Source organism: Nicotiana tomentosiformis, chromosome 7 (genome assembly GCF_000390325.3).
Source record: "Nicotiana tomentosiformis chromosome 7, ASM39032v3, whole genome shotgun sequence".
NCBI lineage: Eukaryota > Viridiplantae > Streptophyta > Magnoliopsida > Solanales > Solanaceae > Nicotiana > Nicotiana tomentosiformis.
In genome coordinates, this window is record NC_090818.1 from 113059900 (window position 1) to 113131437 (window position 71538).

At 38.0% G+C, this 71538-nt stretch overlaps 5 protein-coding genes across 8 annotated transcripts; 3 read left to right on the forward strand and 2 right to left on the reverse strand.

Annotated features, from left to right (window-relative positions):
* Window positions 1–3090: 3090 nt before the first annotated feature.
* On the forward strand, window positions 3091–8479 carry LOC104105000 (probable ADP-ribosylation factor GTPase-activating protein AGD6). Its single transcript, XM_009613229.4, has 3 exons — window positions 3091–4102; window positions 4406–4495; window positions 7687–8479. Exons 1-3 carry the CDS (start codon window positions 3296–3298, stop codon window positions 8182–8184), a joined length of 1395 nt encoding a protein of 464 aa, XP_009611524.1. The 5' UTR covers window positions 3091–3295; the 3' UTR covers window positions 8185–8479.
* A 1713-nt stretch (window positions 8480–10192) lies between these two features.
* LOC104105001 (cation/H(+) antiporter 20) lies at window positions 10193–18409 on the reverse strand. Its single transcript, XM_009613231.4, has 6 exons — window positions 18186–18409; window positions 16971–17332; window positions 15177–15834; window positions 12457–13027; window positions 11653–11890; window positions 10193–10735 (listed from the first exon to the last, which is right to left on the reverse strand). Exons 1-6 carry the CDS (start codon window positions 18363–18365, stop codon window positions 10390–10392), a joined length of 2355 nt encoding a protein of 784 aa, XP_009611526.1. The 5' UTR covers window positions 18366–18409; the 3' UTR covers window positions 10193–10389.
* A 4408-nt stretch (window positions 18410–22817) lies between these two features.
* LOC138896224 (uncharacterized) lies at window positions 22818–25015 on the forward strand. The gene is made up of 4 exons (XM_070181011.1): window positions 22818–22983; window positions 23760–24310; window positions 24383–24520; window positions 24620–25015. The coding sequence occupies exons 1-4, from the start codon at window positions 22818–22820 to the stop codon at window positions 25013–25015; spliced, it is 1251 nt and encodes a 416-aa protein (XP_070037112.1).
* A 6611-nt stretch (window positions 25016–31626) lies between these two features.
* Window positions 31627–39404, reverse strand: LOC104105002 (protein EMBRYO DEFECTIVE 1674-like). 4 transcript variants are annotated; one of them, XR_011409925.1, is made up of 11 exons: window positions 39238–39404; window positions 39053–39138; window positions 36999–37143; window positions 34852–34987; window positions 34498–34763; window positions 34008–34083; window positions 33829–33887; window positions 33110–33167; window positions 32851–32930; window positions 32055–32196; window positions 31627–31915 (listed from the first exon to the last, which is right to left on the reverse strand). XR_011409925.1 is itself a non-coding variant. In XM_070181845.1 (10 exons), the coding sequence occupies exons 1-9, from the start codon at window positions 39310–39312 to the stop codon at window positions 32887–32889; spliced, it is 888 nt and encodes a 295-aa protein (XP_070037946.1). In that variant the 5' UTR covers window positions 39313–39404; the 3' UTR covers window positions 31921–32196; window positions 32851–32886. The 4 variants fall into 4 exon arrangements, 3 of the variants coding, with proteins under 3 accessions (XP_070037946.1, XP_009611527.1, XP_070037947.1); XM_070181845.1 differs by lacking the exon at window positions 31627–31915 and having other exon boundaries at window positions 31921–32196; window positions 34909–34987; XM_009613232.4 differs by lacking the exon at window positions 31627–31915 and having other exon boundaries at window positions 31921–32196.
* A 25526-nt stretch (window positions 39405–64930) lies between these two features.
* Window positions 64931–66346, forward strand: LOC138896225 (uncharacterized). The gene is made up of 2 exons (XM_070181012.1): window positions 64931–65501; window positions 65565–66346. The coding sequence occupies exons 1-2, from the start codon at window positions 64931–64933 to the stop codon at window positions 66344–66346; spliced, it is 1353 nt and encodes a 450-aa protein (XP_070037113.1).
* Window positions 66347–71538: the final 5192 nt, after the last annotated feature.

The window sequence follows — 71538 nt, forward strand, 5'->3', positions numbered from 1 at the left end:
CAGATAAATGATTGGCCAAATGAAAAATACGCAATGAAAATTGATTTCACATGAAAAATATGAAGTTGGACGGATAGTCCCAACACCTGAAAGTATAAAGCCAATGGAGGTATAAATGTGTTCTTGTGCGAATAAAAAGGTCAAGTCGATAGACATAAAGACGACTTGTGTCACAAGAAGATTTGTAAATATCCCAGTATTGATTATATAGAGACATGTTCTCCTGTGGTGGATGTCGCCATTTCAGGTTTTAATCTGGCAATACAAGAAAAATGTGATATGCGTAAAATGGAAATCATTAAAGGATTTAAATTGTTCTGAAGCATATTAAGGTTTCAAAGAAATTTATTAAATAAATCTTCAAAAATCCTTATACGGATTGAAACAATCAGGGCGTATGTGGTATAATCGCCTGAGTGAGTACCTATTGAAAGAAGGGTACATGAATGATTCAATTTATCCTTGTGTCTTTATAAAAAGATCTGGATCTAAATTTGTTATAATCACTGTGTATGTTGATGATTTAAATATCATTAGAACTCCTAGGGAGCTTCCTAAAGCAGTAAAACTTCCTAAAGTAGTAGACTATCTAAAGAAAGAATTTGAAATGAAATATCTTGGAAAGATAAATTTTTGTCTTGGTCTACAAATTGAGTATATGAAAGATGAAATTTTTGTCCATCAATCAGCATACACTAAAATTATTTTAAAGCGATTTTATATGGATAAAGCACATCCATTCCGACCTCATAAAAATAATGAAGAGTTTCTTGGTCCCGACGTACCTTATCTTAGTGCAATTGGTGCACTAATGTATCTTTCTAACATTACAAGGTCTAACATAACTTTTTCAGTTAATGTCTTAACAAAATATAGCTCTGCTTCTACAAGGAGATATTGGAATGGAATCAAACACATATTGCGGTATCTAAAAGGGACTACCGATGTGGGATTATTTTATGACAATGATTGCAGTCCTGATCTTGTTGGTTATGCCGATGTCGGGTATTTATATGACCCACAAAAGGTTCGATCTCAAGCAGGCTATATATTTACATATGGAGGCACTGCCATATCTGTGCGATCGACTAAGCAATCAATCGTGGCTACTTCATCTAATCATACTTAGATAATTGCTATTCATAAAGCAAGTCGAGAATGTGTATGGTTGAGGTCTATATTACACCTTATTCGAGACAAATGTGGTTTGAAGTGTGACAAACTACCCACAATTTTATATGAAAACAATGCGGCATGCATAGCCCGGTTGAAGGGAGGATTCATAAAAGGGGATAGGACAAAGCACATTTCACCAAAGTTATTTTTCACACATGATCTTCAAAAGAATGGTGATATCAATGTGCAATAGATCCGTTCAAGTGATAATATGGCTGATTTGTTCACCAAATCTCTACCGTCATCAACCTTCAAGAAATTAGTGTACAAGATTGGGATGCGAAGGTTCAAGGATGTGAATTGATGCTCTCATCAGGGGGAGTTAATACGTGTTGTACTCTTTTTTCCTTATAAGGTTTTGTCCCATTGGGTTTTCTTTGCAAGGTTTTTAACAAGGCAACCAAAAGGCGTATTTCTAAACATGTGTACTCTTTTTCCTTCACTAGGATTTTTTTTCCCATAGGTTTTTTTTTCCTAATAAGGTTTTAACGAGGCACATTATCTATGGATATCCAAGGGGGAGTGTTATAAGAAAAATCAAATTATGGTGGATATCTACTCTTCCTCCATGATCTTCTCAAATACTTAATGACATATTCAATGACATATTTCTATGCTTAATGACATATTCACTGACATATTTTTCTTCACTTTTTATGCCTATATAAAAGTCTTGTAATAGATAGAAAAATACACACAATTGAAGAAGAAAATCTCTTTCTTTTCTCTATCTCCATTTCTAGTTCATGTTTTACTAAATTGCTTTTATTTTATAACAACATATCTTGTTTATATTTTACTAAATTGCTTTATTTTATAACAATTACAACATTGTTGCCAGATTTTATATTTCAAAAGGACAAAGTAAAAATATTAAAATACTACGATATGAATGGAGTGCATCGTTAGTAGTGGGGTATTCCAATCTTCTTCAAAATCAACTTCTTGCTTTATACGAGGGATTCTCGCATCTATTTCATGAATACTATACATCTTTCACTTTTTTTTATTTTTACTCTAAGAACATTTTTATTATGTGTATTGGTTTTCAAGTGGTTAATTGTTCAACTTTACAATCCTATGTCTTCTTCCTCTTCGTCGATCGTCATGAAGGAACTCATATCATTTCAATCCAACAGCAAGAACTTTCCAATCCTATGTCTTATTATATAGTATAATTTTCCGGCATCTTTTGTTAGTGTCACTTTAATTTGTTGGCCCAAAATTCTGATAAGCATTGAATAATCAGTTGTTGTTTAGGTATCTAATGATATTGTATTCTACAGTCCTTTGACTCACTTTGGCTTATTTGATTTCTAGTAAAGAATGACTGAAGATTAGCTTTCATCTAGAAGGAGCAACAATACAGAAGATTGTCCTAACAATTTTAGTCATACTTCTATATTTAATCAAGGTTAGTTAATTTGTAAAAACAAATATCAAGAATAAATAAGGAGTTGTTTATTCAAAAAAAAAAAAGGAGGGGAAGAAGAAGAAGAAAAAAAAAGAAGAAATTTTTAAAAAATACATAAGGGGATTCCCTTTCCCGTTCAAAAGGCGAGGAGCGTATCCTTTTCCATCTCATGAAGATTAAGGGGATAAACTCGATTTTATTCTTCTTAATTATATAGCAGCTCTAAACATAAAATCCACTTTAATAAATAATATTTAATCCGAATTAGCCGGAACCCAAAAAGAAAACTGAATATAAAATATGGAACAAAAAATGCTTATTTGATTCTTGCAGTCGAAACTTCCTATTTCATTATATATTTTTTTTCTTTTTGGGATCTTCATACTCCATGTTCCCATGTGACAAAAAAGGAAAAAACAATTATCTGTAAACTCATGAAAAGGAAAAATAAATAAATTTTATTAATAAAACCCAATGACCCAAAAAGAAAAAAAAGAGATCTATTTGTAATCCAGCCGTTATCCAACTCATTCCCTTTCTGACGGTGTCGGCCATCGCCTCCTCCCATTAACACCTTCGTTCCACCCCAACCTCACAATTTCTCCGGCCGATCAATTTCTCCTAATCAGATCCCTCCATTTTCAGTCCTCCGATCCCATCGCAGATCCGATTTAGAGTCACATCCGAATCGGATCCGGGTCAAAAATGTCATCATCACGTCGTCTCCGAGATCTTCAAGCCCAACCCGGTAACAAAATCTGCGTCGATTGCTCCCAAAAGAATCCTCAATGGGCTTCTGTTTCCTACGGCGTTTTCATGTGCTTAGAATGCTCCGGCAAACACCGTGGGCTCGGAGTTCATATCTCGTTTGTCCGATCCGTTACCATGGACTCATGGTCCGAGATCCAGATCCGAAAAATGGAGCTCGGAGGTAACGACAGTTTAAACAAATTCATGGCCCAATATGGAATCCCTAAAGAAACTGATATTGTAACTAAATACAATACAAAAGCTGCTTCTGTTTATCGTGATAGGATTCAATCCCTAGCTGAAGGTAAACCCTGGCGGGACCCACCTGTCGTTAAAGAATCTCTAAATGGGATCACTAGTAATAATGCTAGCAGTAGACCACCGTTGAGCCGCGGCGCAAGTGGGGGCGGCGGCGGCAGTTGGGATAGTTGGGATAATAATGATGATGGAGGATTTAGTGGTAGTGGTAAGAATAATGTGAGGAGAAATCAGACGGTGGGGGATTTTAGGAGTGGGGGTAGTGGGGGTAGTGCTCCAGCTAGGTCAAGATCGACGGCAGATATTACTAAGGAGCAGTATGAGGTGTCAGCCGCTAATAAAGATAGCTTTTTTGCGAGGAAAATGGCGGAGAATGAGTCTCGGCCTGATGGGCTTCCACCCTCTCAAGGAGGGAAGTATGTGGGGTTCGGATCAAGTCCTGCTCCCGTGCCTAGTAGGAATACCATTAATCAGCAAGGGGATGTTCTTTCTGCTGTTACTCAGGTTGTACGCCTTCCCTTGCATTTTACGTGACATTATTTGATTGGACACATATTTGATATGTTAATTTAGCTTATATATTATGTTAGTGATAGCTGAACAAAAAATGTGAGTAGTTAATGAATTTGAACGTGAAAGTTGTATAAAATTTGTCGAGCATTTTGAGATATTCCAAAACGAACCGAGTGCCATATAAATTGGGATGTAGGAAGGGTTATGTAAGAGTAAACTGATTGTAGCTGTTCTGTTGTGCTGTGATATGCTTACTGATTGATAGCTGATGGAGTTACTGTTTGGTATGTGTAGGGATTTGGTAGGTTATCTATGATAGCTACCTCGGCAGCACAGTCAGCTGCAAGTGTGGTTCAAGTTGGGACAAAGGAGTTGACTTCTAAGGTATTTTGATTTGACTTCTAGATTAATAGTTAATAATTCTGTAATTGTTTACTTTGGATACGCTTTTCTGTTTTTAATTCTCGAGAGATATCTCTTGATTCTTATGACATGCTACTTTAAAATTCATCCTTTTTCAAGTCTATTTACTAGGTAATGTCCCGGAAGGTATGAGGAAGTATACTGAGGGCACTGGAAAGAATGGTGCCTTCAATAATACTCGCTGAGCTTTGTAATGTGTTCAATAATATTTTCGATGTCTTTTGGACATCCGTTTGATCCCTTTAAGCACTTCTAGTATTTTGAGGTTAGTTCATTTAGTTGGTTGGATCAAGTTTGATATTATGCTATACTTGTTGAGGTAATATTCTAAGGAAGTGAATGTTGGACCTGTAGGACTAACATATCCACAATATGTGTAAGATGAGTATTGTAGAATGTGTATGTTTTTTTTTGGTTGATAAGCATGTTGTAGAATGCATATGATTATACAAGGTTAAAAATGATCAAATATGATAAAGAGGCCGAGTAGCACAAAATAGAGGATACAGTGTGGAGGAAGTCGCCCTAGAACAACTTTTGTACTTTAGAATTGTAACTCATTTTCTCTTAAAAGTTCTGCCATACACTGAAGGAAAAAGAAAAAGTTGCAAACTAGTTGGTAGAGTGACACAATTCTCTGATTTAAAATTTTTTTTTAAAAAGGACAGGATTAGGTCAATATTAGACATGTGAATAACGGGTGATGTAAGAGTTAAGTATGTCTGTCATATATAATCTCGCATTTCTGTAACTTTGGGTAGGTTTGGGGACTTGCGTAGGAATGGGGAAGGGTATGTTGTTCATTGTGGTTAGGTGGTATCTTACTTTAAGTGATAGTCATTTGATTTACATAAGTTTCTGATATATATATATATATTTATATATATATATATTGCTAGGAAGGTATAAATATTTCTATAACCTCTATGTTAGAACTGGAACTATATCTGTATATCAGGACAAGATTAAATAATATAACACTAGATCGGCTAAGTTGATGCTGAGCAAATTTATAGTTTGTTTGGCCAAGCCTCTTTTGAGCCAAAGTGCTTTTTTTTTAGGTCAAAAGCGTTTTTTTCCCAAAGTTAAGGTGTTTGGCCAAGCTTTTAGAAGGAAAAAAGTGTTTTTGAGTAAAAGCAGAAGTGATTTTTGAGAAGCCGGAAAAAACAGTTTCTCCCCAAAAGCACTTTTGAAAAATATACACTTAGAAGTACTTTTAAAAAGCTTGGTCAAACATTAATTGTTGCTTAAAAGTGCTTTTCGAATTAAGTAACTAAACACAAACTGCGTCTCACCAATAGTATTTTTTTTAAAAGCACTTTTCAAAATAAGCTTGACTTTAGAATCTTGGCCAAACAGACTATTACTTGAACATGCCTATAGTGAAAGTATCTTGGTTGCTACAAAATTGTTAATTGCTTAATTCGATTTCGCAGTCAACTATGACTCAATCCCAAAATAGTTGGGTTTTCTATATGAATTGTCTGTATTCAATCAGCACTATTTAAAGTCCGTAGCTAGACAACTTTATTATTGAACATGTACTTACCACAATCAGCCTCCTTTATCCGAGTTTTGAAACAATTATGCTTTTTGAAGTTCAAATATGTGAAACTATGACTTAATTAGTATGTCTAAATGCAATTTGGAGCCGGTAAATAATGCTTTAGTGCCTTTTGCAATTGCTTCAGAACCTCTTTGTTCGTCTTCCACAACTCTGTCAATGAGTTAATAACAAAATTCAGCTAATCATCCAACTCCACTTATTTGTGTTATTGCTCTTAGTGTGCTGGTCCACTTAGTGACTCATAAGTTAGTGCACATTTGGCTGGTCTTTATTAGTGAATATGCGCTAGGATTTTCCTTCAAACCATCAATTTTCATCTCCATAAAGGTTGCTGAACCAGGTGTCATCTTGCAGTGAAATTATTCAGTTTCTGAACTGTGTAAATCTTTTTTTCTGTTTATTTAGTTCTAGGGTTAAAGAACAAGCTTGTCCCACCAGAGATTCATGTTGTCTTCTGCTAATTTCATGCAGAGCTCAGTTTTGAGATGACACGCTTCCTATATCATCTGAACAGAGCTCAAGGGAAGTAAAGAACGGAAATGACTATCTTGGCACTATCTAGGCATTTTATATAAAATATCTTTATATAAAAAGAATTCTATTATTATACTGGGGTATAGGGTAAATAGGAATCGGACCCACACCTATTGTGTAGGAGACACCTGTCGATGCCACTAGACTATAAGCCGGGGCGACCGGTCACTCTTTGTCATAGTGGCTGAGGGCGTTTTCTCTACAACACTAGGTCAAGAGTTCAAGGCTGGTGAGTCGCAAAACAAAAAGACTATAAGCTGTGGCGGTTGGTGCTTATAAAAATATTTAACATCTGTTTCCTTTTGGGATCAGTTTGGACCCTTTAAATTTATAATGTTTCCTTTGCCTTATGCTTATTTTCCAAGAATTGTCAAGGAAAATGGTACTTGCATTTATAAAAAAAAAAAATGGTACACATGCCATTCAGTGGCAGAGCCACATTCAAACAAGGGGTGTCAATCGACACCCCTTTACCAAAAAATTACAATGTATTGCTAGATAAATTTCTCTGTTTTATGTATATTTATTATATGTTGACTCCCCTCAACTTTTCGATGTATCTAAGTTTTTATATTTTGACACCCCTTGGTGAAAATTCTAACTCCGCCACCGATGCCATTCTCAAAAAAGAGGGGGGGGGGGGGGTAGGTACACTTGCATGGCATTATTTTCACCAATGGATATAATTCCATTCGCTATCATGTGTTTTAATTGAACTGGAGTTAACTTCTTTGCTGCCCCAGATAGTGTTTGGTATTTAGGTCCCTTTTCTATTACTTGGAGTCTAAAATTTAGCCCTGTATTCCGTGGGCATGAGAGTTGTCATTGAATGAATCAATTGACTATCTTCATTTGAGCTGGAGTTATCTCTATCTGAAGTCGTTTAGGTGCTTGTTTAAAAAGCCTGCTCTTCAGTTTTATTTATTTTCTTTTTTAAAATTTTTTATCAGTTGTGTAGTCTACATTTCATTTCTGCTATGTCTAGTGCTTGGACAAAGAAGCAGTGGAGTAAAATGATAGTTGAGCTGCATGTGCAATCCAATTTTTACAGGTGAAAGAAGGTGGATATGATACCAAGGTTAATGAAACAGTCAATGTTGTCACTGCAAAAACAACTGAGATTGGACAAAAGGGTTGGGGTCTCATGAAAGGAGTCTTGGCTATAGCTTCACAGAAGGTTGAGGAATATACCAAGGACAGTCCAACCTGGAAGAATGATAGCTGGCAACGAAGTGAAAATGAAAAGAACGGCTATTATCAGGATTTTAATCAGGATTCTAAAGGATGGAATACTTCTGGAGGAGCCCAATCCTCTGGGAGGAATGTTAATTCTGTCAGCTCTGGGTCGTGGGATGATTGGGACAATGAGGACAAAAGCAAAGTAAGTTCTACAAAGGGGGCAGCATCCAGCAAGAATGATGACTGGGCTGGATGGGATGATGGTCAGGATGATGGATTTGATAATCACTACCAGAGTGCATCCGGTACCAAACATGCCATTCATGGTGGAAAATCAGATTCCAAATGGACTGATGGAGGTTTCCTCTGACGGCGGTGCATGTTATAACTTAGTAATTTTTTACCCTTCCAGATTCGGTTGTCTCCATGTGTCGTGTTGGAAAGGATTTGTGTCTGAATATAGTTGATATTTGTACCATTGCCTGCAGGTTGAGTTAATTGCTCCCCTGTAGAAGAAGAAAGAGCAAAAGCAAACAGAATTAGACTGTTGTTGAGAACCATTATTCGGAGCTAAAAACATTTAGGTTGCATTTGTATTTGTAAAGACCATTTTTGCGTTTTTACTTTATTCCCGTCTGTCCCATATATTGGAGATTTTTGCGTAATTATGTCTCATTTCTCTGTATTGCATATGGACATGCAAGATCTTGGATAAATGGTTTTGGCAGCTTAACATCGTCGTCTGGCTCGTGAATTGTATGTTACAGGTTTTGATATGCTTAGGCAGTTGGGCTTTTGTGCATCTCAGTTTATGCACCTAGCCGTCTATGCCATTCTCTGAAGTTCAGTTAAAAGTGCCTTGACTCAATAATACATATATTCCCGCACAACATGTTATAGTACATTTGAGAGTATAAACTTCTTTATATACTGTCAATTAGGGATGTCAAATGGGGCGGTGGGGCGGGTTGAAATACCTTTTCATAAAAATTGGTGCGGGGTGGGTTGCGGTTTAGTTCTACACAGAGATGGTTTACCTTTTCGGCTTCATATCCATTATAAGTGAACGTGAATTTCTGGGTTTACGAAGGCATACTAGAATTCTGAAATGGTTCTCTTTGGTCTTTGTTGGAGATTCTAGTAGAAAATCCGAAGTGAAAAATATTATAAATAGGTAAGTGTCCATAATTAATAAGAGGAATTAGATACATGAAAAATAAAAAATACAACATATAATAGGTTTTAATTACACTATTACACTTTCTACTCCATGTCTCAAAACCGTATGTCGCTTTCTAAGAGGGTTCAAAACCTTTGGAGGTCGCCAGTTGGCTCTCGAATCGGGCTTAAAGCCCTAATTTTCATAGTCATAACGTGCAAGGGCCAATGCATTTCCCTTCTCTCTCTACTTCTTTCAGATTTTTCTTTTTTGAACTGGTTTGGTTTTTGAGATTCTATTAACCTTGGTTTCTTTGTTTTAGCAGTTTAATTTCTATATTTTGAAGTTTTTGTGGTTTTCTTTTTGTATTTATGGGTATATTTCATGTATTTGTCAATGCCTTGAGTTCATTTCGTGTAATATTCTTTAGAGATTTAGAGGATGTTTAATTTCTGTCGTCATTTGGGAAGTATCTTATCAAAGTACCAAACTCAAGTTTCATGACTTCTCATAATCAAACTAATTGCGAAGAAATGCCAACAATTACCATTGCATTCTTCTCAAGAATTTAATTAATTTAGATTCTTTAAAATCTGATTTAGCCTAAAGATTTGAAATTTTGGACTTTCATCCAAATCATCGTGATGTTATTTGAATTCAATTGACTCATTTCCAAGTTTTTGACATCAAAAAAAATAATATGATGAATTTAGTATGGATGCTTCTAAGAATCAGCTTGCGAGCTAGTTACATTATTGATGCGCTATGTAGATGAAAGGTTCTCAGGTCTAAACAGGGTTTTTGATCTTTCAAAATGATTGGTTTTGACAAAGAACCATTATAAAAATATTTCAAAATTTAAAAACTTGCCGAGTACAGTTGTAATAATATATTTGTTTGCATTTTAAATCGTAAAATTGTATTTGGTTGGCCTCTTTGCGTGTTTTTTTTTTAATCTCCTCAGTGGTAGAAGAAGTGGAGGGAAGGGGGTAAAATGGGTTGGGGCTAAGGTGACATGTCACGTGGTATCCACCTCAACAAAATATCAGTGTCACATGAGATTGAACGTCCACGTTGGATATTTCTAATGGAAGAGGGGTATATTTGAGCCACTTGCATAACGGCAAAGGTATTTTTAGGCAGAAAATATAACAGAGGATAATACTTTTAGCACAACAGAAGGACAATTTAACCCTTTTCCCTTGTCAAAAATCAAGAATTTCAACAAAGATTGAGATAATTCATTTATTCATTCTACACGTGGAGACAACAATACATAAATGTAAAACAACTATTTGACGATTTTCTTCAATTCAACAGTTAAATACTAACATTTGATAATCCCTTCTAATTACCAAATGAGTCACACGATCTTATAAATAGGTAAACACTTGGTACAAGTAAACTTTTACCATTTTAACATTGGCTAGCCACTTTTGAGTTCATATCCTTACTATTTTCACAGCCAAAAGCTTGTTGTTGAATCATTAGGACAGAGCTTTTTATCTCTTTGCCAGAGGAAGCCAATAGATTAGCCATTGGCCCCAATTCTGAATGCTGATCAGTTAATGGGTTCTCAGACAGTTTTGCCATTATGTATTGTGGGAACATGCCTTTTCCTACTATTATCAGCTCAAATTCCCCACTTTTCCCTATTGCCAATACTTGTTCCACCAATTCATCACTTGCTTCTTTTTCAGCATATACAGTTTGTTTATCCCACCTCATCTTGAAATCTGCAATAGTAGTGTCGTCCAAAGTCCTGTTTGGAAAAATGACACCAATACATTATAGAATTTAGTACAACAACAACATACCCAACGTGATTCCATAAATGGGGTCAGAGGAGGGTTGAGTGGATGCAAATTAACCTTACATCTACCCTATGTGAGATAGAGATGTTGTTTTCGGTAGATCCTCGGCTCAAGAAAAGCATTTTCAAAACAGGTTTAAAAAATACAATAGCAAAGAAGTTATGATAAAAATAATGAAATAAGGAAAAGTATTGATTGCAGAAATAGTAAGATAACCAAAGATCCATAACCAGTTTGATGTTTATAATTAGTTATTTTGATTTGTCAAAACTCATATTTATTATGATACCAAAGATGGTGGTGTGCTAATGATCTACTGAAATCTTGATTAATTTCTGAAGTTTAACTGCGAAATTTTACATGTAGCAACATAAGAAAATATATACTTCTCTACAATTTATAGTATTACATTTATGCATTATTGTGCTTGATTTTGCATATTTTGATCTTGGTGTCAAGTTAAATTCTAAGTACTCAGTTATTATGATAAGAGCATTGTATGAGATTAGTATCTTAAAAAATAATATTATTGCTACAACATAATATGTTAAAGTTTACTAATAGTGTAAAGAATAAATTGCTAATATATATCAATTTAACTCATGATAATACATACTGTAGTACTTAATAGGCAAGGATTTAAGTTCTACCATGACATTGGACAGTTTTTTTACATTAAAGTTTAATTTAACTTGTGATAATTGGTTCTTTGCGATTTTGACCAGGTTAATTATAAAATACAGTTATCATAGAAATTTGATTGCAGTTATCTTATAACTTGAAATTATATAAATATTTTTTACGCCATTAATATCGCATGCATTAAACCATTAGATTATACTAGAAATGCATAAATAGGATTTACCTTTCAGCTACATCAAAATTACTCCCAATATGTTGGATGAATCTTACTAATGTAACCCTAACAGCTGGATGTTCAACCATTCTGCTACCAAATTCCATAGCCTTTCGACAATCAGCTCCACCAAAAAACACAATGCAAACTCTCATGGAATTCACTTCTAGTCCACGATCAACCAGCACCGCCACTGCGCACGGCGCTTGTCTCGTCACCCTCTCATTCACCGTTCTCCATCCATGCCCTGCATATGAACGTATTTAAGTAATTGTCGTTACGTAAGATCATAATGAAAATATAATTTTTGTTTTTCTTTTACCATATTGAGATTTTTCCCCCAAAACACGATAGTTGTAGGGGCGTCAAATTTAGCCTTTGAAAATATACTTCACCTAATTCACCAAGAATTGGACCAATTTGGCTTGGTATATATTTATGGGCTTTTTATAGAAACTATTTACATTCGGTAGCCCCAAAAAGTATATAGAATTTGTATAATTTTTGTATATAACATACATAATATATATATATACAAAAATAATATACACTTTTCGGCTATTATTTTAAGAGCAGTTATACAGTATCATTTTCCCTATATTTATTAGCAAGTCATTTTGGACATAGCAATCTAAAAGTTGGGTCTATTTGGACGGCATATGTAGCCAAATTGATCTAGTAAAAACTTATCAAAACATTAAAATAATTTTCACTTTAATGTTTGATTTGTTTGATAAAATCATGTTAAAATTTATTACTAACTGATTTGGTAATTCAAAAGAACATATGTAGACCAATTTTTGACATGCATACCTGCATGAATCTCCATTTCTTCTCCCCCCTCCATTTGCCAATATTTATGAAATGGCAAAATAATAATTTCAGCTTGTTTCTTCTTCGCAACATGAATAATATCCTCGTGCAAATTTGGCAAAGCTGAGATAGCCATTGTAGGTCGGACCTTGACCCGACCTAATTGACTATACGCCTCGAACGCCGTGGTCACTTGATCGGTCGTGTCGTCGTCTCGCCGGAGTACCCGACTGATGAACGGAAAACCATTCTTTCGGGCACGTTGAACCATCAGGATCGAGGAGAGTCGATCGCTGAATTCGACGAGCTGCATTACGTAAAGTTTGGTAATTGAAGAATTATTATTTTTGTTAGATCTTAGTGATTCAATGAGGGTTATAAGTGAACGTGCATCTCTAGGGCCACGAATACATGCTAGAATTCTGAGATTGTTTTCTTTGGTTTTTGGTGTTTTTTCTAGTTGAATTTGGTGTATTGATGGTTTGTGAATAGCCATTACTGCTGGAGTTGTAATGAAGGTTGTAAAGAGTGCCATAACCACCAGTATTGCAAACGTCTCATCGTCCAAAACCTAATGGAGACAGCCAAAGAAATAAATTAGTTCATAAATAATTGATCGTCACATACATGTCAAAAATATTAATTACGTAGTGAATCTTTTGGCAAATGACTAATTGTTGGCCATCAACCTCGAGATTGCACGTATATCTTTACTAGGGTCAAAGCTAAAATAAAGCGATAAAGATCTCGGATTCAACCTAGGGAATAAGAAAAAAGTTCTTTACAAAAATAGCCAGCCATATTCGTTATTTACTTTTCCAAGCTGATATACATAAATTATACTTGTACATGAATTATTTATATATTATATATGCATCGGCTATTTTAAGTTTAAGCGGTTGGGTGAACGACTATTTAGGTTAATTCTTCTAAGAAAAATCCTGAAATAGAGTGCTCCCCCGTTAATGGATCTTAAGCGGTGTAAATCTGAATTAGTCGAGATACCAATACGAATATATCTAACAACAGATCAGAAACTAGAAAAAAAAATACTCTCCGCTAATATCAGCGTTGCTCTTGTTCCTCCTAGAGTATACTGTACGTCTCATTGATTTCAAAAACTTATAGTATGGAATTTCAGCTAAAGGAATCTTCTACTCCTCTCTCTTCGGAAAAACAATTGACACTAGTCTGTTTTACAAGGAAAGACAACTTTCTACATCCGGAATCAATTTGACTTGGACTTAGTTCTCATTTTGCCGTTTAATTTCATGACCGTATAAATGTTATAACATGTTTAAAATTATAAATTTTAAAATTTTTATAGCTATACAAATGTCATGACATATTGTACAAAATATTTCAAAAATCTTCTTTTTTCTTGAAATTTCTTGTCCGATCAAACTATATATGTCATACAGTAATTTAAAACAGAGTAAATTTTTAAAAGAATTTCTGGAAATGAGTAAGGATTTTTCTAGATTAAATCCTTTCCTGGATTTCCTACTAACTAGGTACTTAGTGACAATCATTTTCAAGTACATCACCATTGGATATTGAACAATGAGAAGTGATCATTAAGTTTGGACTCAAGAAATTCTTTCTTGGAAATGCCTCTCTTTCTCTGAAGGGAATATTCAGAACTCTACACCCTAATATTGAGAAATAAACAGTAACACTGTCGGCATATTTGAAAGGGTAAAATATATGGAGACTGACTAGGATCGTACGCAGTCACAAAAAATCTAGTAGTGTAAAGGACACGTTTACCATGTTATCTTATCATCTGACTTCTGTTGGCACTTGCAAGTTTTATAATGGAAGAAAAATCAATGCTAGTCCACTCAATATAATGGGTTGACTCTCAGACTTTAAGTGGGATCCGAGGTTACAAGTAATCACGTCGCCAAATAATTAAGATCATGATCAAGAAGTGACACAACTAATAAATACGTGCACCATCAAAGAGTGCGGTAGAATGACTATATTATTACTGGGTTAGTTTGGTCGGATATATTAGGAAAAATAATATATGTATTAGTTTTGATACGGTATTATTAGTCCCTTATTTGATAGTATTTTTCAACCTATGTGTAACTATACACGTGGCGTATGTAGGAATTTTTGTAAGCGGTGTCAATATTTGAAAAGGTGAAAAAATGAATAAATTACTGTAACGGCAAGCGGTGTCGTTTTTTATATTTATACCCAATATTTTAATTTTATTTATTATTTATATGTATCGATTACAGAAAAAAATTCGACAAAGTAGCGTTTCGTGATACCGCTTCAAGCAAGGTGCCTACGCCCATTCAGTACTATTCCTATACATAGCAACCATGAGGCATTAGCACTACCAAATTTTTTAATACATGGCTTAACATGTATAAAGATAAAATTGCCCTTTCAAAACTTTTAATACGCTAAACCAAACAGTCGATAAGAAATAATTTCAGCATAACTAATCAAAACATAACTAATCCCATCATTATTAATGCACCCTATTCAGTACTATTATTAAACGCCCTACCAAACCCCTAAGTTTCTTCATTTCTTTATCAAAGATTTGAGGTTCAAGTATTGGGAAGGCTGTGCTAGAAGCGGTAATACCGCTATAGTAGATTATTTTTAGAAATCCAGATTAATCAGATTAGTAATTTCGAACGCCCAATGCTTGAAAGGAAAAAGAATTAATAACAAATGCATATAGTTAAACTTACCTTTTTCTCTTTGCCAATATTAAGAACGATGAGCTCCACCAATCCTTTTGTATTCATCAAAACTCCAAGTGCTAAGGCTTCCCTTGCTGGTATATTATATAACATGCCCACAAAAAATGTTCCCAAAACCTTCCCTACGCAAGCTGTGGACACAACAAGCACAACAAGTCCCCAAGATCCAAGACTATGAATTTTGGTTATATCAGTTTTTATTCCACTTGAAGCAAAATAAAGTGGCAATAATAATCCAGAAACAAAATCTTCAATTCTCAAGATTAACCTTCCTCCAAAATCTCCACTTTTTGGAATAGTTAGTCCAAATATAAATGCTCCAAATATTGCATGTATACCTATAAGATCAGTCATAAAACCAAACAACATTACTCCAGCTAGGGTTAAACATATGAAAGTTTCCTCCACAATATGGTGACCACATGAAGCTTTTCTAGCCATCCAAATCATTATTGGCCTAACAATTGTGAACATAAAAACCACAAATCCAATTCCAGATAAAAGAACCCAGAGGGAGATTAAAGGACTATGATGTGCTTTTCCTCCTCCAGCTAGAGCAACTGCAAGAGCAAGTAAGATCCATGCTGCAACATCATTGAATGCAGCTGCAGCCATGGCTATTTCACCTACTTGTGTAGTAAGTAACCTGTTGAGACATAATATAATTAAAATAATTAATAGCGTGCACTATTCCCTAACAGTTTAAGATTTCAGATGAGATGATGTTCACACAATTTAACATAGTATCACATATGTGAGGCAGGGGTGGAGTTACGTGAAGGTTAGGGGTTTAATCAAATCCCGTTTGTCAGAAAATTAAACCACGCAAATTACGCGACATATCAAATATTTACATTGTATTTATCATTTGTACCTATACTTTTAAAAAATTTATCATTCGTAACTATATTTGAATTTTATAGCAAATCTATGAAATAAGAGATTAATTGTTTTGAATTGAAACAAGAGAGCAACAAGCTCTCGTAGCTTAGTTGGTTAGAGAGGCCACTTAGTTAGTGGAGGTCTTGAATTCAACTCCCAACAAGAATATTTTATTTTTCTGTATTTCTATATTTCGCCTTAGTTGTATCATTTGTATACATTCTGTATATAGTCGATACAAGTTGTATCCTTTGTATATACCCTTTTATTTCGCCTTGGTTACAGTTGATATATAATGTATTTGTTGCACGGATGAATACAATTGCGCGAACAAATACAGTTGATACACGTTGTATTCGTTGCGCATTCGTTGCGCGTTTGAATACAAGTGATACAAGTTAGTAACAATTAAAGCTACGAATGGTAATCAGACAAACTATAGTTATTGTGCTCTAAACAATAGTAGTTTATGAAAATTCCTCAAAATATTTTTAGTGGTCTGTTGGAAAAAATAGCCTTTAAGCCTAGTACACCCATAAGGAGTGCTAGTTAATTAGCCAGCCCATTAGGCTGTCTAACCCTAACCCTAAGTGCAGTCTATATAAATACCATTATGGGTGTTTGGAGACTGACTAACAACCTTAATCAAGGGATAATTAAGTTGTGGAAACAGGGAGTCCACGCTACGTGAGGATTCTCAACGATGTGCTTCCACTAAGGAGTCTCCTAACTAATTTTTATAACATGGTCTATAATGCAAGGTCACAAGTTTAAATTCCGATAATTTGATATACATTTTTTTGAATCCCTTGGCATAAATTTTTGACTCTGCTACACGTGAAGGACATAATATAATCTTTTAGGTGGGATGATTACACAGTTCAATATATATAACCTTACCTTAGTTCTGCGAGGATTCGAGCAAGAACAGGGAAGGCCGTGATTGAAAGTGAAACTCCGATGAATAAGAAAAATTCTCCATATCCAACTCTGTCAACCCCTTTGATTACTTTTCTTAGAAGAAAAGCAACTCCAATGCCAAAAACAAAGGGCAGAGAAATTCCTGCAAATGCTATACCAGCAGCTCTTTTTCCACTTTTACGTATGGTTTTCAAGTCCAATTCTAGGCCAACGAGGAACAAGAAGAATAAGAGCCCTATGCTTGCTACAGATTCAAGAATCGGAGTGCTCCATATTGGAAAAATCCAGCGCGCGAAGGCTTCGTTCCTACCAAAAGCTGATGGTCCAAGCATTATCCCAGCCTGAAATTACAGAAATTGAAACGTTATCTTTTGGAATTTAGTGATTATATGCCAAGTCTCAACCAAGAATATTGCAGTTATGAAAAAATGCACGATACCTAAAACTCAAACCCAGCGGCGGAAGCAGAATTTTTATCTAGGGAATTCAATTAGTAAAAAAAGAAAACACGTGAAGAAGTCAATGTATTCAACATCTAATATATGCACATGAAAACAATTTGATCTTATATACACAATATGTAATTTTTCGAGCAAAGGGGTTTGGCTAAAAATCCTTCCGCCCATCTAGCTCCACCCCTGCTGGAATAGTGAAAGAATTATGTTATTTTTGCTTTATTCATGGGATATTAAGCTATATATAATGACAGTACAAAAATATTTAACCCTGAAGCTATAACAGGTCATTACTTTATTTTTTAATTTATCCTATCAAACTTGCTATGACTAAAGTTATCATTTGTTGTAGGTCTATCTACTTAATTTGATGGTGATAAAAAAATTATACTCCGATCCATCTCTTTCTTGTTACGTGAACACTCTTTTCCACCTAATAGTCTTGTTCCGAAAAGTATGACACGATATTTTATATTTGAAAACTCTTGAACTTTATAAGTTTTCATTTTAACCTTAATAATATGTCTTATAGTCATATAGATGATAGTATAACATGTTTAAGAATTAAGACCACATGCAAGTCTTAAAAGGTACTTTTGCCATATGCACAAAGTGTTTCTTTTTTTCTTAAATTCTATACCTCCATATAAAATAGAAATATATACTGTTAGCGCACAGAACTTAAGTGAAGTATTATTTCTTGAATTTAATGCAGGGCTAAGGTGGTGGAGGAACTTACAAGGATTTCGGCGACGACTTTGGGTTGCCGGAGGGGCTTGAGGAGGAAAGTAAGGCAGCGACTGAGGAAGACAACTAAGGTGGTTTGAATGATTAGCAATGGGAAAGCATAGTGCAAAGGATTTTCTCCTTGCCATATTCCATCTGAAGATGTTTTAATGGAGGATACGTTAAAACCCATTATGGGAATGTGGCTTCCTAAGTTCAAGTTTTGGTTATTGAAACTGAAGGCTAGTGACAGGGGATTATATAGTGGAACGCACAGCTTTCATCCAAATGAATTAATGTTGTGCTAGAACTGAACCAAAGATATTGTTCGCTTTCGCTTAAAACATGATGCGATTGTTTGACCGAAAAAATTAGGTGTCATCTGGAAGCTAGTAAAGCAAACCTTGGACGACGATAAATCAGACAACAAAAGAGAAATATTAATATACCAAAAGAGACATAAATATTTAACGTGGTTCGGGCAATTGACTATGTCCACGGGCGGAAATGAGCAATCCACTATAATAAAAGAGAGTACAAAATATCGAGAAACCTCACGAAGAGGCAAACATAAGTGACACACTAACACTTGTTCAGTAAAGTTCTCCTCCTAAGTATAACTCTCAAACCCCATATGGCTATATTGTGGATGCTGCTGAATGAGAAGGAAGGATCTTCAATTTATAAAAGTTCAAACCTTTTCCTACAAGAAAAAGGACTAGCCAAGCATGGAAGAACTATAATTTCCTTCTACAAAAAGGAAAACCCAATTGTGGTAAATATATTGTCATTTCCTTCAAGAAATAGGAAAACCAAATATGGTAAAAAAATCAGGACAACTCCTATAACAGTGATATTGTTTGCTTTCGGTTGAACTCACACAGTTTTTTCAAAATGTTTTATACCATTAAGAATGTATATTCTTGCACCTTATATTTAATTTCACATTCTTTTCGGCTACTGACATTAATCTTTTTGACAATATTGCGAATCTAATAATTTTGTCCAATTTTTAGTAATAATTATTTCCTTTGGTTGGTGGCTTGTACAAGCAATATACTTTAGTGATATATCATTGTCACACGAGTTATAAATAATAATTTTATATCACTTCTCTCAATAACTTAAATTAATATTTTATAAGTAATAAATATTTATGCAATTGTGCCATGGCATTTAGGGGGATTTAATTGTTACACGTGTTATATTTAGTTAATTTCATCGTTCAAACAATATGCAGAATATTTTATGTTGTGCCAAAATAATAAAAAGAAAACATGACAAATCAGGAAAATGCATGGGGGCATAGTCTTACCCTTCTTCATACACAGGAGCAGATTTATAGGATGTTATGGGGCACGTGAACCCATGATCTTTTCGTAAAATTAAATATTTTATGTATATATTTTCTAAACTTAGTATCATATTAATTGTTGGTACCCCTGTTCTAAGATGGCTAAATGGTACACTTAGTTAAAGGTTGAGTTATTTAGCGAAAGGAATAAGGATCAATGCTCACTTAATATATTTTTAGTGCATCCATGTACTAGAGATTCTAGATCCGCCTCTTTTAATATAGTTTAGAATTAAATAATTTCTTCTGTATTTTTTTACTTTCAACCGAGGAGTATCACCTTACCTAAACGGCCTTAAAATTTCAGAATGTATGGCTCATCTATCTCATCCTTTGATTGTTGCATAGGCTCGTAAGAATCGATTCTCGTATCTCCTTTAGAATATAATGTCGAAAAGTGTTTGGAATGAGGACCAATGCGCTCAAACTAAAAATACAACTTATTATTGATTTCTCTTCTTGACAAAAACTATAGAATCAACTAAAATTGCATTTGCAATGTCTTTGGTTGACTCTAGTACCACTTCATCAACATCGGCATCATCAAACATCATTTGGTTCTATGGTTGACATTCAACTCTTAACTCCTCCGTTGGAATGTCAATTTATTCTTATAGTTCAAACTCTTCTTGGTTACTATCCATAAAATTGGCTTGTCGAGCATTAAAAGCTTTCAACCAGTTAATTCAATTGAGCCTCCAGATTGTGAATAATTGTCTCTTGCATTTGTATATATAGTTGTTTCTCATCATTTTCCTACAAAAGACATTTTAACATATCCCTGATCTTGTTCATGTCAGCATCTGCCACTTTATTGTTCCTATTAACTTTAAGAGAAAAAGTAAAATCATCTTATAAGGAATTTAGTAAGAATAAAAAATATAAGCACAACCATATAAATGACCATTTTTATCATCACATATCACAGGCATTTCACACAAAAGAATGAGCCACAAACTAAATTGATAGTTTCCAAAAATAGCATCAAAATTTGATTACACTCAACTCCAGTTCCATAAAGGATAAGTAGTTGGTGCAAATATATCCAGCTAAAGAGTCTAGAGTTGAATCCCACAGAGAACTAACGCTCAGCTATAACTATTCAATATCACTAAGAAAACAAGTTCAAATACTTTTTAAGTTATAAAGATTAAGATTTTTGTTTCAAATTATTTAACTATAAATATTAAAAAGCAGTAAAAAGTATCAACTAAAGAGAAATAAGTTGTATTCAAGGGTAAAAAACTTAGGATAATGATTTCTCCAATTATCAGGTTGTATGCCTAACATGTTCGCTATAATCTCGTTTAGTTATTCTCCACTGATCGTGAGTTCTCTCGTTATCGCAATTATCTTTGAATCAAAAGCAGTAATTTTTTAGATTATTCTCTCCAACTAATTTTAACTTTGATGACTCATAAAGATCGTGTCAAAACTTCGCTATCTCTAATCCCACTTCTAAATTTAAGCAATTAACTTTTAACTATACAAGTGTGATATTGTTCAGTAATAACCTAATAATGTATCTCTCTAAAGCAATACAAGATATAACGATGCAATTAATCGAGGGGTCTTTAACTAACCACAAACAAAATATAGTTGAACAAGAAGATCTACTCATAAACCAAACAAGAACTAATGGAAGAAATGCGAAACTCGTCGCCGAATTCCATTGGCCTGTAGGTACTCACGATAGCCCTCGCCTTGACAGACCTCACTGTTTTTCAGCCACACTCTGCACGAAATTACTTCTTTCGTTTTACTTTCATCTAACTCACTTCCTACGCACAATAAACATGTAATTAACATTTGCAATATTAAATTTTTAACATAAGAAAATAAACTGCAATCACAAAACAAATATGAAGAACAAAGAAATTTTACTAATAAATTATGAGCTCGATTCTTCTCTCCAAATTGCTCTCCGTGATTCGAGGGCTGGAACGTAGGATAATGCGGACCTTCTTGGGATATATTTTATCTCCATGAGAGGATATTGTAGATCTTTTTGAAATATTTATTGTGGTGAGCACCCTCCACTTCCAACCAAGAGGTTATGAGTTCGAGTTACCCCAAGAGCAAGGTGGGGAATTCTTGGAGGGAGGGAGCCGAGGGTCTATCGGAAACAGCATCTCTACTCCAGGGTAGGGGTAAGGTCTGCGTACACACTACCCTCCCCAGACACCACTAGTGGGATTATACTGAGTTGTTGTTGTATTGTCAAGAAGTTTCGGCCACATCTTGATGTCTATAGAATTTTCGAGATGCCATATATATATAAATTAGATAAAGTTAAATTTGAATATGGTTCTAAAGATATGTGATATAATTTGATACAAACTGTATAGAGAAATAGTAATATCTATGTTCTTGACTATGAGAATGAGAATAGTGAGCAAGAAAATGAATAAGATAAAGTAAAATGAGCACAAGGGGATATCATTCAATATGGGAAGTTATCTTTTGTTACAGTGTGTAAGATTGCCTTATACTTACAAGGATTCTTCATTTTATAGTAGAGGGATCCTACTTTATTCACAATAAAAAAAAAACATATAGTGGAGAACCAATGATGAATTGTCTTTTCCTCGATTCCCGCCAAGATTCTCTCCCTTAGTGCGGTTGTAACGACTCTTGTCTGCGAGCTCGATACTGGCTCGAACTCGTTATTGGGTCGAGCCCTCTGCTTTGGCTTGAGTTCGACCTTCGGGGTGGGTGTAGCGCATTTACGACCACTCTCACGTTGCCTTGCGGATCGACTTGGTCGTGGGCTCGATAATAATATCGAGCCGACTCCCCGATCAGTCTTTGGAACTTGATGCTCGTTTGTACTGTCTTCGGGACTCATCCCAAAATTTCACTCCGGTTGCTTACCATTCGGACTCGATCGAACGTAGGAAGGCCGAAATCTATTTCGACCGTATACATATAGTCCCTTCGTTTCTCAGGAAGGATGTGGTGAGAATCGATATGCTTTTCGACTGTTCGATCAGGTTATAAGCTGACATTTTCACAGGGCTCGATCATGACGTATGTGATAGTTGTCCCATCGATTTAGTCTTTCAAGGTATTTAATACATGTCAGACGGTGGTTGGCCACCGCTGATACTGAATCGTCACGATGTAAGCCTATAAATAACCCCTCCATATAACATTTACCACTTTTACGTCTTCACTCTTCCAAATTTTTCTACCCTCTCTCTCTCTATTTCGCCGCTTGCAGAGCCATCCACACCAGCGTTTGGTATCATCAACTTTTAATCTTCCTTTGGCTTTCTTTCTCTCATATCAATGGCCAAAACTTCGAAAACTGTACCTCAGAAGGAGAAAGCTTCTTCTTCACGGCCGTTCGGCGACAAGGCGTCGGTGGAGCCGCCTACCTATGAGTATGTTCCCGGCTCGTGTACTCTGAAGATCGATTTTAAGGTCGAGAATCCTTCATCTGTTCCCGGTCGATGTGAGCATGTGTCGATGTACATGTGCTCGATAACGGAGGGTCATATCGAGGCTGTGAGGAAAGACTGTAACTGGGGTTCCGAGGTTGTGTTGTAGATTCCCTCTCCCGAAGAGAGCGTCATCACTCATGTGGAGGGGTTTTTAAGTGTTTACACTTATCCCTTCACGCTGGGTCCCGTCGACCCGGTGATCATTGATTTTTCCAAAATATATCAGGTCACCCTTGGTCAAATTCATCCCTCTCTATGGCGTATAATAACCTTACTTTGCTTCTTCTCCAACAAGGCCGGGGAGCTGGATTTTTCCCTGAATCACCTCATACGATTGTATCAGCCTCAAATCTTTCGAGGACTAATCAGGCTTCATCGTCGGGCATCGAAGGCTTTGATGTCGAGCATCGACTAAGACAAGGATCGGGGTTGGATGGGCCGTTATATCTGAGTGAGGACTCGTGACCTCATTCCGGAAGAAAAGATATCATTCCCCGAAGAATGGAATTTGACCGTAAGTGGTTTTCATAAGACGTTGCTTTTTGTATCCTTTTCGATTTTATCTGATGTCTTTCTCCGATATACAGCTGCCCCTTGGATGCCACAAGTGGTACCCGACCTCGAGGATTGGGTTCGGAAGTTAGCCTCGACTTCCTCTTATGCTGAACGCGCTTGGCGTGATTTGGCAAAAGGTAGATGGGAGGCCAAGAATCATGGTAAGGGTTACTTCTCTTGTTCTTTGAAATGTTTTTTATGCTCCATTCGTTACCGATTTCCTTTCATGCAGGTGCAACCAAGGATGCCATTTTGAGGCCTTCGAGTGGTGAGGAAGGAACCAAGTTCCCGGTCCCGGAACCGGGGAAAGATAAGAAGCAAAAAGCTATCTCTCGGTCAGAGGACCCCAAGCCCAAAACTCGAAGGGTGAGGAGGAAGGCAATCGCTCTTTCTATGGACTCGGTCCAACGACTGAGAGAAGAAGAAGAAGAAGAAAAAGAAAAAGATGATGCCTCAGCTTTGGTGATCCGATATATGAAAGCTATCGAGGTCGCGAGAGCTTCTGAGCCGATGGCGGCTGTACCGGTCGGGGTTGGTTCCGGAATCCCGAGTCTTGATCAGAGCATCCCAAGCGATGGGACTATGACAGTGGGTCATTTGCCTTCTCTTCCAACCTTTTTTGAGGAGGCGTTAAAGGAAGCTCGAGAATTGAAGACCCCCGATATGGGCGGAGGCTCTAGTGTAGGAGACCCTTGTCAGGATTGCTTTACTGGAGTCGATGATGCCTCCGACATTGGTGACGTTTCTCTTCTCCTGGAAGAGGTCCAACGTTTCATTTCTCGGGTAATGATTTTACTGTACTTGGTTTCTTCATTCTTTTCCAAACTTGACTGGTGTTTTTTCCCTACTGTGCAGGCCATTAGCAGGTTTCGAGTCGACCTCAGCCAGTGTGAGGTCGAGCTTCAGAAGGTCTCGGGGGAGAGAGATGCCCTGCAGCTTCTTTCCATCCAAAAGGACGAGGCTATAAAGGACCTCCAAGCAGATTTGGCTAAGGCTCGTGAAGAAGAGGCCGAACTAGATAAGCAGGTAAGCCTCGTTCTGTTAGAGTATGGGTTTGACTCAACTGTGGAAGTCAACCCTTCGTTATCTCAGCTGCAGCAAAAGGTTGAAAAGATCGGGTTACTTCGGGAAGAAGTCGATCAAATCAAGGTTGAAGGTAACCGGTGGAAGGAGACTATCGACCGCCTGGCTGCAGAAAAAGAAACTATCTTGGCCAAATTATTATCGGCCGATGTTCGGCTTCGAAGCGTCAAGCAAAAGGGTTTGGCTCAGGCTAAGAGGATCGATGAGCTTGAAACACAGCTTGTTGAGGCCAAGACGGAGGTTGAGTCGTCGAAAGGCATGGCGGACAAGTCCATTGCCTTGTATCGGGCTGATGTCGAGGCTGCTCAGATGGAGGCACGAGAGGCGGCGGATACTGCCGACACTCGAGCACATTGGGTTGCCGAACTTGCTAAGTGTCGGTCTTGTAGGGAGACCCTCAAGTAGATACACGCTTGAGGTTTCAACCTTGCTGAATAGATAAAAAAGCTAAAAAGCTCGAAGTTGAAGCTGAAGCCTTGGCTTCTAATGGTGTAGAGTTATCTGTAGTTTGTCCAAATACCTCTGCATCCTTTCTTCTCGAACCTCGAAAGTTTTGTTCACTTGGTTTACTACTAACAAAGAGTCACATTTGGCTTCGATGACTTCTGCTCCCAAGCTTTTAGCTAGCTCGAGACCTGCAATCATGGACTTGTACTCGGTCTCATTGTTAGTTAATTTAGTAGTTTTGATGGATTGCCTAATAATGCCACATGTGGGAGGCTTTAGTATGATGCCAAGCCCGAAACCCTTCACATTTGAAGCACCATCTGTGTAGAGGGTCCAAACCCCCGTCGATGTACCCGATTTTAACAAGAGTTCCTTTTCAACTTCGGGTACAAGGGTCGGTGTGAAGTTGACCACGAAGTTGGCTAGAATTTGGGACTTGATGGCCGTCCGAGGCTGATATTCAATATCGTACCCACCGAGCTCGACGGCCCATTTGGCCAGTCGGCCCGATAGCTCGGGCTTGTGCAAAATATTTCGAAGTGGGTAAGTGGTTAAAACGCATACGGGGTGACATTGAAAGTATGGTCTTAACTTTCTAGAGACGCTTATCAATGCAAGCGCCAGTTTCTCTAAGTGTGGGTATCTAATCTCTACCTCTCCTAAGGTCCGACTTACATAATAAACAGAAAACTGCGTACCTTGCTCTTCTCGAACTAGGACACCACTCACAGCGACTTCTGATACTGCAAAGTATAGGTAAAGCTTCTCATCTGCCTTCGTAGTGCAAAGTAATGGTGGGCTCGATAGGTACCGCTTCAGTTGTTCTAGTTCCTGTTGGCACTCCGGGGTCCAGGAGAAATCGTTCTTCTTTCTGAGTAGAGAGAAGAATCTGTAGCTTTGATCTGACAATCTTGAAATGAATTGGCCTAAGGCAGCTATCCGTCCGGTCAGCCTTTGCACTGCTTTCACACTATCCACGATGGTGATGTCTTCGATGGCTTTGATTTTGTCGGGGTTGATCTCGATCCCCCTTTCCGACACCATGAAGCTGAGGAACTTGCCCGATCCAACCTCGAAAACACATTTTTCGGGGTTGAGCTTCATGTTGTATTTCCTTAGAATTTTGAACGTTTTCTACAAATGAGCCAAATGGTCCTCTGCGCGCAGGGACTTAACTAGCATTTCATCAATGTAAACTTCCATTGATTTACCTATTTGTTCTTCGAACATTTTATTCACTAGGCGTTGGTACGTAGCCCCTGCGTTTTTTAGCCCGAATGACAAACATTATAATAATAGGTTCCATACTTAGTGACAAACAAAGTTTTTTCTTGGTCCTCTGGGTCCATGCTAATTTGATTGTACCCGGAGTAGGCGTCGAGAAAAGTGAGGATCTCGTGGCCGGCCGTGACGTCGATCAAGCGATCGATGCTAGGTAGTGGAAAGGAATCTTTGGGGCATGCTTTGTTTAGATCTTTATAATCTACACACATTCTAAGTTTGTTCCTTTTCTTGGGGACTACAACCACATTGGCCAACCATTCTGATATTTCACTTCTCGAATTGACCCTATTTTGAGAAGTTTAGTTACCTTATCTCTTACGAATGCGTGTTTCACCTCGGATTGGGGTCTTCTTTTTTTGCTTCACCGGTTTGAACCTAGGGTCCAAGATCAGCTGGTGCGTTGTTATCGATGGTGGGATCCCCGCCATGTCTAAATGGGACCAAGCAAAACAATCTATGTTATTAATAAGAAATTGAATGAGTTTTTCTCTGAGTTCGGGGGTCAACCCCGTACCCAAGTATACCTTTTTCTCGGGCAGATGTTCGATTAATATAACCTGCTCCAGTTCTCCGATCGTCGACTTTGTGGCGTCGGTGTCGTTGGGGACGATGAGAGCTCGAGGTGTCGGAAATTCTTCCTCGTTATCATCTATTTCCTGTTTCACCGATTCGGTCGAGACCGGTTGCTGTGATTGCTATTTGGTTCCTCGCCTATTTTTTTATGCTCGACCTTTCTGAGGCCAACGTGGTTGGTATCGGTGTTACCTCATCGACCGCAAACATTTCCTTCGTAGCATGTTGCTCTTCGTACATTATCTTCACGCCATCTGACGTATGAAATTTCATTACTTGGTGTAGAGTCGAAGGTACTGTCCTCATATTGTGGATCCATGGTCTTCCGAGTAGGGCATTGTACCTCATATCGCCTTTGATTACATGGAACTTGGTGTTTTGGATGGTTCTAGCCACATTTATGGGCAGGACAATTTCCCCTTTAGTTGTTTCACTGGCCATATTGAAGCCGTTTAAGACCCGAGTTGCGGGCACGACTTGATTCTGTAAATCGAGCTTCTCCACTACCCAAGATTGGATGATATTTGCAGAGCTACCTCGATCCACTAAGATGCGCTTAATTTGAATTTTATCTAATAGGATCGAAACTACTAGAGCGTCGTTGTGAGGGTGAGAGATGCCTTTGACTTCTTCGACTCCGAATGATAAAGTGCCCTCGGGTGCATAACCTCGGGTTCATTTGTCCTATGTGGTCAGTATCTTGCAGTACTTAAGAATGAGTTCCTGTGGAATATCGACCCCACCGACGATCATGTGAATGATATGCAGAGGTTCCTTCTGTTTATCTCTTTTTCTGGCGTCCCTTTCTCTGAAGTGATTCTTAGCTCGGTCACTGAGCAACTCTCGAAGGTGGACCTCATGAATAGGAGGGCTACATCTTCTCTCAATTGTCTGCATTCCTCAATAATGTGGCCATGGGTGCCATGATACTTGCACATCGAATTCGGGTTCCTTTGGGAAGGTCGGTTTGCATGGGTCTCGGCCACCTAGTATCTTTGATTTTTTCGATCGCCGATACAATGCCTGATGCGTCGACGCTGAAATTGTACTCCGATAGCCGAGGTGCCTCTATAGGATCGGCATATTTATCAAAGCCACTCTTGCTCATAAGCCCCCGAGAATTTTGCCCTCGATCACTCCTTTGATTGTTCCAGGCGATATTGCGTGTTGAACCGTTGTTCATCCGTTCTGCGACGTACGGTTGATATTGGTCTCTGTTCAACCTTTGTTCTCTGTCGATCTCCCTTTGGTTTTTAATAGTTATCCTATTCTGATGCATAGATCCAGACGGAGCTCCCAACTGGTCATCTTCAACCCTAATTTTCGACTGATATCAATTGTGTATATCCGCCCAAGTTATTGTTGGATAGTCAATCAAATTTTGCTTCAGCCGACGTGATGTTATTGAACTTTGCTCGTTAAACCCTTGGGTGAAAGCTTGGACGGCCCAATCGTCTGTGACCGGTGGCAGTTCCATGCGTTCCATCTGAAATCGGGATACGAATCCCCTTAGCATTTCATTACCCTTTTGTTTTACTTTAAAGAGGTTTGATTTCCTTGTTGCAACCTTTATGGCACCAGCATGTGCCTTTACGAACGAATCTGCTAACATAGAAAAAGAATCGATGGAATTTGGCGGCAGATTGTGATACCAAATCATCGCTCGCTTCGAGAGGGTCTCCACGAACTTTTTCAACAATACGGATTCGATCTCATCGTCCTCCAAATCGTTACCCTTGATGGCACATGTGTAAGAGGTAACGTGTTCGTTGGTATCGGTCGTACCGTTATATTTGGAAATTTCGGGCATACGGAATTTTTTGGGGATTGGTTTTGGGGCCGCACTCGAGGGAAAAGGCTTTTGTATGAATTTTTTCGAATCCAGCCTTTTTATCATTGGTGGAGCTCCCGGGATCTGATCGACCCTGGCATTGTATATGTCCACTCTCTTATCGTTGTCTTCAACTCGTTTTGTGAGTTCCTTGAGCAATTTAGTAATTTTGGGAGTGGTCCTCGATTCTTGCTCGTTTGACTTCACTATGGCGGGCTCCGTTTTGGGGGTAATTTCTCGAAGCGGATTGGGATCTGGCCTGCTTTGTATATGAGTTTGGCTCTGTAACTGAGCTATCGCTACTTGTTGGGCTTGTAACATCTCGAAGATCATACGTAAGCTGACTCCGATTTCCTCCATGTTATGGGTGTCTCGATCTACGGATCGAGTACCGCCCTGAATGCTTTTTTCGGTTTGGAATGTTGGTTTGCCTCAAGAGCCACTTGCGAATTGACATCTAACGATACTTCGGCTCGAATTTCAGGTACTTCGATTCGAGCTTCAGTGCCATCGTCAAGTGGCCTTCCGGCCCCGGGTACCAAGTTGTTGGTTTCATCTTGAAGGCCGGCTTCGTGGTCGATAGGTAAAGCCATTGCTGGTTCGAAGTTGTAAACTGGTGTGTATTACAGATTTATATCAAACAATCACTGTTATCCTTAGCCCCACGGTGGGCGCCAAACTATTTACCCGAAAAATCAGATAAAGTTAAATTTGAATATGGTTCTAAAGATATGTGATATAATTTGATACAAACCGTATAGAGAAATAGTAATATCTATGTTCTTGACTATGAGAATGAGAATAGTGAGCAAGAAGAATGAATAAGATAAAGTAAAATGAGCACTAGGGGATATCATTCAATATGGGAAGTCATCTTTTGTTACAGTGTGTAAGATTGCTTTATACTTACAAGGATTCCCCCTTTTATAGTAGAGGGATCCTACTTTATTCACAATAAAAAAAATATATAGTGAAAAACCCATGATGAATTGTCTTTTCCTCGATTCCCGCCAAGATTCTCTCCCTTAGTGCGGTTGTAACGGCTCTTGTCTGCGAGCTCGATACTGGCTCGAACTCGTTATTGGGTCGAGCCCTCGGCTTTGGCTTGAGTTCGACCTTCGGGGTGGGTGTAGCACATTTTCGACCACCCTCACGTTGCCTTGCGGATCGACTTGGTCTTGGGCTCGATAATAGTATCGAGCCGACTCCCCGATCAGTCTTTGGAACTTGAGGCTCGTTTGTACTATCTTCGGGACTCATCCCAAAATCTCACTCTGGTTGCTTACCATTCGGACTCGATCGAACGTAGGAAGGCCGAAATTTATTTCGACCGTATACAATATATATAGTGTGAGCTAAACTTTTAGGATAGAGTAGCCTTCAAGCAACCCTAATCGACTCTTGAGCTTAAACAACATAAATGGACTTGTCTTGAATCGTATGAACTTGATCCAATAAAATTTCATTGTCTACAATTAGCTCACAATATTTCAAGAACAATACAAACTACATCAAATACGCACAAGATATGAGGCAAAAACATACTAAATTTATGTACTTTTAGCCTAATATCACATACTACTAATTACGTTTTTCCCAAATTATTTTAAATATTCTTTACGTATTAATTATGTTAGCTTATAATACTTTTTATGAATTTTTAAACATAAAAATTTCCTTAATATTTTTTAAAGAATTTATATTGAAAAGTAAATGCTTTGACCCAAATACTCCAACCTCTTCATGTAAACTGGGATAGAGAGTAGTTCATTGGGATAGAGAGTAGTTCATTCCAACTCGCTTAATTATATAATAGTTGAAGACTTGAAGATTTCTAAACTAATAGTGGTGACTCTTGATATAATAAGATGTCGATGAACCAATCCATTTACATTTCTATTAGAAAGCTCAAGCAAGGGAAAAGAACAGTGAATGAAATAATACATTGAATTATACTATTTGATCCACTTTGTTAGTGGTAAGAATAAAATTTGGCTTTTTAATAAATTGACAATATACATATATCATACATTAATGCCGTTTATTTTTTTGAAAGAACGACTATTTAAGTTAATTTCTGAAAAAACTATTATGTATCAGCATATATTTGAGAACCAAATGGATCGTGTACCTTTTACAATAATGATTAAAATCGTAGAAAACATTACACTTGGCGTCGATTTTTCGTATGTATTTGAACATAAGATAGTGGATATAGTGATTACACTAAACACAAGGACAGAAACACAACTTCCTATATTTTCTTCCACACAATAAATTGGCAATACTTAAGAGGAGCCACAGAGTGGTCGTTTTCTTGTTAACTCTTTTTGTGAATAGTTATAAATCTTTTTCATATCTGAAAAAAAAAAAAGGAAAATCCTCTGATCCTTACCTGAGGAAAATATGTTTACTTGAAAAATACAAAATTGATCGGTCGGCCGAAACTAATTGTATTTGCAAGCCAAAGAATATATAAAATATGTATATATTTTTTGTATGTGATATATATATATATATATATGTGTGTGTATTTTATCGGCTATTATTTTTTAGAGTGATTAAAATATATATTTGTCTAAGTTTTTTCTTTTTGTTTGAGACTTTTTAATTTTATCACCCACAAGAACTTACAATTAAATTAGATGATGGAGGTCATGATTTCTATACTATTCTTCTTTCATCTTGAATAGTAAATTAGTGGGAATCTCTTTTTGTGGATGATGACGAAATCTGCCAGAAGAAACCAATTAATAATCTTCTGGTTCCATAAAGGGACGGATGTAGGGTAGGTAACACATTAGATTTAAATCGAAATCACTAGCTTTAGCTCAAATTTTGAATGTGTTAAAAAATTCACTAAATTAGTACAAATAATAGATTTTGAACTCAACAAAATAAATAGACTATAATAGAATTTTGAACTCGAATTCATAAAGTTTAAATTCTCAATCTGCCTCTAATAATCGCTTTATAAATTCAATATTTTGCGTATATATAGGTAAAAAAAAGTTATTGTATATGTATAACTTGTAAAATCCCCTTATAATTTAGAGTAGTATTTTCCGAATCCCCTTGTTAGAATTTCTAGCTCCGCCGCTATCCACAAGTTCATGCACCGGAGACAACACGAAGTCACAACATATTTGATGTCACTAATTTGTATCCAACTGCATTTAACGAAGAATTCGAATAAATCAGTAATAACATCTTTCCTCTGATTCCAAGATACAGTACAAGTGAACCTATATGATCATAACTAGTTGCAGTAATGAGTTGCAAAAGAAAGTGTTTTGAAGCTAAAATTACATCAGTCTGAAGCTCTTCTAAGAAGCAAAAGAGGTGTCTGTCAACTGTCTTATAAATATGCATCCAAAATGGCATTAGTTGAGCCTTCACATATTTGTACAAAAATATGATACATTTCCTTATGCCTTCCTGCCGTTAGTTCCTGAACAAAGATTAAGAATAGGTGAGAGCGCGACAACTTTCATCTTGAATGTGCTAATCAAGAAATTTTCAAAATGCTTTCTACTTGGCGTACCAATTTTTTGTTTAAAAAGTTCTTTCCTCTTTTAGTTTAAAGTTAAGAATTTGATCTTCTTCAAAAAAAAAAATTATATGCATCACGACATTACATGCGACGGACCAGTGATTTGAGAGTAACTAGAAGAATAGTAAGAGATCTTGTGAAAGTTCTGGAGTATTAATTAGTAGGATTAATTGTCACTGTTCTTTGAGCCGATGGTCTATCGGAAACAACCTCTCTACCTTCACAAGGTAAGGGTAAGGTTCCGTACACACTACCCTCCTCGTACCCAACTTGTGGGATTATACTGGGTCTCGTCTTTTTCTGCTGCTCTCTTCGTTTTTTATTAGCAAAGTTTATCAGCATGAACTAAATAAAAATCCGCTTTAACCAAATGCATAACTAGATACTACATGTATAGAAGAAATAGCAAAGTTAATCAACTTTCTGGTTAACTGTGATGATCTTTTCAAAGTTAATATTTCCTCTCCCTTCGCCATCCAAACAAATTATCATAGATTGTTAACTTTGAAAAGATCACCTAATTCAAAGCGTTAATGGTGAATAGTCACATACCTTTACATTTCCACTAGCCAAAAGGAGCTTCAACTCTTATCTGCGTTGCCGTCTCTTTCTTGATGGTTCTGATCTACTCACTACAAAAGGCGTAAACACCCATTAGATTACATAAGCAACTGGTACAAAAAACGCTAACACTACAAAAATATTAAGCAAGATCTAATTTACATGTAAATAATAGATTTGAAAGGTAGAAGTGGAAATTTCTTGAAATGAAACTTCTCATACTAAACAAAATAAAGGAATCGTGTAGCACCTATAGATAGATCATCCAGATCCATGTGGCCTTGTTTAATTGCTGCAACCCCGCGATCCTGAAACATATTTGAGGGTAGTTATAAGAAGATGAACCAACTTTGAGATACATATCTCCTAAATACGAGCAAATGAGAATAAGGAGATCCTACCAATTAAAAAAGTTAATCAACTGGAAATTACAGCAAAATTTCACGAGAAGAACTTCCTTAAATGATATTTTCGAGTAGATAATCAATTACTTCTCATGTAAGAACCTATAAGAAGTGCCGAACAGAAAGCATACAGAACAAATAAGTACCCTAGGTTATTCCTCCATAAACTGAGGTTCGCAAATTTCAATGCCTAAAAGACGAAAAATCTGCTTCAAAATAGGCACAGAATCGAGCTGCTAGGGTGGGAGATGCATATGACATGAGATGCCTAGTGCACCAAGCTCCCGCTATGCGCGGGGTCCGGGGAAGGGCCGGACCACAAGGGTCTATTGTACGCAGCCTTACCCTGCATTTCTGCAAGAGGCTATTTCCACGGCTTGAACCTGTGACCTCCCGGTGACATGGCACCAACTTTACCCGTCACGCCAAAGCTCCCCTTCTACATATGACATGAGATGCCTTTGGTAAAAAGAATCTGTGGCACCAGTACAGTGCATAAAATCAGAAGATATCCCAAGATTCATGGCCGAGTTATAAAGGTATATGCAAAAATTTGATGACAAACCGCATCATAGATTGCCATTTGATTGCGCCAAAATTCCATTGGAGGAAGTAGCAATCTCCCTACAGAAATCCAAATGCAGGCAAAAATCACCTTATATATACATAAACATGAACAAACAAAATCCTCTGACAACCCTAAAAAGTGAGAGGCAGAGCAAATAGCTCTGATGACCAATGCACCTGATCTGGATCTTTTAAAACTCGAAGGTTCAGGAGAGATAACTGGAACTGCCTCTTTCTCTTTCTGAGGTGTTTCCTAAGTAAACCAAGGAAAAATAAACAACTTAAAACTAGTCAATATAAAACCAAAAATATTTTCTGAGGACGGAAATTGAATTTAGCAATGATTTTCAGAACCGGTTAACCAGACAAGCTGGAGGGACTTCCTGCCATAGAGGAAAGGAAAGGAAAGACCTGGGACCTATACTCCCCAACTTGGGAACTCAGCTTATAGCGAAGGGAAGGAGACGCTTTTTATACTTTACTATTTAATCAACTAATTGATGTTATTGGGAACTTGTATAGTTCACACTCTTTGGCTCTACTGATGGAAATATAAAATGACACATTAAGCATTAGAACCTGTTAAGCATGTAAACTGGAAGTGCAATTTCATGTTAAAAGAACCAGTAATGTGATTAAGATAACTTTTCTATGAATGCATACTGACATATGTCAATTTTCTCTTTGTGCTTTTTGTGGCGGATGCACTTGCGCTTTTAAAGCGAGTTGTTCTACAATCATCAGTTTGTTCCTTTGCAGTGCTTGTAGAAGTGTTCCTACAATTAAGCTTGGCGGACGACCTCTCTGCTTGTTTTGTCTTCTTTCGTACAATAACTTCACTTGCAATTTTTCCATCATTCTGATCGTCCCTCTTCAAGTTATGTTCTACTTCATACCCTTTTCTCCCGTTATGCTTCTTCAGATCTTTAACCTCTGCATGTTGCAGAAAATGCATTAGCAAAATACGACAAAAATTAAAGCAACTTTCAGACATCCAAATAGGTTCAGAGAGTGAACTTACTTTCTGAACAGGCAGATGGTTTTTCGAAACCAAGGGCATCACTTGCAGCAGCCTTACCTTTAGTTTCTCTTCCTAAGTATTTTTTGTTGAACACCTCCCATTGAGGAGGAAAACCAAAAAGAAACTGTTCGAACACCTGAAAAGAAAGATCCACTGTCAAGAATTGAAAGGATCCATAATTAACCGAATGTCTTTGGTCAACAAATATGCATGCTAAAACTACATCAAACAAAGAAATCACTGAATTCTATCCCTAAGTGTAAGAAACTGCACCAAGTCCTTTAGAAGTATTTCTTTTTTCCAGGTCTTTGCACAAGATGGAAGGGATGAAAAGGAAACCAATTTTGTTTTCAAATAATGTTAGGCTAAGTTGCTCGGACTCGGGTGCGGGTGTCCGATACGGGTGCGGATCTAGAGGTCAGATCCTTCATGATCTAAATTTAAAGATTCGGGGGTACGGATCCATGTACGGATACGGGTGCGGAGATTCGGCTAAAAATAATTCAATTATTTAAAAATAGAGTTATAAAAATATGTCTAAATTATGAGACATTATGTGAAAAACTTACAAGGTATTCCGAGAAGGAAAAAATATTGAACAAGAGTAGAATTTTAGAAGGAGATAAAAGGAAAAGGACTGACATAGAAATTTATATATACAAGGTATTCCATTTTCTTCCGTATCATCCTAGCTTTTGATTTGTTTTCAAAAATCATTGTATCTATCCCAAATTTCTCCGTTGATTTTGGTCAAAGTACCCAAAATCGGTTGACCAGATCCAGTACGGATCCCACACCCATACCCACACCCACGTCATGTCGACGCGGGTGCGGCACTGAAAGTGAAGAGTCCGAGCAACTTAGATGTTAGGAGTATTTGATATCTGAAGAATCAACCTTATAGACACCCTAAAATAGTTGATATAATCATTACAACAAATATTATTAGTACAATGAACTACCTATTTAAGCTTTCATACTTCTCTAAACATGTCTGATGAAAGTGTTCTCTTTTCAACTTCAAGAAAAAACAGAAGTCAACGCCAATTTACAGAAGAAAAGAAGTATTTTGGATAGAGCACACCTGCTCCCTCCCAATTTTTCATTTACTACCTAATCCATAAAGGCCTTCTGATAAATAATAATTTAATAAAACGTTGTATAGTAGAGGAGGTTAGCATCGAGAAACCTTGTTATATATGCTAGAACAGTACCCGTTATACATATACTGAATTAGCTACTCAAAAGATTTGCTTTTGCTAGTTCTCACTGCAATGGTTATTAGCAATCAAACAAATCGTTCCACGTTATTTAAGTGCCAAATACCCTGGAAAGTAAAAAGTCAAAAATCCTAAGTAGACTTTCTCAGCAACTTATCAAATGAATCTCTACATGAAGTCTTGAGAAATCTGCTTCTGAACTACATATGCTACACATACAGTTGCCGCTTATTATTTTTGTACTCCATCCGAGTCTCGAGTCTCCGAGTCTAAGTAAGGCTTCAGTTATGGGGTTGAGACAAATACAAATGCTCAAATGCAGAACAGAAGGGTGGTCCTCTTTGGCTTCATTAAAATATTAACAAGACAATCGCGGAGATCTGTCACATGGAAAAGTTAGTTGGTTATCGGATCCTTCGCTACAGTGAGATATCTAAAAGATTTTCTTTTACTTTTACGAGGATATTTCTTAAAAGGGTTTCGGGTAGGACGTGACCCTTTGCGACTAGAGAAAAAAGCTTTCGCGTAAACTGAAGTTGTGCTTGTCTTTCTCTCTGTCTTGTTCCATACTTTCTGATCCTATCTTTGTATTTACTTCTATATTCTATTATCATTGTGCAGTAATAGCATAGCCCTAACTGAGTATGTTCTTATTTCTGCTATTATTTTATTCCTTTTCTTATTAGAGTCGAGACAAACCACAGATCCTTACTGCAATTAGAGAGAGCATCCATCTTTTTGAATGGTAGTCTAATCAAATAATACCATTACTTGGATAACATCACACAAAATCATCTACTTTGTAGCAAAAAGTGTAGGGTTATATCAAATTCTCATTTTGTTTTGTCCTTCACTGAATTCATAAGCTTCGCAATCAACGAAAAGATTTCGCAGGCAAACAAATATGGTAAGTCCCCCATAACAAACCTCAGATGGAAAACCATTTTCCTCCGAATGAGTTTTGTTTATGAAGCCTTTGAGGACAACGCATATCCCATCGATGGTCTCAAGAGTAAAAACATCAAATGCCTTGAGAATTGGTGCAGAGGAGAATACTCGTAACGCCTGACCTCTACAAAAACATATTAAAGTGATTAAAAACAAAAGGATCTGAGTTCAAAATGCCACTTACTAAATCGGGTGTAACATAAAACTTCAGAAAAGCTGTTTCTTTCTAGGGCCCTATTAATATAAATAAGGCCTTAAGTTTTAGAAAACTCTAGCTTCCCCAACCAAAGTAAACCACGTCCTTCATTCTAAATTACTTAACCACCTTCTTCTTTCTAAATTACTTAACCACCTTCTTCTTTTAGTCAATCTGCAAGTATTCTACTTCTTTTTATGCAATTGCAGAATTTTCCATTTTGACAAACTCAAACTACAAATCAATGAAGTTGAAGATCATTCCTGGTCTTAGCCCGTTTTGTTTGCCTTAGCGTTAGATGTGCTGACGTGACACATACAAGGGGAGGTGCCATGGTGTATGCTGTGTGCTGATGACATAGTTCTGATTGACGAGACGGAAGGCGGAGTTAACGCTAGGTTGGAAGTTTGGAGACAAACGTTGTAAAGGTTTCAAGTTGAGTAGGTCAAAAACTGAGTAGTTAGAGTGCAAGTTCAGTGATGGATGAATGAAGAAGAAGTGGAAGTGAAGATTGGTACTCAAGTCATCTCCAAAAGAGATAGTTTCAAGTATCTTAGGTCTATTATTCAAGGCAACGGGGAGATTGATGAGGATGCTACTCATCGTATTGGAGCGGGGTGGATGAGATAGAGGCTCGCCTCGAGGGCTTTGTGTGATAAGAATGTGCCACCTATACTTAAGAGCAAGTTCTACAGAATGGTGGTTAGACCGACTATATTGTGTGAGGTTGAGTGCTGGCCCGTCAAGAAGTCCATGTCCAGAAGATGAAAATAACTGAATTGAGGATGTTGAGATGGATGTGTGGGCATACCAGAAAAGATAGGATTAGGGAATGAAGTTATTAGGGACAGGGTAGGAGTGACATTTGTGGAGGACAAGTTACGGGAATCAAGGTTGAGATGGTTCGGGCATGTGAAGAGGAGAGACATAGATGCTCCGGTCAGGAGGTGTGAGGGATTGTTCATGGCGGGTCTGAGGAATGGAAGAGGTAGGCCTAAGAAGTATTGGGGAGAGGTAATTAAGCAGGACATGTCATTGCTTCGGCTAACCGAGGATATGACCCATGATAGAAAGGTGTGGAGGTCGAGGATTAGGGTTGTAAGTAGTACTAGGACTATTTCTGTATTATCTTAGTCATGGTTCTTTATTATTACATGTTGTGTCATTCGCGCTCGTTACCGTATTACATTGTTGTTACCATTGTTTGCTACTTGGTTGCTTTATCTTATCTCCGCTATTCTTTGAGCCGAGGGTCTATCGGAAACAGCTTCTCTATCTTTATAAGATAGGGGTAAGGTATGCGTACACACTACCCTCCCCAGACCCCATTTATGGGATTACACTAGGTTTGTTGTTGTTGTTGTCAAACTTTCATTTTCTAATCTTCACGCCAGTCAGTTTGGTCAAGAATATTCGGGAGAACTATCCTTAACAGGTCCAAGGTGACCAAGAACATTGCATGACCACATAGTAAAATCCTAAATCCCAAAAACCCAAATATATATATTGCAACTGAACTCTGAAAAAAAAAAAATTGAATCTTGAAAAGGAAAAAGAGGGAAAATTGCATGACCGCATAGTAAAATCCTAAAGAAGCAGAAGGATTCAATCCCAAAAATTGAATCCCAAAAACCCAAATATCTAAAACAACTATAAATTGCAACAGAACTCTGAAAACAAAACCAAAAAAAAATAGAATCTTGAACAGCCAAAAAAGAGAGGAAAAATTGCATGAACACATAGTAAAATCGTAAAATACAAAAACCCAAATATATAAAACAAGTATAAATTGCAACAAAACTTTGAAAGCAGAAAAAAAAAAAAAGACAAGTTTTACTCTCGAGAAGTGTGGCCAGCAACGGCGAGAGTCCTTCCCTGAGAATCAGCTTCAGCCCTTTTGAGCCACCAATCTTTCAGACAAACCTGTTTTGTATGTCAAGCAAAAAAAAAAAGATTCAAAATTTATGGAACCAAAACGAGAGTCATTTTTAGGGATTGTGTGAAGTAGATAATAGTACTCACAGTTGGCTTAAACCCAGATTTTGATGTCTTGGGTTCAGAAGATTCGACCCTTTTAGTTGAAGTTGAAGATTCCATTGCACTCTCCTTTTCCTTCTGCTGCTTCTTGCGCGGGGCATTGGATTTTTGGTATACGCTTTGTCCCTCTACTTTCTGTTTCCCACGTTCCTTTCTTTTTAAACTAGTAAATTCAACCGCGCGGTGCAAAAAATCTTATTAGGTATACACATAAACTTATTAATCTTTGGATATAAATATGTTAAAGATTCTTTTTAGTTTTCAAATCCAAATAGATTAAATTTTAATTTCAAATTTTATTATTAAAGGTCGTGAAGACATTAACAATTTACAAAATAGTCTTGTAATTTTAATCGAGATAAAGCAAATAAATATTCGTATACTCAAGCAAACATTAGTTCTAAATATTGATTAAATTTATATATAAATAATTTTACCAGAATTAGAATTTATAAATGTAAGTTCATATTGATCTTACTAAATCATGTGGTCGAGAAACAATTTTATTATTAGTTCATATAGATTACTCAAGACCAATGACCCTTATATCTTTACATTGTTAATTTTAAGTAGTAGTTTCTTACTTTCTTACCTTCAAACGATACAATTGTTCCCTTGCAGTAACTATTGTGTCTTTTATCTCCTACATATTCTTTAACAATGATTGTATCCCCTACGCTTTGATGAATTTCCCTTCTAAAATTTGAGTGATCTTTCTCTCTCTCTTATATTTGATCTCTCAGTTTCTTGATTTATATACATGTCAATAACAAATGGTAGTTAATCTTCCAAACAAAAGTACACGTGGGCCTTTATTATTTTTGAACTTGTAGGTTATAAATGTTACGACATGATACAATGCCTATAGCTAGGTTAAATAAAATTTATTTCTATTGTAATATTAGATTTTAAGTTGCATTTCAAGCATTGTTAAGTTAATAATCCATTGTTAATTATTTTTATTGATTGCGACCGTAGCTTAAAACTACAAAATCTTAGGTGAATAATAATAATCATAAAGTGAATAAACAAAATTTTATTAGTATTGATGAGCTTGGAAAGAAAAAGAATTAAAGTATATTGCAAAGATCCACATACTATAGAGGTGTTTGGCTTCGTCAAATATAATGAAAAAAAGAGAGCGATTTTTCTAATAATTTGGTGAAAAATAATTACATGAAATATTTCATCTCTGTATATGATAGGAATATAGAAGAGGATCCTTGACATGATTGATCATATCCTCTAGTTTTTTTACTTACATAGTTTTAACACTTCATCTTTATGTTATAAATATTGTATGTATATTATTAAAAAAGTATGATATTTACATTTACATTTCCACTTCCTTCCCTCTCTATGTTCTATTATTTATTCGGTATTTTTAGATTTTTCCTTTTTTTGCCCATTTTTTCTCTTTTCTTTTCCTCCTTTTCTGTTTACATGTAATTCTTTGTCTTCTTCCTCATCTTGCAATCTGCCACCTCATCCTTCCCATTCTTCTCTAATCTATTCTCTACTTCAAAAAAAGATTCAAACATTTGTTCATTTTCCTCAATGACTTCTCATAGGGTCATGCAGTTTTAATACTCCACACCCTTTTTATAAGTTAAAGAGTAGAAAAAAAACTGAAATTTCATGTCGAGCACCATCCTAACGCTTCACAAATAGAACTTCAGAGGAAATACTCCGAGCTTTTGATCTTTGGTTTATTGAGTTCCTTGGAGAAATAAGAATTAGTTCTTAATTTGTTAGATTTTTTAATAATTCGTGTTGACAAAAAAAGGTCAAATCCACAGATGTATTCTTACTTTTTTTTTGTCATGACTAATAAGGTTGTAAAATGCGAATTGTTTCATCCAATTCCACTTTATTTTTTAAAAAAAACCATTAACCTAATATTTACTCACTGTAAAAATAAATTAGGAAGTATAATACAAATCCTCAAAAAGCTTTATAGATGAATGTAATCAAAATTTTGATTCTTCAATTTATCAGTCTGGAACTATAATCACGAAAAAACTTCTTCATTTACTCACCTTCAGAACATGTGATCTCCTCTGTAACTTATATATATATACCCTTTTTTAAATTGATAGATTGAAATAAGTTCTTACAACCGTTAAAAATTTTCATTACCTTTCTCTATTACAACAACATAATAAAGTTAAAGTGCATTCATCATAACATATAGATAGATGTATATGGATTTTCCTCAACAAATAACTTTTCATGAGAGGAAAAAAAATTGACTTTCAATACTTACATGATGAAAATGAGGGACCAGTTAAGAAAATGAAAAAGTTTTTACAAGATGTAAATAGATTTTGGAGTAGTCCTCCTTCCGAGACACTAACACGAAGTTTGTTTTGAAGAAAGAAATCTGATGATACCTAGCAGTTGTAAACTTGAGCAGGGAACCAAAACTTGTCAGATTCAAAACCAAGATATATGACTAAATCAACATGTGGGGTATGTTTTTTGTTGATATTACTGCTATAATTAGATCTAACTAATGAAATAGGACAAAACTGAGAGAGTTGAGTCATAAAACCTCATAAGGTTGGAAAGATACAATTTAGTGACTAAAAAAAGAATGAAAGATATGTTATAAATAGAATTATATTTAAGGTGAATATCTATATTTTAGAGAGATTTTAGGGATTTTACTTGGTGGCTAAGTCACTCTTTCCCTATAAATAGAGGAGTCTTATTCCATTGTAATTGATCCCAGATTAATAAGAATTCTCTCTCCCTACTTTTCTCTACAATATTCTTCTTCTTCATTTATTGTTTCATAACACATTATCAATACGAGACTCTAACCAATTGAGTGAAAGCTTTGGGATTGAGTATAATGATTGCCAATTGTTTCATGAACTTCCTTAATGATTAAATTCTCGATTTAAAGTAAGTATTTTACTTTAGTTTTCTCTTTTGAATTCTTGAAATTCTATAATTTGATTTTAAATACAAGCAAAGACAATAAATTTTGATTATAACTCTAATAGAGTTTGTAAGAAATTATAACCACCAAAAGTGATAAAATTTCTATGTCTTGCCATGATCAAATTCATGTATGATTGTGAGCACAAGTGGAAACTCGTCCCATTGAATTTGCTTCATTCTCATTCCCTTAAGAGAATGTGATAGCATTATGTGATAAGTTTGAAAGAAGATAAAATTATTACCATAAAGATATCAATGGATGTGGACGTGAAAATAGACGAAATTATAATCGTCATCATTGTGGTAATGAGAACAATAAGTATTCTCAAAATAATCCTTCACTATGTGAAAGTACTATTTGTCATCGATTTAACATGAGATTTTATAAAGCACATATAGATGATTATGGTCAATTCATGATGTGAATGTGGCAATATGTGATTTATGAATACATATTCATTTTTGGAAGAATATGAGTGTGTTAGTGGTATATACCACACTCACCTCTAGAAGGAGGTTTGAGAGAAAATAAGAAAATAATATCATTATTATGGCATAAATGGCCATTGGTCACGTACTTATTATACGCCAAAATATTTTAGCAATATGATTATTAAAAGACAACAGTAATGCAAGAAACAGATTTTGCATATAATTTTGACCATAGCCATAATGGTATAACTTTCTCTTTAAAAGAGATATTCACCATATGGATGTTGATGAATATGTGGTAGTACAAAATTAATTGAGAGCTCTGGAAGAGCCAATTATTACTATTTTGGAGGAACAAAATTGATTATCAATAAAGCATTATGTTGTAGTAAGTCTCAAAGAAATTTATTGAGTTTCTAAATGTTACGACCCGAAATTCTCACCGTCGTGACCGTGATGGCGCCTAACATTTCACTTGCTAGGCAAGCCGGTGTTAGAAAATCATTAAACCAATTCTTATCCCATTCAATAAATAACAGCAATTTAGCTAAGGTGAAATATAATGAGTGCGGAATAATATAAAGACTGCATTAATTACTACTACCCGGATCTGGAGTCACAATTCACGAGCATTCTAGAATTCATTACAAGTAATAGTGTGAAAGAAATACAACTATTTGGATGAAAGAAACAGTAAAACTGAAAAGATAGACGGGCACTTCAAGGTTTGTGAACGCCGACAGATCTACCTTGAGTCTCCGGATAGTGGGTCCAACAGCTAAAATCTCAATCAACTCGAGCCAGTACCAAAATCTGCACAGAAAGTGCAGAGTGCAGTATCAGTACAACTGACCCCATGTACTAGTAAGTGTCGAGCCTAACCTCGACGAAGTATTGACGAGGCTAAGGCAAGGCACCTACAAATTAACTCGTGCAATTTAACAGGGTATCTACAAATAACAGTAATGAAGTGCTAGACAAGAAATATCGGGAGGGGGAAACATGATGGGGGAAATACGAAATAAAGAGCCACAGTAGAGTAAAAACTGGAACAACCAATATACTATGAAATCAACAGGAGCGCGAATATAGTAAAGGAAAAATGCACGACATCACCCTTCGTGCTTTTACTCTCAACCTTACCATAAAATCAATAGAAATAGCACGTCATCACTCTTCGTGCATTAACACTCACAATATGGCACGGCATCACCCTTCGTGCATTAACACTCTCCCTTACCATAATGCAATGAATAATTAACAACAGGGAGATAGAACAACATGTACAAGCCTTACTTTAACATTCGGTTCAACAATATAAATCTCAACTTTGAAATAAATACTCAATTATCACCAAAAAATTCGTAAACATGATAAGAACGATCAACTTAACAACACTAGTCTAAATACGTAACAATTAGGCATAGGAAAGAGACAATATAAGAAAAACGGGAGAAAACAGGAAAAACAGGTAAATTGGCGACGCATAAGTACTCGTCACCTCACATATACGCCGCTCACATGAATTTCACATAACAATTAGTCTGGAGTTCCTAATTCACTCAAGTCAGGGTTAGACACAACACTTACCTCGCTCCGAACGCCACTTAATACTCAATCACAACTTTTCCTTTAGAATTCACCTCCAAACCACTCGTATCTATTCAAAAACGATTCAATAATATCAAATATTGCTAACGGAATCAATTACATTGCATAAATTAAATTTCCCAAATTTTCCTCCAAAAAGTTGAAAAATTGACCCCCGACCCGCTTGGTCAAAACCCGAGGTTCGAACCAAAATCCATTTACCCATTCACCCCCGAGCCCGAATATATAATTGGTTTTGGAATCCGACCTCAAATTGAGGTCTAAATCCCCAAATTTTTAAAATTCCTAGTTTCTACCCTAACCCCTAATTCTACCATGAAAACTCTAGATTTTAGGTTGATAATTCATAAAATGTAATGGGTAATTGAAAGAAAATATTTTAGAATCACTTAACAACACTTTGGGGAAGAAAATAACTCTTGAAAATCGCCTCTAACCGTTTGGTTCTTGGAAATGTTGAAGAAATGGCTTAAGTCTCGTTTTGATTATGTTTAAGTGTTGGGCAACAATGTGCATCGCGTTTGCGAGGCCACTGTCGCGTTCGTGAAGAGCATTGGCTGCCAAGCTTTTGCGTTCGCAAGACAGTGTTCGCGTTCGCGTAGGCTACCCCCTCTAGCCTTCGCGTTCGCTTGACATTGCTCGCATTCGCGATGAAGGAAAGACTGACTCCCCCTCCCCCCCCCCCCCAGTGCCTAACACTACGCATTTGCGATGAGCTTGTCGCGTTCGCGAAGGGTAACGCCCCCATCGCTTCGCGTTCGCAAAGAAGAAAATTCCGGCCTCATCAGTTTTACTCTTCGCATTCGCGAGAGTACCTTCGCGAATGCGAAAAAGGGCATGCCAGAACACCTGCTGCAGCAAAATACTAGATTTTCTAAGTCCAAAACATCCCGTAGCCTATCCGAAACTCATCTGAGCCCTCGGGGCTCCAAACCAAATATGCACACAAGTCTAAAAATATCATACGAACTTGCTCGCCCGATCAAATCGCCAAAATAACACCTAAAATTACGAATTTAGCACCAAATCAAATGAAATTCTCAAGAACACTTTAAAATTCCTATCTTCTCAACTGGACGTCCGAATCACATCAAATCAACTCTGTTTCTCACCAAAATTCACAGACAAGTCTTAAATATTATAATGACCTTGTACCGGGATCCGGAACCAAAATACAGACCCGGTACTAACAATGCCAAACATCGATCAATTCTTAAAAGCAAATAATTTTCAGACTTTTAATTTTCATCAAAAATTCATAACTTGAGCTAGGGACCTCCGAATTCGATTCCGGGTATACGCTCAGGTCCCATAATTTGATACGGACTCACTGGGATCGTCAAAACACGGATCCAGGCCCGTTTACCAAAAATGGTGACCGAAGTCAACTGAAATCAACTTTTAAGGCAAAAATTCTTATTTTCATTAGTTTTCAACATAAAAACTTTTCAGAAATATGCCCGGACTGCGCACACAAATCGAGGAAGGTAAAAATGAGATTTTAAAGGCCTAAGAGCGCATAATCGAGTTCTAAAATATAAGATAACCTTTTGGGTCATCACACTAAAGTATTCACAAAAGCGATTGGTTATATTGAGACTATAAATAAAGGAAACCTTTGATATGTTATATTACTACAACTTGTAGCGGTTGATATGTATGTGAAAAGCTACCCGTTTTATTCTTCAGTTTGTACTACACAAACAAAAAGAATGCCACAATGAAGTAGAAATTTATTGGTATAAAAACTCGTATCATAATAAACTTGGAGTTTATTCATAACTGTGCATGTCATGATGTAAACCTGAAGTTTACTAATACATACAATGTTATCAAGCATGGCTTATTGAGCAATCTTGATTTAGATGCGTAAAATAAATGAGAATTAACATGGGTAAGTGTTGAAGAAGATTCTTTATGAATTCTCTTGTTTTGCTTGTTCTCGCGATTATTATACCAACTAAAATTGGGATTGAATCCCTTGAATTTTGGAATTTATCAAAGGTGAATATGGTCCCATTCACATGCCATGTAAACCTTATAAAGATGCATCTATGAGATGGTTACATGTGCGATTATTATTAACCTGAAACCTGTTGTTTGCGAGGTAACTGCTCAATAATTTAATTTAGAGCATAATTTCCAGATTTCCTATTCAAGACAGGTCATCTAAAGTTGGTTTATATCATAGTTGCTTTAGCAAAATAATTTATTGAGTGCCTCTACTTAATAGTTAAACTATTGCTTATGAGAACAAAGTTATCTATATTAGTTTGAAATACGTTTTACACGAAAGTATATTACATTCTCCCCTCACAAGTGGTTCAGGGTCAGGAACCAAATAATTTCATCTTATTATTGTTGATGTGCGGTGTATATTTTGATTAACACCATAATGAACAAAGATGAATTCCCAAAGTTGAGGAATCAAGTTAGCTTTTCTAACATGAGGGGGAGACGGGATAAACAGTTGAGAAAAAGTTGTTACACCCTATGAATACCTAATTTTTGTACTATTTTAACATCTCCTAAAGTCATTAGTGTTTTGTTGCTTTAATTATATTTCCCATTTTTTGTGTCTTTGATTGCATATTTCCTATCATAAAAATAACAAAAAATAGTTCTTTCTTTATTTGTGCATTTTAGGAATTAACTAACTATTCAATTGATGAATTAATCTAGTTAATTGATCATTTGAATAAGTTACTTAATTAATTTATTTGTTTGTGTAAATTTAGTTTAATAAGTAGGATTAAGAAAGAAATTGGGCCAAATTTGAAAGAGAAAGTGGCCAAAAGTGCAAGATAAGGGGCTGCCTTTGAAAGGATCCGGAACGACGTAGTTTTGCCTCAAAACTAATTTCATTAAGTGACCCAAGATCAAATCTCACCCATTGATCACCCCTTGATCTAATGGTCCATATTTGATCTCTCAAGAGGTATTTAAAGCCTAAAAAATCTGAAAATTCCCTCATTTTCCCCATAACTTTCTCTCTTCTCTCTCTCTCTCTCTTCTCTCCGCCGCCGCCGCCGAAAATCACCCACCGGCGGCGGACCACCTCCAAACACCTCCAAATTAACACCATATAATCTCCACAACCTCCTCTTCCCATATCTCCAAACCAATTCCATCAAAAAACCCTCAAACTCCTTAAATTTTAGATCTAAGAAACTTTAGCCTCCACTTTTTGGTCCAAATTCTTGAAGCTCCGGCCAACATCACCCTACAACACATACATGAATGGATAGAGTTTCACGAGACCTATCTTTTCCTACCCATTTCACCCCCAAAATCCCCGTCGCCGCCGGCCCGCTCCTCGCCGCCGCCACGACTCCACCGCCTCACCACCGCCAAAATGCCCTGAACCCCCATTTTAGCTATTTTTCGACTCAAAGACACTCGTTTCTTTTGGCGAGATGCTGAAACACATTTTGTTCTAGCATCTACCCGAAAGAAACATGCGTTTCGGAGTCGGGTAGTCGCCTTTTAGCATCTCCGGCGTCTTCTCGTGGCTCGAACGGCTTCTGCATACTTGTTAGGTATAATCGTCCTCTCTTTAATTAATTTCTGATTTTTTTTTATTTAGTAGATTAGTTTCTGATTTTTATTTTTATTTTTTTTCTGTTTTGATTATTTCTTGTCAATTAGAGTTTCAAGTTAGGTTTATTTAATTAGCTATCTCTATTTAGTTTAGTGATTTGTTAGATTCGTTATTGATTTAAACATGATCTTTAGTGTATTAGTTAAATCGTTCACTTAGTTAGTCGATTATTTAGTTGTTGTTAGTCGTTGTCCGATTGTTAACGATGCTCGTTCTGTTTTGAGCATTAGTTTGTGAATTTAGTTGTTTGTTTAGTAATTAGTTTGCACAAATCGAATTCATTCCCATCAAGATGGTTTTAATACCTAGTTCAATTACGTTTTTAGTCTCGTCTATGCTTTGTCAGTTCATAGTTGTCCAAGTTTGATTTGTGTTGAGCAAGTAGTTTATTGTTGATGGTTAAAATCTGAAGTTTAGTTTATTTTATCACAAAATAGGGTAATAGTAGCTTACTTTTACTAGTAGGGTGGCTGAAAGGATATTTTTTTCTCCTTGCTTCTGACACAGCAGATTTTCAGGTTGTCTTTTCACCTTTGGGACAGACCTTGAACAGTGTTTAGCACACATAGTCAGTCTGTTGGACAGATTTGTGGTGAACCAAAATCTGTCCAAAAAATCTAACTTTATTTGCCTATTGAAAGAGCTGTTTTTCTCCTATAAAAGGGACTCTCTTACACTTAGAATGCAGAGGCCTACTCACTGAAAAGGGGGACACTCTATTACACACTCTATCTTATATTGAGATACATCTTGGAGAGTTGCTTAAAGATATATATCTTTGAGAAAAATCAGCAGCTTAATACATATAACAAGGTGAAATTTCAGAGTTTTGTGAGAATTATTTGAGTGCAAAAACCTCGAGAAAATAGAAAGATCCCTTAGGCAATTTGTGAAGTTGATAGCTACCAGTTTCAAGCATCTTTGTTGAGTTTTCTGGGTTGTCTTAACACTTGAGTTGCTGTTGTTTCTACTGTATTTGCTGCTGAGTTTTTTTGTTGTTGCTGCACTGCTGTATTTTATTATTCCACAAATCAGATAACTTTCAAATTCTTATATTGCAGATTCTTGATGATAATAAGAAGAATTTGATCCCGGTTTGGTTGATGGAACATATTAGATCTGATTTTGTTTCAAGATGAATGTTATATTAGTGTTATCATCATGTAAATCTGTTAACAATTAGTTAAATTATCGTTTTCTTCTTTATATATGTGATTGAAATTGCATTTTGTTAAGATTACTTAGTTTAAGAAAAAGATAAAGACCCCACTTTTAACCATGTTTGTTTAGTTTGGGCTCTTTTTCGTGAGTTACTTTCATGATTCATGTATAATTATCTAAGAAAGACTTCTAGCTTCAAATGTATTGATGCTTTGAATTATAGTCAACATAATGTTATACTTAATATAGTTCTTCTCTTTAGCATTGAAGTATTACCGTTTTTTATAGTTTTATATTTAGTCGTGGTTTCTATGTTGTTAATGAGTGTAGTTTGATTAGTGCCATGATTGGTGTAGATGAGTAAAAATATTATGTTAGTCCTTAAGAAATAGTTGGTTAAGAAGATAAAAGATAATAATTGGCATGTAAGTTTCTTTTATGAAAAAAAAAATTAGTTTGGACATCAATGTAAGAAGCAATTTGGGCATAGAAGAATACTTGTTATTTTGTGTTGTCTTGGTCATCAAGGCTCTTAAGCAACATGGGCCAAATAAGCTAAAATTTGTAGGCCCAATGACAATAGAAAGCAAGATGGGCATTTTCTTTAAAACTAATAAATTATCTTTTGTTAAATAAAATAAGTGACCCAATACCATAAAAGTTTAGCATAAGCTTACCCGGGTTTAATGTCTTGCATTAGTGAAAAAATTGTTTTTAATAATAATTTTTTTTTCCAGTCGAACAAGTAATAAATAAAAAAGAAGCGCTTTTTAATTAATTTAAGCGATAGGCAATTTTAGGCACGTTTGAGATGTAGACCATGTGTTCATACACGGTCCTTGGTCGATATGTTTTTTAATAAAGTAGTCATGTGTGCATTTCCGCTCCTTGACTTTTCAATATTAATTGTATTTAAACCATGTGTACCGACGCGTTCTTTGTTTTAATACATATAATCAAATAAGGACTTTGTGTGCTTGCACGCTTCTAGGCCAAGAGCAAGAATGTAGAAGAGATGACGTGGGAATCAGAGGAAGAAATGAAGTCTAAATACCCCCACCTATTTCAAACTGAAGATATGGTTCGAGATGGGACGCTACAACATAGCTCTATGTAGGCTAGCAGGTCATCAGGTAAGCTTTTATTTTTCACTTTCAATATTTATGATTTACGGTCGGTGAGGCAAATTGCTGCTATTTATAAAGATTGGCCATGTGTGGCATGCATAGTATGTTTCTGGCTACGTGCAGGTTGGTTTTAACCTAGTGTACGAAGGATACTCTGGAAAAAGTTTCCAAAGTCTCCAAGAGTAAACATTCGAGGACGAATGTTCCCAAGGGGGGAGTGATGTTACACCCTATATTTTCGTATGTAAAAATGCGTCGTAAGCAAACTAATGTAGGACAAAAAAATGAGATAATATTTAAAAGTATATAAAGTAAGTTAATCATGTTACCTCTGAGGTTACAAATATTGAAGATCATGAACAACAAGTACAAAGAGGGTTGGACAGTTCAGAAGCTAAAGCAATTAAATAAAACAATGTTTCATCGAAAGTCGACAAGTTGGGAATGTTATAACATGTACCTTTGGGGTGAGACTAGGGTGATTAACATGATAAAGAGATTATGTTATGATTTATATTAGTCGTATTACATCCGTGTGTTATGTTTTTAAGTCAAGCGAGTTGTGGAACAAAAGTCGATGAAAGTCATCACAAGTTACATTCATAAGTTTTACTGAAACTTTGGGTCAAATGTAACTGCAATTTTCTCCCAATATACTTAGAGTTATGGTGTGTTCCACACATCAAATTAAAGATCTATGAGTCTATTTTCCAACGCATTAAACCATTTGTCAATACGACATCGGAGTAGAGAGATATGTGCATTTTTGCGATACTGCGCAAGCTGCTAGGTGACAAGTAGGTGTGTCACCTACTTGCTTAAATGAAAGCCCAAAAATGGGCCATTTCGGGTCGTCCAAAGAGGCCTTTTAAGGGCCTATTTTCTTCATATATTAGACTTAAAATAGAGCATAATAACCAGACATAAGCTCTGCAAAGAATCCTCCCAAAAATTTCCCACAAACCCTAATTGATTTTCTCTCCCTTTCAAGTTCCAATTGGAGGTAAAACTTAGAGTTTGAAGAACCAAGATAGGAGCTGAGTTATCCAACAAATAAGGTGAGTTTACTGCTCTCTTTCATCCATTTTTTCTGCTGTAAATTCATGGTAAGTCGTTCTATACTTGTAAGAACTCACGGGATGGTGATCGGAAGCCGTGAGTTCGAGTTATTCACTTGTAGCGGACTGTTTTGTGGACTGTTTTGTGTTGCTGTTGGGCTGCGTGTTTTATTACTATTTTGTGGAGTTTTGGAGGAGTAAGGGGGTTTATAAACACCATATAAATGTAGGGTGGTTGGCTGGTCGTTCGTCATAACATTTTCGGGTCGTTTGACACTACTACGGTGGTCGTTTTGTATACGAAGAGATTGGGGTGTGTTGGGCTGTTTTGTAGTATTTGATGGTGTATATAGGGCTAGAAAATGATGTATATATGTTGTTATTGTTCTGTCATTGTATTGTTGGTGTTATCTTGAAGTTGGAGGAAGGGCATATTATAGGGGAGATGCTGCCCGTTTTAATACAAAATAGGTTTGTCGTTCGTTGTGCGATAGTTGTACCTTTCGTAACTTAACGATAGTATTATTATCATTCTTGTAGATTAAGGTGCGAAGAGGTGAGTTCAACTTGGTGATTGAAAAGATTGTAATAAGGTATGTTAAGGCTAAGCCTTCCTTCATTTTGGCATGATCTCGTAGCTACATGTGTTAGTAATGAGACAAAAAGAGAAGTTCATATTCATGAATTTATTCACACTATTCTAGTCTCATAAGTTACAATATTATTCCTTATCGAGACTCTATATTCAATTTTAGTATTGTCTTCTTTCAGTCAAGAGAGCAGCAAGCCTATATATACAGTATTACAGTATTTTCATTACCATCGAGCTATAATCGATGGGCAGGCCCCTATTGGGCAACCTCTGATCAGATGGAAAGTTATATACCGAGCCTACTGTGGCCGAGCGCCTATGAGCGAGCCCAGCATGGTCGAGATACATAGCCTAGTATGGCCGAGCGCCTATAAGCGAGCCTACTATGGCAGAGCAGTTATATATACCGAGCCTTATAAGGCCGTACAATTATTTTACTTACTATATTGAAGGAGTTGAGTCAGTATCAGCAGGTAAGTATATCTCCAGATCATCTTTGACTCCCAGTTAATTTCAGTTATCATATTATCAGTTCAGTTTCAGATTTCAGTTATTTTATTGCCTTACATACTCGGTACATTATTTCGTACTGACGTCCCTTTTTTTGGGGGCGCTGCATTTCATGCGTGCAGGTTCAGACAGACAGACGGGTAGACCTCCTCAGTAGGTGTTTTCCGAGTTTCGCCTGATCGGTAAGCTCCACGTCTTTCGGAGTTGCCAGGACTAGAGTTTTGTGTACATCTTATGTATATCTGTATATATGTTATGGGTAGGTCGGGGCCCTGTTCCGATCACAGTACATCTATCAGTAGAGGCTTGTAGGCATATCCTGTTGGTTAGTGCAGTATGTTGGGTTTGTATAAATTGGTGGTTTGTCAGCTGTAGTAGCTATGACGGCCTTGTCGGCCTAGCTTTATATTGATATTTAGTTAGTGCTAGTTTCCATTCAGTTTTATATTTTGCTTCGCAAATTGTCTTGCAAGGTGGCCCCATGGCCAAAGTATGACATTATGTGTTCAGAGTCCCTTAGTCGCAATTTGGTACGCCAGGTTAGGTGAGGCACGGGGTGCTTGTCTCGCTCCTAGGTTCGGGGCGTGACAAACTTGGTATCAGAGCAGTTCTGTCCTAGGGAGTCTACAAGCCGTGTCTAGTAGGGTCTTGTTTATAGATGTGTTGTGCACCACATTATATAAGCAAGGAACTACAGGGCATTTAGGAGTTGGTTACACTTCTTTGAAATCTAAATCGTGCTATAGAACTGAGTTATAGGAAATTTGAATTAAACTTATGTGTTGGTGTTTGCATGCACAGATGACGGTGACTAGGAAGACTACGGCTAGCCAGAGGAGAGATACAGTAGTAGGTGAGGGGACCAACAGGGTACCCCCAGTAGATGGGGCCCAGTCTGAGGCTCAAGGGGAGACCCCTACTCAGCCATTACCGGCTCCTCCACCAACTACGGAGATTCCTAGGGAAACCGCACATCCAGTTCCCCCTCCACTTCCATCAGATCAGGACTTAAGGAGTGCGGTGCATTTGTTGACACAGTTGGTAGCTACCCAGCAACATGCTAGGGCATCAGCTAGTGCAGGAACTTCTGAGGGGTCTGGGAGTTCAAGGGTCCGAGAGTTTATTGCTTTGAGTCCCCCAGAGTTCACGGGGACAGATCAGAGGGAGGACCCGCAGGATTTCATAGATCAGCTTCACAGGATCTTTCGTGTTATGCATGCCACGGAGAAAGAGGCAGTTGAGCTAGCAGCTTTTCGACTCCGAGATATAGCCATCCTTTGGTATGAGGGATGGGAGAGGTCCAGGGGACGTGATACACCTCCAGCTATTTGGGAGAATTTTTCAGATGCTTTCCTTGACCAGTACTTACCGTGGGAGATCCGACAGGCTCGAGTCGATCAGTTTCTAGCCCTCAAGCAGGGTAATATGAGTGTTCGAGAGTATAGTCTCCATTTTGACTCATTGGCCAGATATGCACCATCCATAGTTTCTACTATGCGGGACAGGATTCACAGGTTTATAGCAGGGTTAGCCCCAGAGTTAACCGAGGCATGTGCCACCGCTGCATTGCAGGATAGTCTGGATATCTCTCGGATTCAGGCATTCGCCCAGAATATAGAAAGGGGTAGGCGTCGGCAGCAGGGTACAGAGAGGGCTGAGCAAGGGCAACGTAAGAGGATGAGATTTCCCAGGTCTCAGGAGCAATCTCAGGGTAGTTATAGGACCCAGTACTTCGGACGGCCACCTAGGCCTCCGCCACCTCAGTTACAGGGTTACGGGTATGACCGCTATACTCAGTCAGGACCAGGTGAGAGCTCACGGGCATCGGGTTTGCAGCGACAACGAGGTTCTGCGCAGACATGGTCATTTCCTCCGCGGTGTGACATCTGTGGTAGAGGACACTTGGGTCAATGCCGAGCAGGTTCTGATGCTTGTTATACATGTGGGCGTCCGGGGCATATGATGCGAGATTGCCCAAATAGAGATTCTGGGGGAATGGCACAACCAGCGAGTTCAGCAACAGGATCGTCTATGTCCGTGCATCCTTCAAGGCGTGAGTCTCAGTCTTCGGTTGGTAGAGGTCGAGGCAGAGGTAGAGGTTCCAGTTCAAGTGGTAATCAGAACCGTATCTATGCTTTAGCGGGTCGACAGGACCAGGAGTCTTCACCAGACGTTGTGACAGGTATATTAACCATTTGCTCTCACGATGCTTATGCTTTGATAGACCCAGGATCTACTTTATCGTATATTACCCCATTTGTCGCGAGGAAGTTTGGTATAGTGCCTGAAATACTAAGTGATCTTTTTGCGGTATCTACACCGGTCGGAGAATCGATTATTGCTAGACGGATTTACCGAGGTTGTACGGTGACAATTTGTAGTCGTCAGACCTCAGCTGACCTAGTTGAGCTAGAGATGATGGACTTTGATGCTATCATGGGCATGGACTGGTTGGCAGCTTGCTATGCCACAGTTGATTGCCGAGCAAAGGTAGCCAAATTTCATTTTCCGGGTGAGCCAGTCCTTGAATGGGTAGGTAATACACCAACACCCAGAGGTAGGTTTATTTCCTATCTGAAGGCGAGGAAAATGATCACAAAAGGGTGCATTTATCATATTGTGCGAGTTAGAGATGCAGATGCTGAGATACCTACACTTCAGTCTATTCCCATAGTCAAAGAGTATGCAGATGTGTTTCCAGATGAGCTTCCAGGTATTCCTCCAGAGCGAGAGATTGATTTTAGCATCGATTTGCTTCCAGGAACTCAACCAATATCCGTCCCTCCGTATAGAATGGCACCTGCCGAATTGAAGGAGTTGAAGGAGCAGTTAAAAGATTTGCTGGAGAAAGGTTACATTAGGCCCAGTACCTCACCTTGGGGTGCACCGGTACTATTTGTGCGGAAGAAAGACGGCTCGCTGAGGATGTGTATCGATTATAGGCAGTTGAACAAGGTAACTATTAAGAATAAGTATCCACTTCCAAGGATCGATGACTTGTTTGATCAGTTGCAGGGAGCTAGATGCTTTTCCAAGATTGATTTGAGGTCGGGGTACCACCAGGTCAGAGTTCGGGAAAAAGATATTCCGAAGACAGCCTTCAGGACCCGATATGGCCACTTCGAGTTCCTTGTCATGTCCTTCGGGTTGACTAATGCACCCGCTGTATTTATGGACTTGATGAATAGCCTATTCCGGCCATTTTTAGATCTGTTCGTGATAGTATTTATTGATGATATTCTGGTTTATTCCCGTTCAGAGGATGAGCATGCGGACCACCTGTGAGCGGTACTCCAAACCCTCCGTGATCGTAAGTTGTATGCTAAGTTTTCTAAATGTGAGTTCTGGTTGAAGTCTGTAGCATTCTTGGGGCATATTGTATCAGATGAAGGGATAAAGGTGGACACTCAGAAGATTGAGGCCGTGAAATCTTGGCCTAGACCTACCACTCCGACAGAGGTTCGTAGCTTTCTAGGCTTAGTAGGATACTATCGGAGGTTCGTAGAGGGTTTTTCTTCCCTTTCGGCACCATTGACGAAGTTGACACAGAAAGAAACTAAGTTTCAATGGACAGAGGCTTGTGAGCGGAGTTTCCAAGAGCTTAAGAACAAGTTGACCTCAGCTCCAGTTCTAACACTTCCAGAGGGTCTAGAGGGTTATGCCGTGTATTGTGATGCATCAGGTGTCGGGTTAGGATGTGTCCTGATGCAACATGGGAAGGTAATTGCATATGCTTCAAGGCAGTTGAGGAAGCACGAGAGGAATTATCCGACCCACGACCTCGAGTTAGCTGCGGTTGTCCATGCACTTAAGATATGGCGGCATTATTTATATGGTGTTCATGTTGATATATTTACTGATCATAAAAGCCTACAATATATTTTCAAGCAGAAAGAGTTGAATTTGCGACAGAGGCGATGGCTTGAGTTATTGAAAGATTACGATGTTAACATTCTCTACCATCCAGGGAAAGCTAATGTTGTAGCAGATGCCTTAAGTCGCCGATCTATGGGTAGCTTAGCACATGTAGAGCCCGAGAAAAGACAATTAGCTAGAGATATTCATCAATTGGCTTCGTTGGGGGTTCGGTTAGTAGATTCTGAGGATGGTGGAGTTGTAATCCAAAACACTGCAAAATCATCCCTCATAGCTGAAGTCAAGGAAAGGCAGTACGAGGACCCAGAGTTGGTCGAGTTGAGAGAGCGAGTTCCGCAGCAGAAGAAGCCATTGTTAGAGCTCAAGGGAGATGGGGTTCTCAGATACAAGGGTCGTTTGTGTGTTCCAGATGTAGCAGGGCTACGAGACAGGATTATGTCAGAGGCACATTATTCATGGTATTCCATCCACCCTGGATCGACGAAGATGTATCATGACATTAAGGATATGTACTGGTGGAATGATATGAAGAAGAACATTGCTGAGTTTGTCGCCCAATGTACTAGTTGCCAGCAAGTGAAGGTAGAACACCAGAAGCCCGGAGGGCTAATGCAGACTATAGAGATCCCGACATGGAAATGGGAGGCGATAAACATGGACTTTATCATGGGTTTACCTCGTTCTAATCGTAAGTTCGATTCCATATGGGTGATAGTCGATAGGCTCACGAAATCAGCTCACTTCCTACCGGTCAGATCTACATATACAGCAGAAGATTATGCAAAGTTATATATTAAGGAGATAGTGCGGCTACACGGAGTACCAGTTTCTATTATATCTGACCGTGGGGCTCAGTTTACAGCACATTTTTGGAGGTCATTTCAGAGAGGTCTAGGGACTCAGGTGAATCTCAGCACAACTTTTCATCCACAGACTGATGGACAAGCCGAGCGCACAATTCAGACGCTCGAGGATATGTTACGAGTATGTGTGTTGGATTTTAAAAGAAGTTGGGATGAACATCTACCTCTTATCGAGTTTGCATATAATAACAGTTACCACTCCAGTATCCAGATGGCTCCGTACGAGGCTTTGTATGGGCGTAAGTGCAGATCTCCTATAGGGTGGTTTGATGTTGGAGAATCTGGGTTACATGGGCCAGACCTGGTTCAGCAGGCCGTAGAGAAAGTAAAGGTTATCCGGGAGCGACTGTTGACAGCTCAGAGTCGTCAGAAGTCATATTTTGACGTGCGGCGACGAGACTTAGAGTTCAGGATTAATGACTGGGTATTCTTAAAGGTATCACCTATGAAGGGCGTGATGAGGTTTGGCAAGAAAGGAAAGCTTAGCCCACGGTATATTGGGCCTTATAGGATCATTCGGAGAGTGGGCCAACTAGCTTATGAGTTAGAGTTGCCCTCAGAATTGGAGTCTGTCCATCCGGTTTTTCACGTATCTATGCTACGGAAGTGCATTGGCGATCCTACCCGAGTGGTGCCCACGGATGATGTACAGATTACAGAGGACTTGTCATACGAGGAAATTCCAGTTGCCATCCTAGACCGACAAATCCGCAATCTACGAAATAAGGAGGTAGCTTCCGTAAAGGTTTTATGGAGGAGCAAGAATGTAGAAGAGATGACGTGGGAATCGGAGGAAGAAATGAAGTCTAAATACCCCCACCTATTTCAAAATGAAGATATGGTTCGAGATGGGACGCTACAACATAGCTCTATGTAGGCTAGCAGGTCATCAGGTAAGCTTTTATTTTTCACTTTCAATATTTATGATTTACGGTCGGTGAGGCAAATTGCTGCTATTTATAAAGATTGGCCATGTGTGGCATGCATAGTATGTTTCTGGCTACGTGCAGGTTGGTTTTAACCTAGTGTACGAAGGATACTCTGGAAAAAGTTTCCAAAGTCTCCAAGAGTAAACATTCGAGGACGAATGTTCCCAAGGGGGAGTGATGTTACACCCTATATTTTCGTATGTAAAAATGCGTCGTAAGCAAACTAATGTAGGACAAAAAAATGAGATAATATTTAAAAGTATATAAAGTAAGTTAATCATGTTACCTCTGAGGTTACAAATATTGAAGATCATGAACAACAAGTACAAAGAGGGTTGGACAGTTCAGAAGCTAAAGCAATTAAATAAAACAATGTTTCATCGAAAGTCGACAAGTTGGGAATGTTATAACATGTACCTTTGGGGTGAGACTAGGGTGATTAACATGATAAAGAGATTATGTTATGATTTATATTAGTCGTATTACATCCGTGTGTTATGTTTTTAAGTCAAGCGAGTTGTGGAACAAAAGTCGATGAAAGTCATCACAAGTTACATTCATAAGTTTTACTGAAACTTTGGGTCAAATGTAACTGCAATTTTCTCCCAATATACTTAGAGTTATGGTGTGTTCCACACATCAAATTAAAGATCTATGAGTCTATTTTCCAACGCATTAAACCATTTGTCAATACGACATCGGAGTAGAGAGATATGTGCATTTTTGCGATACTGCGCAAGCTGCTAGGTGACAAGTAGGTGTGTCACCTACTTGCTTAAATGAAAGCCCAAAAATGGGCCATTTCGGGTCGTCCAAAGAGGCCTTTTAAGGGCCTATTTTCTTCATATATTAGACTTAAAATAGAGCATAATAACCAGACATAAGCTCTGCAAAGAATCCTCCCAAAAATTTCCCACAAACCCTAATTGATTTTCTCTCCCTTTCAAGTTCCAATTGGAGGTAAAACTTAGAGTTTGAAGAACCAAGATAGGAGCTGAGTTATCCAACAAATAAGGTGAGTTTACTGCTCTCTTTCATCCATTTTTTCTGCTGTAAATTCATGGTAAGTCGTTCTATACTTGTAAGAACTCACGGGATGGTGATCGGAAGCCGTGAGTTCGAGTTATTCACTTGTAGCGGACTGTTTTGTGGACTGTTTTGTGTTGCTGTTGGGCTGCGTGTTTTATTACTATTTTGTGGAGTTTTGGAGGAGGAAGGGGGTTTATAAACACCATATAAATGTAGGGTGGTTGGCTGGTCGTTCGTCATAACATTTTCGGGTCGTTTGACACTACTACGGTGGTCGTTTTGTGTACGAAGAGATTGGGGTGTGTTGGGCTGTTTTGTAGTATTTGATGGTGTATATAGGGCTGGAAAATGATGTATATATGTTGTTATTGTTCTGTCATTGTATTGTTGGTGTTATCTTGAAGTTGGAGGAAGGGCATATTATAGGGGAGATGCTGCCCGTTTTAATACAAAATAGGTTTGTCGTTCGTTGTGCGATAGTTGTACCTTTCGTAACTTAACGATAGTATTATTATCATTCTTGTAGATTAAGGTGCGAAGAGGTGAGTTCAACTTGGTGATTGAAAAGATTGTAATAAGGTATGTTAAGGCTAAGCCTTCCTTCATTTTGGCATGATCTCGTAGCTACATGTGTTAGTAATGAGACAAAAAGAGAAGTTCATATTCATGAATTTATTCACACTATTCTAGTCTCATAAGTTACAATATTATTCCTTATCGAGACTCTATATTCAATTTTAGTATTGTCTTCTTTCAGTCAAGAGAGCAGCAAGCCTATATATACAGTATTACAGTATTTTCATTACCATCGAGCTATAATCGATGGGCAGGCCCCTATTGGGCAACCTCTGATCAGATGGAAAGTTATATACCGAGCCTACTGTGGCCGAGCGCCTATGAGCGAGCCCAGCATGGTCGAGATACATAGCCTAGTATGGCCGAGCGCCTATAAGCGAGCCTACTATGGCAGAGCAGTTATATATACCGAGCCTTATAAGGCCGTACAATTATTTTACTTACTATATTGAAGGAGTTGAGTCAGTATCAGCAGGTAAGTATATCTCCAGATCATCTTTGACTCCCAGTTAATTTCAGTTATCATATTATCAGTTCAGTTTCAGATTTCAGTTATTTTATTGCCTTACATACTCGGTACATTATTTCGTACTGACGTCCCTTTTTTGGGGGCGCTGCATTTCATGCGTGCAGGTTCAGACAGACAGACGGGTAGACCTCCTCAGTAGGTGTTTTCCGAGTTCCGCCTGATCGGTAAGCTCCACGTCTTTCGGAGTTGCCAGGACTAGAGTTTTGTGTACATCTTATGTATATCTGTATATATGTTATGGGTAGGTCGGGGCCCTGTTCCGATCACAGTACATCTATCAGTAGAGGCTTGTAGGCATATCCTGTTGGTTAGTGCAGTATGTTGGGTTTGTATAAATTGGTGGTTTGTCAGCTGTAGTAGCTATGACGGCCTTGTCGGCCTAGCTTTATATTGATATTTAGTTAGTGCTAGTTTCCATTCAGTTTTATATTTTGCTTCGCAAATTGTCTTGCAAGGTGGCCCCATGGCCAAAGTATGACATTATGTGTTCAGAGTCCCTTAGTCGCAATTTGGTACGCCAGGTTAGGTGAGGCACGGGGTGCTTGTCTCGCTCCTAGGTTCGGGGCGTGACACAGCTCTGGCGACTCTGCTGGAGACATTAAGAATTCGAGCTTGTATATTGACTTTATTTGGCTTTATTAATTTTTGTATATATTGTGATTTATTTGGGCCTAATCTTTTACTTGTCCACTTTATACTGTTTTGATATTGTTGAACTGTACATATAAATTGTATCCTTTCTCGCACCCCTCTGAGTCTTCTTATAGTTAGTTATGTTGTGTTTGCCTACCAGCATCATAAAATTTCTGTCTTGAGATAAAGCCAGTTAGCCTACCAACTTCTGGTGAAGGATTTAGTCACACATGCTTAGGCGAGAGAGTCGTTAGCTAGCCAGTGTTGTTCTACTACTGGTGACGCTTGACGTTCTTCGGCTCGGGTTGTCCGCTCGAGTAAGCCAGTCTAGACACCTTCTCCATCAGGATTTAAACCTAGAAGAACATACCTCATGCCGGATATCCCTAGTAGGTTCGCTTTATTTGCATCACGTGCATTTGACTTAGCGAAACTCGGCACAGGGGCGGGGTCCGTATAAGACATGTATCCTCTTTGAGACCATAACGTTCACTTATGTGCTACATGTTACTTTATTTGGGAGACTTGCATGTCGACAGAATTTAGGGTGGATTAGTTGAATAAGCAGAGAAAAAAAAAACATGCTCTCGATTTCTATACAAATGTTCGTTCTTTTTTTATTGAAAAAAAAAAAAACCCGAAGTGATTTGGTGCATTTGGTGCCCATGATTAATTTTTCATAAAGAGAGAAAATATAGTTAGTTTCATTGGAAATTTTATCACCGAACTATGCGAGTTTGATTCTCATCGGATGTGAGATACGTAGGCAACCTCCATCGGGTTCAGCCCATATTTTTCAAAAAAAAAAGCATAAAAATTACGCATGTGCATAAAATTTTCAAAAAATAATTTTGCTATTTTTGGTCACCTTTTACTGTTTGGCCCTCGTGTCTGGACGTTTTGCCGAGACACCCTTAAAACCTTCAACGGAAGTACCGAAGGGCAATTTTTGAAAAAATAGCCATTTTCTTTATTTTTGTCTACCTTTTATTGTTTTGTCCCTATGGTCGTAGTATTTGCCGAGACAACCTTTAAGCCTCTCTCGGGAGTATCGAATGGCCGTTTTTGTAAAAATAATTATTTTATTTATTTTATCAACTTTTATCATTTTGTCCCTATGTTCGGCTATTTTGCTGTGACTGCCCCAAAAGCTTCTTTGGAAGTGCGAAAGGTTCGTTTTTGTAAGAAGGCTTTGTAGTCCAGTTTTCTCTCTTGTACGAACTACGCGCACTCGATTCCTGACCCTATGTAAAATACGTAAGCAACTCTTTTATGGTTCGGTGCCCCGTCCAAATCGGTCAAGTCTTACCATTATGGTCACAATTGAATGATCTTTTAAAATTGTATCATCTCCCAACGAGAGTGTCCGCTCAATTTTAGTAAACCCTCACTTCAAAACACGGTTAGGGTCGGTTACTTGAGTCCCACATTGCCATTTCTAACTTTCATGAGTCAAACCCCAAGGCATTAGAGATTTTTGTATTATCTAAGCTTGCATCGGTCCTAACCTTATGTTCTACTACTTAGGAGCGATATGGATACAATGAAAAGAAGATCTGACAAAAGACCGAAAGATGACGAGCCCTCACAGATTAGGCTTGTGCATAAAACACCCCGATTGTTGAGACAATGGTGGGAAAATATGGGCATTTGTGGGCAGGAAAAGATAAAGGACCATCTGGGTCACTTTATGAACATTATGGAGATTAACCCAAGGAGGGACTTAATCGAGGCATTAGTGCATTTCTGGGATCCTAATTACAACGTATTCCGTTTTAATGGTTTTGAAATGACTCCCACTTTGGAAGAGTTAGCTGGATACACAAGGTTAGGTGATGAGCTTTGGAAGAAGAGACCTTTGGCCTCAAGGGATGTCACTGGCAGTGAGTTCCTTGAGCAGATGACAATCAGCCAAAAAAAAATAGCAAGTGAGGAACGAGGGCACGTCCGATTGGATTTCTTGTACGACAGGTATGGGTGTCCAGGTGGATTTTCAAAGCACGGAAAGGATCTTGATAATAAAATTGGATACAAAGCTTGGCAAAGCCATGGGCGGAAAGCATTCCTAGTGGCATTTTTAGGGACAATGGTTTTCCCGAGGCATGACAAAAATATTGATATTCGATTATCTGGCATAGTCACCACTTTATTGCATCGAAAGGACGTCACTATCATTCATATGGTATTGTCTGATATTTACCGTGCCCTGACCAAGTGTCGGGAAGGAAAAGATTTCTTTGAAGGTTGTAACATCATACTCCAAATATAGTTTTTAGAGCACTATCTCAGTCATCCAACATGGTAAATGTTAGTGTTCATTGGAGCCACAATGAGCTTGGAGATGAGTTTGAAGATTTGACTGAAGACAGTAGCTTCCACAAGGGAGTCGAAGCATGGAGAGGGAATCTTCAAAAGTTGACCGCTACTAAAATCACATGGAACTACCACTGGTTCTCACCAAAAGAAGTCATATACAGATCTTACCACCATTCATTTTTGATGGGTTTTCAACCGTATGTGCCTATGAGAGCCCTACGCCAATTAGGTCGAAAACAAGTAGTGCCCACAGTGGAGCACATGCAAAGATTCACATGGGAGGTAATATCAGAGGATCTTGTTCGTGAGGCTTATGCTCAACAGGTTTGGGATGAAATTAAGGTGCTTGAATCTCACACTATGGTGGAAGATCAGGATCGAGGAGAGTTAGACCCGGCATATTTTGAGTGGTTCTATGACCAAAATGCTTTTAGATCCAGACAAGAGACATTTCTGAAGAGCACGATAGAATGGGAGACTGAAATCAGAACAAGAGTAGGGCATGCCAAGGAAGAAATAACAAGAGATTATGAATCCATCATCCGGGCTCTACGTAAGGATATAAGTATCGCCAACGTGAATATGGATTTGCAGTGCATTGAGTTTGAAGAGGAGAAAATCAGACTGACACATGAGGTTCAAGCGCTTCAAGCACAACTTCGGCAAACGAGAATAAGGGTTGTTGCTCAGCAACATGCAGCCATTCCAAAGCACGAAGAAATGCATCACAGCCTTATCATTCGTGATCTAAGGGCTCGGGCCAAGGCTGCAGAATCAGGTAAGAACCGGGTAGAGAATGAGCTAGCAAAGGTCTAGAACCAGCTAAATCTAGCATTACAACGCGAGACGGATATATCAGACATAGCCAATAACCATGAGCGACAGATCCAGTTTTTAAGTCAGAGCCAGGAGCATGTTAGAAGGAGGGTCTATGAAGTGGCTACTTATACCGCTCGAGGGTATGTGACTTGTCAGGGTTTGACCCGAGAGAAATTTGCTACGGTAGCGCCCAACTTCGCATGCCACATTGCCAGAGACTTGAAGCGCATATACCATGATATGGGAGATCATCCGCAGGAATAAACACTTTGACTACAATAATGCCGGTGGATTCTCATGCAGAGATTAGAATCTTCTTTTAGTTGGTAGTACACTTTGATTGTTCATTTGTAGTCATCGAAACTGTAAAAGTCTTTTGGTGTTTTGAGCCTTGTTGTTTTGCCTTTTTTTTTTTTTTTTTTAATTTTGTTTTAAGTCGGGTCTGGTCTTATTTAAATATTTGTCTTTTAGGTTGTATCTTTATATAATTTTCCTTTGTCTTGTATCAAAAAAAGAGAAGAAAAATTCGAAAATCAATGAAAAAAATTTTATTTTAGAAAAATTCAAAAATGAAACAAAAAGATGTTGTTTTTTGTACATTAAAAAAAAGAGGAAGAGAGTAAAACTTTGTTTTGTAAAAAAAAAAAATTGTCATGTCCCTGAACTACGTAACGATCCGATTCATGCGGCGACATGATACGTAGGCAACCCCCAAAAGGTTCGATCAAATATTTCTCAATAATTCCAAAATAAAGGGAAAAAAATAAAAAGGAGTAAAATAAAAATAAAAATAAAAGAGAAGAAGAAGAAGAAGAAAAAGAAAAGAGAAGAAAAAGAGAAAATAATATGCAGCAACCTTATAAGCCGAAATGAAACATGAAGCCTTCCAAAAGCATGTTAGAAGTGGTGATATTGTTAGGATCATGGCATCTTACGTCTGATTCATAGCTGTAAAATGCTTAACCCTAACACGTTTGTTGTCTCTTATCTAGTAAGTTTAAGGTGGTTGGTTTGTGGTGAAACTGGCAACACATCATTACTTTACCTGATCTAAGAAGAAGGTCGTAATGGCTAACCATGATGAAATCGAGGTGGTTAGTGACGACCCTCAGGGTCAATCAGTTGAGCAAGAGTCGGAGAAAGTAAGAAGATTGAAACGACAATTGTCTGACGTGTATCAGGCTTGGGTCTCCGGTCAGCCTCCGCCTCAGGGTCCCTCAGAGGGAACTTACACCGTACCCCAGGATACTCAACCACCGCTCCCCATAACGAGTGATCACATTCTGCCTCCGGGGTATGTGCCAAATTACAATTTCCCTACCGCCCCTGGTACTTCCAATGTACGACCTCCTGCCGCACCGGTTAGGAACACCCCTCTCGTTATGTCTGGCGCGCCAGTGTATACAATCCCTCCACCAAATCCTATGACGAGACCAAACATCGAGCCATTATATCATGCTTATGATGGCCAGTGCTACTCTCCAGATATGGCTTTTAAGGTTTCGACTCCACACAATCAGACCCTACAGTATGAGTCACCTACAGAAAATGAAAAGGCTCTCAAGACAGGAGAGCCAGATGAGATGGTCAGGAAAATGAAAAGTCTTGAGCAGAACATAAAGAACATACAAGGACTAGGTGGTCATAAAAGTGTCTAATTCAGTAATTTATGCTTGTTTCCTCACATCCATTTTCCACCAGGGTTCAAGACCCTAAAATTTAAGAAATATGATGGACACGGTGACCCTATCGCCCACTCGAAAAAGTACTGCAACCAGCTGAGGGGCGCTAGAGGAAAAGAAGACTTGTTGATGGCTTATTTCGGGGAGAGCCTTGTGGGGGTAGCCTCTGAATGGTTCATTGACCAAGATGTCTCTCACTGGCACATTTGGGATGGGATGGCCCAAGCCTTCATCAAACAATTTCACTACAACATTGACATTGCGTCAGATCGCAATTCCCTGTCTAATATGAAGAAAAGGCCGACTGAAAGCTTCAAGGAGTATGCCGTTAGGTGGAGAGAGCAAGCATCTAGAGTTAAGCCACCCATGTATAACAATGAGTTAATCACTGTCTTCCTTCAGGCTCAGGATCTTGATTATTTTCAAAATATAATGTCCGTAATGGACAGACCTTTTGCTGACGCAATCAAGATAGGAGAAATGATCGAGAATGGCCTCAATACTGGCCGAATTATAAGTCAAGTAGCTCTCAAAGTAGCCACCCAAGAAATCCAGAATAGGCCGGACAACCTTGTTAATCAAAAGAAGAAAGATGAGGAGTCCATGATGGCATCACGGGCAAAAAGAGGCCAAAGGGGAACATCTCAACCCCCGGATCCACGATACTCAGTTGCTCCACAGTATGCAATATTCAATGCTCAGTCTTATGCCAAGCCATCCAATCGCCAACATATGCAAGCCCCGGCTTTAACATACTTTCGTCCTCGTCCAAAACAAGAGTGTGAAAGGGAACATAAGTAGAGGGACAATTTCACGCCAATCGTAGAATCCTACATAAGTTTGTTTGAAAGGCTAAAATGTTGTGGCATGATTGAGCCACTTCAAGGGTATGTTCCTGATCCATATGCAAAAGGTTTTGACCCTAATGTACGGTGCATGTACCATTCTAATGTCCATGGGCATAGCATTGAGGATTCTCGGGCTTTGAAAAAGGAAATAGAAATGATGATTCAAGAAGGAATGATCGTGGTTCAAGATAATGGCATCCTAAACGTCATGACCAAGCACGCACTGTTCATATGATTTACAATGATAAAGAATATGGGTACGGTTTGGTGAAAAATATCAAGAACATGTCCGCTGAATGCAAGGCAATCAAAATTGTTGAAGGTCCTGTTTGATGCTGATGCGCAAATTCGTAGCTAAGATGTTTGAGCTTGATAATTGGAAAGACACCCCCACCTTGCCGGAAAGGAGTCTTGGTAACTTATTTTGTCATAATTTCTATCATCCATATTATTTCGAGGTTGTGATCCAGATGTTGTTTGATTGTCCTGTCATCAAACCTCTCTATCATTTAATCAATAAAATGCAACTTTTCGCTTTGTCTCATTTTAATCCACTATGTATGGTTCTTTTGCATATATAGTTCTTTTCACGCCAATTTTAGTGACATGACATGCATGCGGAGTTTTTGGCTAGATTTTAGAAAGCCTGTCTAATCTTGAATTGAATCGAGAAAATATACTCGAAGGATAAATAAGAAGTTGAAGAACTTTGATGATAAGCATGTGTCACATGGAACCAATATAGCCATATCCGTAGAGATTAAAAATGTTTATCTCAAACCTATCATGAATACCGGCTTAAGGATAATTGAAAGTTTTGAAGCCTAGTCGGAGTAATCGATGAAAGGCTCTTTGGCCACGACCTGCCATAATCTAATCATATCAGGGAAGATGACCCAAATCTCCAAAGAAGGTGCATTCCAGGGAATTTAAAATAGATTAGTTGGTACTGAAATGTATCATTTCACATCAAGGCAAAGACCTATAAAATGTGGCTCCAATTTGTGAAAGATCATTTGTTGCGAACAAGATATTGAATACGGAGCTGTACAACTAACAAAACCAAGAAGACATTCATGTCTATCAATGCCGAACCTGAGAAGAGATAGTATGTTTGGCATTCTTGAGGCGGGAGGCCATTTTTCTGCTACCTAAATACTTATACCCTTCGTCACCCCTTTTGAGCCTGTTTTATTTTTCTTTGACCCCCCTCTTTTGGAATCAACTATAGAGTCAAAGTTCAAAAAAAAAAAAATACCAGAAAATAGGGGCTAGGTCAATTTGTTGTTTAAAAAAAAGAGAAGAGAAGAAAAGGAAAGGAGAAAAGAAAAATGAAAAAATGAAAAGAAAAAAAAACAACAAAGAAATCTTTCGTGTTAGTTTGAACTACGTTTGACTTGATTCCTTTAAAGGATACGTAGGCAGCTCTATACTAGGGTTCAGTCCAACCAAATCAAAAATAAAAATTCTCCAGTATCTGAAACTGGGGCGGGAGTTTTTAAAAAAAAATTATTTTATTTTTATTTTTATTTTTTATTTATGTTTTTATGAATAGTCAATTCCAAGAGTTGTAAGTATACAACTCCATCATCTTGAGTCTATTTTGAGCCTTCATACAACCCTTTCTTTTTAACCCTATCCAAAATCCATACAAATAAAGACCTCCCAATTAATCTCTAAGAATGCCAAGCGAAGCACGTAATAAGCAACAGTTGTCACACGACATAGAATAATGTCAAGTTGCTCACACAAGAAAGCAAAAAAAAAAGAAAAACAAATTAAAAAAATGAGAGGGTCTTACTAGTGAAAACCCTCATGGGCACTGTAAGGTGATGGTAAGTAGAGATAAATAAATGAGAGAGATCGGTTGGTGAAAACCTTCCGGGGCACGACCAGTCGAAGGTGAGCTATGATTTTATGCAAATGATTGGCACAAAGAGGCCAACTTCAAAGACGAAAGGGAACAACAAGTAGAAAGGGTAGATTGGCTAGATAGATTTGGCCGCTCAATCCAAAATGCATGTCATGATCATTAAAGCTTGACTACCATATTCAAAAGAGCCCATTCTATGTTTCTCTCCTCGTAAAGTGTCATTTTTCAGTTAAATACTATTCTTTCTCATTTTCACATCACGTCATTTTATTCATTTGCATTATTATTTTGAGTCAGTTTTTATAAAAACAAAAGAGAAATGATTTCAAAATCTGTTACCATCTTTCTAACTATACAAAACGAGTTCTATCCTAGCACATCAAAGAGGACATATCCAGAAGGCAACATGCACAATAAGTTGTTGAGATTAAACGAGATCTGAGGTTTCATGCAGACGAAAGTTCCAAAGAGAAAACTTTGCTGGTCTATTTGCTTACAAGCCAACAAAGAAAGGGACACAAAATTGGTCACCGTTCCCCGTAAGTGCAAAAAAAATGATGTAAGGCATACACGGTATTGACAAAGGCACAAATCCAACTCTGATTTCCTCTGATAAGCCGAACAAAGTGTTTCGAAGAAATCGAAAAGGTCACTAAGTAAGACTTGCTTCATGGGCAAAGCTGATAGCACCAGAGACACAAACTGATATCGGGTGCAAGATAATCAAGTTTGATTTTTAAAGGAAAAAACCTCCAAAGTGAAGACTTGCTTTATAGACAAGGTTCAACATCACCTTAGACATTCGGGTACGAAAATAGTCGAGGGCAACGATGGAAAACCAAGATTTCCAGAAAGCAATACAGAGTATCCGAGCAACTCGGTATCGCGTTGAAAGAATCAGTTCTTTTTCAGCAAGGTGGCCGCAAATTCAAACTACTCAGGGCATCAAGGCTATAAACCAACCACCACTGTTAAACTCACAAATCTTTCTTTCTTTGAAGCAGGAAACAAAGTAGCGTAGAAATGAAGTTCTCAAAGTACGAATGTACCAAATGTAAGTTCTTCAAAGACTCTACTTCTGCTTTCTAGGCATGCCCATAATTACTTCATCAACCACTGCATTTTCCAGCATAAGGTACATCAGTCCTTAGTTGAGGTCCCATTTTGATATAGGTCACACCACACCCTAGTCGCATATTCAGTATAGGGTACACCAATTCCTAGATGTATTTTCCAACCTAAGGTACACTAATCCTTAGTGAGGTTCCACTTTAATACAAGGTATCCTATCCTTGGTTACTTTCTCTCTAAGTGATACAACGCACCATCCCTTGGTTATATTCTCTCAGCGATAAAGGGTGCCAATCCCTGGCTATATTCTCTCTTAGTAATACAGGGTGCCAACCCCTGGTTACATTCTTTCTCACTGATACAAGGTGCCAACCCTTGATTATATTCCTCCTAAGTGATACAGGGCGCCAACTCCTGGTTACATTCTTTGTTAGTGATACAGGGTGCCAACCCCTGGTTATATTCGTTCTTAGTGATACACGGCGCCAACCCCTGGTTACATTCCCTCCAAGTCTTTCAACCTCACTTGTAGGAGACACACTTCCTAGTTTGGGCGCCAAAACTTAATTATATTCCCCTTTAGTGATACAGGGCGCCAACCCCTAGTTACATTCTTTGTTAGTGATACGGGGTGCCAACCCTTGGTTACATTCATTCTCAGTGATACAAGGCGCCAACCCCTGGTTACATTCCCTCCAAGTCTTTCAACCTCACTCGTAGGAGACGCACTTCCTAGTTTGGGCGCCAACCCTTGATTATATTCCCCCTTAGTGATACAGGGCGCCAACCCCTGGTTATATTCTTTGTTAGTGATACAGGGCGCCAACCTCTGGTTACATTCATTCTCAGTGACACAGGGCGACAATCCCTGGTTACATTCCCTCCAAGTCTTTCAACCTCACTCGTAGGAGACGCACTTCCTAGTTTGGGCGCCAACCCTTGATTATATTCCCCCTTAGTGATACAGGGCGCCAACCCCTGGTTACATTCTTTGTTAGTGATACAGGGCGCCAACCCCTGGTTATATTCATTCTCAGTGACACAGGGCACCAACCCCTGGTTACATTCCCTCCAAGTCTTTCAACCTCACTCGTAGGAGACGCACTTCCTAGTTTGGGCGCCAACCCTTGATTATATTCCCCCTTAGTGATACAGGGCACCTACCCATGGTTACATTCTTTGTTAGTGATATAGGGCGCCAATCCTTGGTTACATTCATTCTCAGTGATATAGGGCGCCAAACCCTAGTTACATTCTCTCTAAGTCTTTCAACCTCACTCGTAGGAGACACACTTCTTAGTTTGGGTGCCAACCCTTGATTATATTCCCCCTTAGTGATACAGGGCGCCAACCCCTAGTTACATTCTTTGTTAGTGATACGGGGCGCCAACCCCTGGTTATATTCATTCTCAGTGATACAGGGCGCCAACCCCTGGTTACATTCTTTGTTAGTGATACGGGGCGCCAACCCCTGGTTACATTCATTCTCAGTGATACAGGGCGCCAACCCCTGGTTACATTCCCTCCAAGTCTTTCAACCTCACTCGTAGGAGACGCACTTCCTAGTTTGGGCGCCAACCCTTGATTATATTCCCCTTAGTGATACAGGGCGCCAACCCCTGGTTATATTCTTTGTTAGTGATACAGGGCGCCAACCCCTAGTTACATTCGTTCTCAGTGATACATGACACCAACCCCTGGTTACATTCCCTCCAAGTCTTTCAACCTCACTCGTAGGAGACGCACTTCCTAGTTTGGGCGCCAACCTTGGATTATATTCCCCTTTATTGATACAGGGCGCCAACTCCTGGTTACATTCTTTCTTAGTGATACAGGGCGCCAACCCCTAGTTACATTCTTTCTCAGTGATACAGGGCGCCAACCCCTGGTTACATTCCCTCCAAGTCTTTCAACCTCACTCGTAGGAGACGCACTTCCTAGCTTGAGTCATTCCAATAGGAGACACACTTCCTAATATGAACCATTAATCCTAGGAGATGCACTTCCTAGTCCGAGTCTTTCAACCTCACTCGTAGGAGACACACTTCCTAGCTTGAGTCAACCGTATTCATTTTAATAGGAGATGCACTCCCTAATATGAGTCATTATTCCAAGGAGATGCAATTCCTAGTTCGAGTCCTTCAATCTCACAGCCATTCCAATGATACCCATGGGACACGCACCTCCTAAGTCCAAGTTAT

Excerpts from the sequence above, each read along its gene's own strand:
- LOC104105001 (XM_009613231.4), bottom strand. The coding sequence starts at position 18,365 with ATGGGTTTTAACGTATCCTCCATTAAAACATCTTCAGATGGAATATGG. Across the intron at positions 15,835-16,970 it reads CGAATCCTCGCAGAACTAAG|GTTACTTACTACACAAGTAG; the intron begins GTAAGGTTATAT and ends ATGTCTCAACAG. Across the intron at positions 13,028-15,176 it reads ATATTGGCAAAGAGAAAAAG|GTTTTGGACGATGAGACGTT; the intron begins GTAAGTTTAACT and ends TGTCTCCATTAG.
- LOC104105002 (XM_009613232.4), bottom strand. The coding sequence starts at position 39,312 with ATGGAATCTTCAACTTCAACTAAAAGGGTCGAATCTTCTGAACCCAAG. Across the intron at positions 39,139-39,237 it reads AATCTGGGTTTAAGCCAACT|GTTTGTCTGAAAGATTGGTG; the intron begins GTGAGTACTATT and ends CATACAAAACAG. Across the intron at positions 34,764-34,851 it reads ACCATCTGCCTGTTCAGAAA|AGGTTAAAGATCTGAAGAAG; the intron begins GTAAGTTCACTC and ends TGCAACATGCAG.
- LOC138896224 (XM_070181011.1), top strand. The coding sequence starts at position 22,818 with ATGGCCAAAACTTCGAAAACTGTACCTCAGAAGGAGAAAGCTTCTTCT. Across the intron at positions 24,311-24,382 it reads TCCAACGTTTCATTTCTCGG|GCCATTAGCAGGTTTCGAGT; the intron begins GTAATGATTTTA and ends CCTACTGTGCAG. Across the intron at positions 24,521-24,619 it reads TCCAAGCAGATTTGGCTAAG|CTGCAGCAAAAGGTTGAAAA; the intron begins GCTCGTGAAGAA and ends TCGTTATCTCAG.
- LOC104105000 (XM_009613229.4), top strand. The coding sequence starts at position 3,296 with ATGTCATCATCACGTCGTCTCCGAGATCTTCAAGCCCAACCCGGTAAC. Across the intron at positions 4,103-4,405 it reads TTCTTTCTGCTGTTACTCAG|GGATTTGGTAGGTTATCTAT; the intron begins GTTGTACGCCTT and ends TGGTATGTGTAG. Across the intron at positions 4,496-7,686 it reads CAAAGGAGTTGACTTCTAAG|GTGAAAGAAGGTGGATATGA; the intron begins GTATTTTGATTT and ends CAATTTTTACAG.
- LOC138896225 (XM_070181012.1), top strand. The coding sequence starts at position 64,931 with ATGGCTAACCATGATGAAATCGAGGTGGTTAGTGACGACCCTCAGGGT. Across the intron at positions 65,502-65,564 it reads AAAGAACATACAAGGACTAG|GGTTCAAGACCCTAAAATTT; the intron begins GTGGTCATAAAA and ends ATTTTCCACCAG.